Source organism: Magnolia sinica, chromosome 2 (genome assembly GCF_029962835.1).
Source record: "Magnolia sinica isolate HGM2019 chromosome 2, MsV1, whole genome shotgun sequence".
NCBI classification, from domain to species: Eukaryota; Viridiplantae; Streptophyta; class Magnoliopsida; order Magnoliales; family Magnoliaceae; genus Magnolia; species Magnolia sinica.
This window is the reverse complement of record NC_080574.1, coordinates 935,132-1,007,220: the sequence shown is the minus strand read 5'-3', so window position 1 is coordinate 1,007,220 and position 72,089 is coordinate 935,132. Positions and strand designations below refer to the sequence as shown.

Sequence of the window (72,089 nt, the reverse complement as noted above, 5' to 3'; positions counted from 1 at the left end):
TGTATTTTAATTTTTTTTTGAAATATTTTATAATAAAAATGATATTTTGTTAAAAGAGTAAAAAAATATACATTTTGAACTTTTTTTTATTTTTAAATGGAAATTAAAATTTATCCGTGAAAAATAAAATTACTAAATTATTAGGGACATCTACTAATTGAACTTTTAATCAACTCTTTTTGGACAATTTAATTAGTTCAGATTGAAGAGTAAATAACTTTAGATCCAATCCATTCATTATGTGTGTCCCACTTGTATGAGGGGTTAGACTAAGTTTCAGCCGCATCCAAAACTCATCTGGGCCCCACCAAGTGTTTTTATATTTTTTAGAATATCTTCACATAGTTTTAGATGGTATGGCCCACATGATTTTTGTTTACGGATGATGGGGTCCACTCGAACTTTGAATCTCCCTTATACTTTGGCTCAATCACAAGAAGTTTTTAATGTTGGATATTCAATCACTATTGTTCTCATGCAGTGTGGACCACCTGAGATTTATATCCCTTTAATTTTTGAAATGCTCCAAGCACTAGTGTTTTCTCATCATGTGATCCATCCAAGATTTATTTCAGGATTGTTTTTTGGGATTGATGACAAAATGATGTATAGAAATGGATGGACGGTGTGGATGTATCAAATCGATCATGGTGGGGCCCATAGAGCTATACAAAGTCCAAAGCTGTATTTAACGTTTTTGGTTTCTGTTTTCACTATGAGTTCTGTATTTAATGTAAAATAGTGGTGACTTGTTTAAAATAATATTAGCTAAGATATAGAGTTATCCAGACCATCTAAATAATCAGTCTAGTTGTAAATGGTAAATATTTACACATTTTATTATATAATACAATTTAACCATCTAGAAACCGGTCCCATGCATGTACGACCGTTAATAGATTTTGTGATATTATTTAGTGGAAAACTCACACCATACGGATTTGAAAATATTATCTTATTTGAAAGAGGATTCCCAAATCCATCGGGCGCCTCTTTTCCCTCTATTCCTCTTTTCCCTGGTTCATCTTCCATCGGCAAATCCTTCATTGAGCGTCATTCAAACGGCCCCTTAGATTTCCTCTCTCGAAATCAATCGGGCGCCTCTTTTCCCTCTATTTCTCTTTTCCCTACTTCATCTTCCATCAACAAATCCTCCATCGAGCGTCATTCAAATGGCCGCTTAGATTTCCTCTCTCTCTCTCTCTCTCTCTCTCTCTCTCTCTCTCTCTCTCTCTCTCTCTCTCTCTCTCTCTCTCGGCATCACATGGTTAACAGGACTGGCTGCCCTCAGTCCTTCCAATCCTTCCACCAATCAGAGCAACGCGAAGGAGGGCCTGATCTTCGGGCTCTAGCACACGAATGGTCGGGCGCACCTGATGAATGGTCTAGCTTTACTCTTCCTACACAAAGAAGTGGTCTTTACTCTAATTATCTTTATTAATTTTTCTATTTTTCCTGTTATTTGTTAATTTCTTTTTATTTTTTAATTTTCTGATGATGATTTAGAACTACTGTTTGAACATTGATGATTTAGAACTACTGTCTGAGCTTCCATCTTCGTTTAGAGCAAAGTTGTGTTAATTTGTTGTTTTTAATGGAAATGGGTAATGCAAGCCACCAAGGTTAGATGTATGCAGGTATATGTATGCGGGTATTTGCCTCTTATCTTGCTGATAGTTGTATTCTCATCCTCAATCATCTATCTGCTGGCCACCAGTTGAAGGCTCAAGTTATCCTTATGTGGAGGATTTTTGGTTCATGGACCACCATCCATATAGTGTTGTCATTTGTATCATTGAACCAAGGGCCCAACTCAACAACCCAAAAAACTAAGAAAATTGTATTTCTCTTGGGATAAGGTGTGACTTGACCAAACTTGCCATGTGTCAGATTGGTTTTATGTTTGCATTGTGCTGCTCATTCATGTTGAGGTCCAGTTTAGTACACGTGTGCAAGATCTTGACCATTTGTGGGGATATCCCCTCCGATCGTGTTTCATGGCCTGAAAATCAAGATGGTCCAATCTTTAGGTGAGCTGAAAAGGTGTGATTAATGCTCTTTTGACAATTATCAATTAGTCTTGCCAACATCTCCAAAGTAGCATACACAGAGATTCCTTGCCTAAACGCACCTTTACAGGCATATATTTGATTTTGCTTTGCTGGAATATTTGATCAATGCATAACATGGAGAGAGGAAGCAGTTATGTTTGATTAATTGTTCAATTTTCCCTTTCCCAGGCTCTTGTAAAGTTAGGCTATTGCCTTGTTTTTGCATGCCATGTTATATACTTTATATTTTAACCATGATCTATATATCACGTTACTATTTTCTCAAGATTTTCCAAATCCCTTCTCCACTACATTACTCTGCTTGAAGATGTCTTCCTTGAAAAGCACAAGATTCCAAGTTCACAACAAGTTCTCAATAGATCAAAACATTTGATTTTTTTTTTTTTTCTATAAATGCAAATGAACTTTCTTGTACCAAATTATGCTTTCAGCTATGTTGGTTGGCTGGGTCCTTACTCATGCCTCAGTGGTAGACTCACAAGAGTCTCAACATGAGGTCGTGGGTTCGAGTACCCACTGTGGTGAAATCCCACTGTGGTGTAAGCACGTGGGTGTGTGTGGGGTGTGTGCATGTGTAAAAAAAAGGAAAAAAAAAAAAAGAAGAAGCTATTTTGGTTGGCTTTACCAAGCATCCTTCAAACTATAAATTATCTGTTACCTACTCGATGCCATGCTTCAGTCTTTTGCTTACTGCATATGGATATTCTAGGCACGGATTCGGGTTTTGGCCCTTATTACAAAGCTCTTCTCAATTTCTAGCTCTGTGGCATCAGCAATTTATCACTCTAATCTCCTTGGGTTGTTGGAAGCAGAATATAACGACACAATGATATGCTTATGACTTTGAGTGCTTTGGAGCTCTTGTATGAGGTAATGAGTTAAAGATTCGGTTTGTTTACTTCTTTTTTTCCAGCACATACTATTGACATGATTGTCTACTAAACTCATTTTGTTACCATTACTGGTTATTATGGACAACAAATTGACAATACTATTATTGTCATTTATTATTAATATAGATATTGCAACTCCTACTATTTTTATTATTGAGCTAAGACGATGATTTACATGTCCTTTTTTTTTTGTCTAGTTGTCAATGCTATGCAGCTTGATTGCTGATGATTTCAAAATCAGTAGAGATGTATCTTATGCTTTATATTTGACCAACTTCCCCTTAGGTTCAAATTCATGTGCATGATTGTAGTTATGGTCTTAGGTGTTGACCATTGACTTCAAAATTGTTTTATTTGCAGTCTTGAAAAAGTTCTGTTTCTGGAGTAGGTTTCTTTCTCAACATTTTAACTCATCTCCTCCAATTTGGGAGGACGTTCTGTTTCTGGTGTTGCTCTCCAGTTCACATGTATATTTCCTTGTGGAAAGGATGGAAGCATCCTCATCCTGAAGAATTCTTGCTGTTTTGGTTGTTGTTGTCTTTTGTCATATTTCTAATATCTATAACTTAATAATCTTTGATTGTATAGTAGGACATCTTGTTGGTGGAGTGTTTTTATAATTGTGCTTGTTATTGATAGAGTTGAAAATGGTTCCTTTTATTGTCTGATTCTGTCGTTTTCATGATAATCATTTGTCTAGATATATGATCATTTATGTAGATATAAATTGATCGTTTGTGTTTGAAGTTCTTGACAAATGGTACCTGGTGACAGCCTTTGTTGATGGATGGCTGAAAATGTTCTTGTCCCTTGAGCTTGATCTTGACAGATTTGCATTCATTAAAAGGATTCGAGTTACGTAACTTGAATTTATTTCTAAGGATTCTCTTGGCTGCAGACGTTCCATTAAGTTGAAATAAGCAGATCTACTGTCTTAAGCTTTTCTTTTTACCGATCATGGTGTGACCTTCTGGTTTGCTTGTCTTTATTATTCATTTGAATGTAGATATGGTGTCATTCTAAAAAAACAGACAGGCATTCCTACTATATGTATGTTTCCTGTCTCCATTTTCTAAAATTAGTCTGAAAAGGAATCGTACCAGACATGATTCCTACAACCTGTTATGGGATTCCTATTGTATGTATGATTCCTATAAGATGGAATGTTGCTTGTGTGAAATTTTTAAAAGAATCATAGTATATGTATGATTCATATGTTCTCTTTGCTAATGTAAACAGAGAATTACAGTCCATGGCTATTGTGGAGACCTTAATTTTGATATATATATATATATATATATATATATATATATATATATATATATATATATATAGGTCGAGAGGGGAATTACATGGAATGTCTTGCTTATTTTAAAAGAATCTAATTATATGTATGATTCTACATTTCGTAAAACTAGTCGTAAGATCGTTCTCTTTGCTATGTAAACAGAGGATTATAGAGATTGTTGGCATTGTTCTTTCATTTGACCCGAAGCCTATCCAGGTAAATTTATTTTTGGATGCCACCTATCTTCTTCCTTCTTTTTTTTCATTGTTTTACAACATCTTGTGGTTCTCTTTGTATTTTGATTCCAATACTTTCTTATGGGTATTCCTTCCACTTCATTCAATCCAAGACATGTTCTAAATACCAATGTCTGGAAAACGCATATTCATTTTTCATTTTGCTTATTGTGATTTGTGCAGGGAGTTGCTAACCGTGGTGCTTCCATTCGAGTCGGTCGAGACACAGAAAAAGCTGGCAAAGGTGAGGGTTCTTTTAAGCTTTAATCATCATCTCCTTTACTGTTTTCCAAATTCCGCAATTTGGGTATGTTTTCCAAATTCCGCCATTTTGGATGGTTGATTAGTTTCTCTTGAACTGTTTTTTCTATTTCTTAATTGGATAATCTTTACCATCCCATATCAGCTGTTGGATGGCTGATCAGTTTCTCTTGAACACTAAAAGTATGTGAGATATCAAAGCCTTTCTATAACTCAATACGATACACATTATCATCGACTTTTTTCAACACCCAACAAAGGCCAACTTTCTTTGGGTTTAACTTATTACAAGTGCCGGTTGAAAATCATTTTTCACGCAAGCCCACCATAACCAAATCGCTTTTAGCAAACACCGTGGAACACCTATGTATGTTGGCATCCTCTTTATATTTTTTATATCATTTTAGTACTCAGCTTGTTATAGACATTGTTAATTTCTTCTTCCATTGCACCCGATTGGACATCAGATGAATGCTTCTAACCATGCATATTTGAGCATTTTACTACCATTGCAATAGCTCACATTGTAGAACTCGACATTTCAAATAGAAATAAGTCAGTACTTTATAACTTGTCATTACTCATCAAAGTTACCAGTTATACATTTTGTATCATAAACAAGTGCATCACATTACATCTTCATCTTATTTTCTGTAGTATAGACTGAAAGATTTGTGTAAAGTTTTTCTAGCCAAGTAGCTGACTTATTTTATTCGAACCTGCAATATCTTCTCAAGGAGCCAAGTGTATGGACTGATGTGCTCTAAGAAGTTGAAAAGAATGTGCTCGAATTGACAAAAGCTATGGTATGGCTAGACGCTTGCTTTTATGGCTAATGAAGATAAATGGTGTAATTTATTTTATATTTTCAGTTTCTTTACTAATTCCATTCAATCATGACCCGGATGTGCGTCGGAGCTATCCGGATGTTGAGCGGGGGTCCCTGGAAGTTGGGAACCGCTGTTATGACCATGATGAAGCTTTCCATTTCCTATGGACAGCATTGGAGGGGCTTTTCAATCAAATACATGCCGTGTTTATGTATTTGATCGAAATTAATAGAGCAGACCCGGATGTGTGTCGGAGCTATTCGGAAGAGCGGGGTTCCCTGGAAAGAGAGAACCGCTATTATGACCATTTTTTATGGACAGTATTGGAAGGGCCTGGCCATTTGCGCCGAATGGCCGTGTTTATATTTGTATTTGCAGGGACCATACCCTTAACCTAAACCAAAACCTATGACCTAAAACCTTAACCTATAACCTAAACCTCAACCTTAACCTAAACCTAAACCTAAAACCTAAAACCTAAACCTAAACCTAAAACCTAAATGTATTCTCAAATCCTTAAACCTAAACCTACACTTAATCCTAATCTTAATTCCCTAACCTAAACCTATACCTAAACTTGAAAACCCAAACATAAACCCAATCCCGAACCCGAACCTAAACCTTAACCTTAACTTATTCTCAATTCCCTAAACCTATATCTTATAACCTAAACCTAAACCTAAACCTAAACCTTAACCTATACCTATAACCTTAACTTAAACCTAAACCTTAACCTAAACCTATAACCTTAACCTAAAACCTAAACCTATAACCTAAACCTAAATCAAAACATATAACTAAAACCAAAACCTATATCTTAAACCCGAACGCATTCTCAAATCCTATAACCCATAATTTAAACTTAAACCTAAACCTAAACCTATAACCTATAACCTAAACCAAAACCTATAACCTAAACTAAAGCCAAAACCTATAGCCTAAACCCGAACCCATTCTCAAATCCAAAAACTTATAACCTAAACCGTTAACTTATAACCTAAGTCAAAAGCTATAACCTAAACCTAACCTTTCCCTAAACCTATAACCTAAACTCAATTCCCTAAACCTAAACCTAGACCTAAACCTATACCTATAGCCTAAACTCATATCCCTAAACCTTAACCTATAACCTAACCTAAACCTATACTTATAACCTAAAACTATTCCCAAATCCCAACACCTATAACCTAAACCTAAGCTTTCCCTAAACGTATAAGCTAAACTCAATTCCCTAAAGCTAAACCTACACCTAATCCTAATCTCAACTCCCTAACCTAAACCTAAATATAAACTTGAAAACTCAAACTTAAACCCAATCCCGAACCTGAACCCGATTTCCTAAACCTAAACCATAACCCATTCTCAAATCTAAAAACTTATAACCTAAACCTAAACCAAAACCTGAACTTATAACCTAAACCCGAACCCATTCTCAAATCCCAAAACCTATAACCTAAACCCGAACCCATTCTCAAATCCCAAAACCTATAAACTAAACATAAACCTTAACCTAAACCTATAATCTATAACATAAATCAAAACCTAAACCTAAACCTAAAACTTAAACCTATAACCTATAACCTAAATCAAAACCTATTACCTTTCCCTAAACCTTAACCTAAACCTATAACGTATAACTTAAACCTAAAACCTAATGTATTCTCAAATCCCTAAACCTAAACCTACACCAAATCATAATCTAAACTCCCTAACCTAAACCTAAACCTAAACTTGATAACCCAAACCTAAACCCGATTCTGAACCTGAACCTGTAACCTATAGCCTTAACCTAAACCTAAAACCTAAATGTATTCTCAAATCCCTAAACCTAAACCTACACCTAATCCTAATCTCAACTCCCTAACCTAAACCTAAACCTAAACTTGAAAACCAAAACCTAAACCCGATCCCGAACCCGAACCCGATTTCCTAAACCTAAACCTTAACCTATTCTCAATTCCCTAAACCTATAGCTTATAACCTAAACTTAAACCTTAACCTAAACCTATAGCCTATAGCATAAACGTAAACCTAAACCTAAACCTAAAACCTAAATGTATTCTTAAATCCTTAAACCTAAACCTAAACCTTAACCTAAACCTATAACCTATAGCCTTAACCTAAACATGTAACCTATAACCTAAACCTAAGCCTAAAACCTAAATGTATTCTCAAATCCCTAAACCTAAACCTATACCTAATCCTAATATCAACTCCCTAACCTAAACCTAAACCTAAACTTGAAAATCCAAACCTAAACCCGATCCCGAACCCGAACCCGATTTCCTAAACCTAAACCTTAACCTATTCTCAATTCCCTAAACATATTGCTTATAACCTAAACCGAAACCTAAACCTATACCTAAACCTACACCTAAAACCTATAACCTAAACATAAACCTAAAACTTAAATATATTCTCAAATCCCTAAACCTAAACCTACACCTAATCCTAATCTAAACTTTCTAACCTAAACCTAAACCTAAACTTGATAACCGAAACCTTAAGCCGATCCCGAACCCGAACCCGATTTTCTAAACCTAAACCTTAACCTATTATCAATTCCCTAAACCTATTGCTTATAACCTAAACCGAAACCTAAACCTATACCTTAACCTAAACCTAAACCTAAACCTATAACCTATAACCTAAACATAAACCTAAAACCTAAATGTATTCTCAAATCCCTAAACCTAAACCTAAACCTACACCTAATCCTAATCTCAACTCCCTAACCTAAACATGAAAACCAAAACCTAAACCCGATCCCGAACCCGATTTCCTAAACCTAAACCTTAACCTATTCTCAATTCCTTAAACCTAAACCTTAACCTATTCTCAATTCCTTAAACCTATTGCTTATAACCTAAACCTATACCTTAACATAAACCTATAACCTATAACCTAAACATAAACCTAAAACCTAAATGCATTCTCAAATCCCTAAACCTAAACCTACACCTAATCCTAATCTCAACTCCCTAACCTAAACCTAAACCTAAACTTGAAAACTCGAACCTAAACTCGATCCCGAACTCGAACCCAATTTCCTCAACCTAAACCTTAACCTATTCTCAATTCCCTAAACCTATTGCTTATAACATAAACCGAAACCTAAACCTATACCTTAACCTAAACCTATAACCTATAACCTAAACATAAACCTATAACCTAAATGTTTTTTCAAATCCCGAAACCTAAACCTACACCTAATCCTAATCTCAACTCTCTAACCTAAACCTAAACCTAAACTTGAAAACTCAAACCTAAACCCAAACCCGAACCCGAACCCGATTTCCTAAACCTAAACCTTAACCTATTCTCAATTCCCTAAACCTATAGCTTATAACCTAAACTTTAACCTAAACCTTAACCTAAACCTATAACCTATAACATAAACCTAAACCTAAACCTAAACCCAAAACCTAAATATATTCTCAAATCCTTAAACCTAAATCTAAACCTTAACCTAAACCTTAACCTAAACCTATAACCTATAGCCTTAACCTAAACCTGTAACCTATAACTTAAATATAAACCTAAAACCTAAATGTATTCTCAAATCCCTAAACCTAAACTTACACCTAATCCTAATATCAACTCCTTAACCTAAACCTAAACCTAAACTTGAAAACCAAAACCTAAACCCGATCCCGAATCCGAACCCGATTTCTTAAACCTAAACTTTAACCTATTCTCAATTCCCTAAACCTATAGCTTATAACCTAAACTTTTCCCTAAACCTAAACCTTAACCTAAACCTTAACCTAAACCTATAGCCTATAGTATAAACCTAAATCTAAACCTAAACCTAAACCTAAACCTAAACCTAAAACCTAAATGTATTCTCAAATCCTTAAACCTAAACCTAAACCTATAACCTATAGCCTTAACTTAAACATGTAACCTATAACCTAAACCTAAGCCTAAAACCTAAATGTATTCTCAAATTCCTAAACATAAACCTATACCTAATCCTAATATCAACTCCCTAACCTAAACCTAAACCTAAACTTGAAAATCCAAACCTAAATCCGATCCCGAACCCGAACCCGCTTTCGTAAACCTAAACCTTAACCTATTCTCAATTCCCTAAACCTATACCTATACCTAAACCTAAACCTAAACCTATAACCTATAACCTAAACATAAACCTAAAACCTAAATGTATTCTCAAATCCCTAAACCTAAACCTACACCTAATCTTAATCTAAACTTTCTAACCTAAACCTAAACCTAAACTTGATAACCCAAACCTAAACCCGATCCCGAACCCGAACCCGATTTCCTAAACCTAAACCGTAACCTATTCTCAATTCCCTAAACCTATTGCTTATAACCTAAACCGAAACCGAAACCTATACCTATACCTATACCTAAACCTATAACCTATAACCTAAACATAAACCTAAAACCTAAATGTATTCTCAAATCCTTAAACCCAAACCTACACCTAATCCTAATCTCAACTCCCTAACCTAAACCTAAACCTAAACTTGAAAACTCAAACCTAAACCCGATCCCGAACCCAAACCCAATTTCCTAAACCTAAACATTAATGTATTCTCAAATCCCTAAACCTAAACCTACACCTAATCCTAATCTCAACTCTCTAACCTAAACCTAAACTTGAACGTCAAAATTCAAACCTAAACCCGATCCCGAACCCGAACTCGATTTCCTAAACCTAAACCTTAACCTATTCTCAATTCCCTAAACTTATTGCTTATAACCTAAACCGAAACCTAAACCTATACCTTAACCTAAACCTAAACTTATAACCTATAACCTATAACCTTAACCTAAACCTAAAACCTAAATGTATTCTCAAATCCCTAAACCTAAACCTAAACCTACACCTAATCCTAATCTCAACTCCCTAGCCTAAATCTAAACCTAAACTTAAAAACTTAAACCTAAACCCGATCCCGAACCCGAACCCGATTTCCTAAACCTAAACCTTAACCTATTCTCAATTCCCTAAACCTGTAGCTTATAACCTAAATCGAAACCTAAACCTATACCTTAACTTAAACTTAAACCTATAACCTATAACCTATAACCTAAACCTAAACCTAAACCTAAAACCTAAATGTATTCTCAAATCCCTAAACCTAAACCTAAACCTACACTTAATCCTAATCTCAACTCGCTAACCTAAATCTAAACCTAAACTTGAAAACCAAAACCTAAACCCGATCCCGAACCCGAACCCGAACCCGATTTCCTAAACCTAAACCTTAACCTATTCTCAATTCCTTAAACCTATTGCTTATAACCTAAACCTATACCTTAACCTAAACCTATAACCTATAACCTAAACATAAACTTAAAACCTAAATGTATTCTTAAATCCCTAAACCTAAACCTACACCTAATCCTAATCTCAACTCCCTAACCTAAACCTAAACCTAAACTTGAAAACTTAAACCTAAACCCGATCCTGATCCCGATCCCGAACCCGAACCCGATTTCCTAAACCTAAACCTTACCCTATTCTCAAATCCCTAAACCTAAACCTACTCCTAATCCTAATCTCAACTCCCTTACCTAAACCTAAACCTAAACTTGAAAACCAAAACCTAAACCCGATCCTGAACCCGAACCCGATTTCCTAAACCTAAACCTTAACCTATTCTCAATTTCCTAAACCTATAGCTTATAACCTAAACCTAAACCTAAACCTAAACCTAAACCTTAACCTAAACCTAAAACCTAAATGTATTCTCGAATCCCTAAACCTAAACTTACACCTAATCCTAATCTCAACTCCCTAACCTAAACCTAAACCTAAACTTGAAAACTCAAACCTAAACCCGATCTCGAACCCGAACCCAATTTTCTAAGCCTAAACCTTAACCTATTCTCAATTCCCTAAACCTTTATCTTGTAACCTAAACCTAAGCCTAAAGCTATAGCTAAACCTGTAACCTATAACTTAAACCTAAACCTAAAACCTATTGCTTATGAGCTAAACCTAAACCTAAACCTAAACCTAGACCTTAACCTAAACCTAAATGTATTCTCAAATCCCTAAACCTAAACCTACACTTAATCCTAATCTCAACTCCCCATTCCAAACCTAAACCCGATCCCGAACCCGAACCCGATTTCCTAAACCTAAACGTTAACCTATAACCTAACATAAACCTAAACCTATTACCTGCACTTATAACCTAAACCTAAACCTAAAATCGAAATGTATTTTCAAATCCTTGAACCTAAACCTACACCTAATCCTAATCTCAACTCCCTAACCTAAACTTGATAACCCAAACCTAAACCCGATCCCGAACTCGGACCCGATTTCCTAAACCTAAACCTTAACCTTAACCTATTCTCAATTCCCTAAAGCTATAACCTATATACTATAACCTATAACTAAAACCTAAACCTTAACCTAAACCTAACCTAAACCTATAACCTAAGCCTAAACCTTAACCTAAACCAAAACCAAAACCTATAACCTAAACCTTAACCTATAACCTATACCTATAACCTAAACTTATAACCTATAACCTAAAACCTAATCCTAAACCTAAACCTAAAACCTAACACCTAAAACCTAAAACCTAAACCTAAACCTATTTTAATGATCGGTTTTATTTTTAAAAAGTGCTCACTTTTTTGAAAGAAGTTTATGCAATTCTTCATGATTCTGAATTATAATGTTTTGTTGGTTTAATTTTTTTTTCAGGTGAAAGACAAAAAGAAAATTGTTGCTGATTTTTTTTCTTTTTTTATTTATGATGTTAAACTTATATGTATTTATGTGTGGATGAATGTAATGTGGATAAGATTGCTTGTGTTTGGATGGATGTAGTTTATGTTTGGATGAATATAGTTTATGTTGGATTTACGTAGTTTGGGTTTAGATGGATGTAGTTTATGTTTGGATGAATGTAGTTTATGTTGGATTTACGTAGTTCAGGTTTAGATGGATGTGAATGTGAATATGATGAAATATATTATATAACAGGTGTATATTAGGAAGAATATGATGATGTAACAGGTGTATAATGACCCTCATAAGAGACGGCTCATGACAGTCCTTTTTAAGGACGGTTCATGACCGTCCTTTTAAAGGACGGTCTGTGGCTGTCCTTTGAAGGCCCATAAGAGACGGACCATGACTGTCCTTTAAAGGCTCATCAGAGACGGTTTACGACAGTCTTTTTTAAGGACGGTCCATGACCGTCCTTTTAAAGGACGGTCGATGGCCATCCTTTAAAGGCTCATAAGAGACTGTCCGAGACCGTCCTTTTTTAGGACGGTTCACGACCGTCCTTTTTTAGGACAGTCCATGACCATCCTTTTTTTCGTCAATAAAAATGACGGTTTTCGACCGTCCTTTAAGTAATACGACACGTCAAAATTTGACGGCCCTTGCGACGGTCCATGACCGTCCTTTTTGGTCGTTTGAGACGATTTTGGACCATCCCTTTTTCGCAGTTTTGGCGTAGTGTGTATCCACACTCGTCCAACCATTTGGCAGATCATTTTAGGTCATGAGCCAAATAATGAGGTAGATCCAAAGTTCAAGTGGACTCATCAAAGAAAATAGTGGTGACAGAGACATCCATCGTTGAAACCTTCCTAGGGCCAACCATGATGTTTACTTAGATCCAACTTGTTTATAAGTTAACACAGATATAGAATAAGGGAAAACACAAATATCATCTTGATTGAAAACTTATGTGCCTAAAGAAGTTTTTAATGGTAGGCGTTCAATCCCCACTTTTTTCTATGGTGGGATCCACTTGAGCTCTGGATCTGCCTTATTCTTTGCATCATACCCTAAAATGATCTCTCCAAATGAATGGACGGTGCCAATACAGCACTTATATCATTGTAGGACCACACAATTTGGTGACTTAACTTCAGTAGCAGGACTCCCTGCTATCTGTAGAGTTCAGTAGCTAATCGATTAGGTACTAGGTACTGACAGGTTGAGTAGCGAGCCTGGCTACTGAAGTGAACTCACCAAGTTACGCGGGCCCCACCATGATGTATGTTTTGTATCTATACTGTTCATCCATTATGAGAGATTATTTTAGGTCATGATTTAGAGAGATTCACATCCAAACCTCCAGTGGACCCTACCACAGGAAACAGTGGAAAGAGCAACGCTTACCATTAAAAACTTCTATGGGCCACAATCTTTCGATCAAGCTGATATTTGTGATTTCCCTTCTTTCATGCCTGAACTTACAAAAATATTGGATCTCAAATAAACATCATGGTGGACCTTAGGAAAGTTTCAACCGTGTGCATCAATCTTCCCACTTTTTTCCATGGTGGGGTCCACTACTGCTCTGGATTTGCATGATTCTTTGTCTTGAATTCTAAAATAATCTCTCCAAATGGATGGAGGATGTGGATACAACACATATCATGGTGGGCCCATGGAACTTGGTGACTTCACTTCAGTAGCTAGTCTCGCTACTCAACCAGTTAGTAGCTAATTTGCATCCTGGTATATGTATACTTGCGAACCCATGTCATTGTTAATGTGGTCAGAAATTTCCACCTCTATATATGATCTAGAGATGGTGAGATGGTGGATGTTTATCTTATTATGGAGGAAATACCTGTCACATAGTAGTATTAACCGGTAGATTGATCAGCCACTCAATATCTTAATTAATGTGGCATTGATAATAATTAGCGATGGATATTTCTGCCATCGAAAACTGATTTATCACAACACTCTTGTCAAGGCAAATCTATCCGTTAGTTAAAACCATTGGAAACATTCAATTATGATTCTTATATCCACTTGAGAAGACCGTTCCAACAGTGGAGCTATATATAGCCAATAATTAACATTTAGCGGCAGATATATCCATCACTATAATATCTTGTAAGAAAAAAAATACAATAGTTATATATATAATTTTTGTAAAATAGTGTATTATAATTAGAGCTGGGCACAAACCGACTTGACACTACGCCAAAATGGGCAATTTGCGACGTATTTTTGCGACGGACGAACTAAACCTCTTGGTTCAACGACGGATTTAATCCGTCGCTAATGGAAAAAGTCTGTCGCTAAGCCCTTTTTGTCGAAAATCCGGTCTGAACGTCACTGAATTTAGCGACGGACCAAAATCCGTCGCTAAAATCTGATTTACGACGTATTTACGACGGATTTTGGTCCGTCGTTAGTAGGCGACGGACGAAATCCGTCGCTAATTTTCATTTTGTGACCCGTAAATTCCCGCCCGAAACACCAAATGGCGCGCTTTTCAGTTGCTTTTCCGACGGATCATGGTTCGTCGTAAAACGACTTTTGCGACGGATCATGTCCGTCGTAAAAGGACTTTTGCCTCCATTAATTTTTTTCATTTTTATAGGAATATGGTGGAAAATTAAGTTTTTTTGTAGTCTAATAATTGTTTTTTAATAGAATTTCAGTGGTCTAATTGTACATATTTGTATCTAAGATTATTTTTTAACAATCGATTGAATGCAAAAAGAAAATTTATTTTGTTTTTATATCAAATGAGTGAAATATTATTTTTATTTTTAATTTAAAATTAATATTTAAATGATTTGTAATATCACATGAAAAAGAATATTAAGAAGTTTAAAAAAAATCAACAATGTTTGAGAAAAAAATTAGATTTTGCAAAAATAAAAATAGTGATTTAATAAAAATCTATTTTGTGGGAAAAAAGAATTTTGAATAAAGTTGATAAATTAAAAAAAAAAAGTATTTGATTTTGAGAAAAAAATAATATTCTAAAAAAGAAAATATATTTTTTTTAAAATGTGAAAATTTTCACAATGTGGGCCCCACCATAATATTTTATAAAAACAATGAGATTTTGAAAAAAAAAATATCATTTTAAAAAGGAAAATTGAAAAGTTGAAAACAAAATGATGCTTTTAAAGGAATAAAATAAGCATTTTGGAATTTTTGGGAAATAAATTAAAATTTGAGAAATTTTTGAGATTTTGAAAATAAAAATTCAGAATTTATATTTTAATTTTTTGAAATATTTTATAATAAAAATGATATTTTGTAAAAAGTTTTCAAAGAAAAATTAAGAGTAAAAAACTATACATTTTGAAAAAAAAAAGTTATTTTTAAATAGAAATTGAAATTTATTTGTGAAATAAAAAAATATTTGTTAATAAATTATTAGGTACATCCACTAATTGAACCTTTAAATGTTAAAATCAAATTTCACTCAAATTGTTGATCAATATTGTATGCTCAATATCTTCCTCATATGTAACTTGATCGAGGTGAGTAACTAGTCAAATTGTCGGTATTGATCAATAAAGTAGAGTGAATGGACCAGACACGTATATTGGGCCAAACATTCTGGTCAAAATTATGACCCAACTTAGTAACATCGTGAGAACCTAAAAATTGATGTTAGTAAGTTTTGTGGGCCCCATCATGATGTGTGTCGAACATCAACACCATGCATTTGATGTGTCCCCTTTAGGTTATGAGATATCTCAAAAATCATCCGTATACGAAACTCAGGTGGGCCATACCATCTAAAACCATGTGAAGACATCCTAAAAATATATAAAAGCACTTGGTGGGGCCCACAAGAGTTTTGGATGCGGCTGAAACTTGGTCTGACCCCTCATCCAAGTGGGACACACATAATGAGTGGGTTGGATATGTGAATCACATTTAGGCAGACCCAATATATGATTATGAATGTTTCAAGGAAACCCCTCTCTATTATATTTAGGTGAGTTACTCATTACCCTTACCAGAGTAAACTCTGTGGGGTCCACCGTTATTTATTTATTTTATCCACTGCGTTCATCCATGTTAACAGATAATTTGAGGTGTAAAGAACAAAAAGGAAGCATATCCAAAGCTCAAGTGGACTAAGCCACAGGAAATAGTGTGATTGAGCCTCTACCATTGAAAAATTCTTGGAGGCCATAAAAGTTTTGGATCAAGCTGATGTTTGTGTTGTATCTTCATTCATATATTTTTAATATTATGAACAGGTTGGATGGCAAATAAACATTACTGTGGGCCCAAGGAAGGTATGAATGTGGAAATCATTATTCCACACTGTTCCATGTGGCATGGTCCACTAGAGTTTTTGATTTACTGAAAATTTGAAATCAATCCACATTGATCATCCATTTTTTGAGATCATTTTAGAGAATTATCCAAAAAATGAATCATATCTAAAGATTAAATGGACCACGCTACAAATAAGGGGAATAGATTGGCTACTCCCCTTGGCACCCACCAATGGCTGGTGGTCGGTGCTCTGTGGGCCCCACCATGATGTATGTATTTCATCTATGTCGTCCATCTATTTTTAAAGATCATCTTACGGCATGAGACCAAAAATGAGGTATATCCCAATCTGAAATGGACCATATTATAGGAAATAGTGTTTAATGAGCGTCAACCATTAAAAACGTTCCGGGGGTCATAAAAGTTTTGGATCCAGATGATTTTTGTTTTTCCCCTTCATCTAGGCCTATATGACCTAATAAACAGATTGGATGTCAAATAAACAGTACAGTGGGCCTTTGGAGGATTTTAATGATGGATATCCAATCACTATTGTTTTCATGTGGTGTGGTCCACCTGAGATTTATATACCTCTTATTTTTGGAATAAATTTCTAAAATGATATTTAAAAATGGATGAATGTAATGGATGAAATACATATATTATGGTGGGGCCCACAGAGCACCGACCACAGCCAAGGGGCTGGTGCTAGGAAGACTAGGGATGCAGGGACGCAGATTTCCTGCCAAAGCCTTCACATCAAGTTCCTACGTAAGGTTGCTGGGTGGGGCCCACCGTGATGTTTTTGATCAATCCACCCCTGTCCATACGTTTTTATAGCTCATTGTAGGACGTCTGATAAAAAATGAGTTAGATCCACAACTCAATTGAGTCACACAAGAGGGAAAATAGGGGAAAGAAATTTGTACCGTTGAAACCTTCCTGGGCTCCATTCTGATGTCGATGGGCCATCCAAACCGTTTATAAGGTCACTCTCAATAGGATAAAGTGAAAGAACCGAAAAAATATCCTGATACAGAACTTTCATGTCCATAAGAATGTTTCAGCGGTGCTCACCGAATCCCCATTGTTTCCTCTCTTGTGGCTCACTTGAGCTTTGGATCCTCCTAATTTTTGGTCACGTGTCCTAAGATGATCTACTAAAACGGATGAACGGAGTGTATTTCTCCAAAATATCTCGGTGGGCCCCACCCAGCATTCTTGCGCAGGAAGTTCTTTCGCAGGAAATCCGCGTCCGGAGAGTAGCTACTGAAGTGACGTCAGCAAACTCTGTAGGCCCCACCATGATGTACGTTTTGTATCCACACCTTCCATCCATTTGGAGAGATAATTTTAAGGCAATATCCAAAGAACGAGTTAAATCCAAAGATTGTGTGGTCCACCCAAGATTTAAATCCAAAGCTCCAGTGGACCGACCCCCGTACGTCCAACCAATAATGTTTTCTGATTGTGTGGTCCAACCAAGATTTATTTCAATCTAGTTTTCGGGGATCTTATACAAAATGATGTCATGAAATGGATGGACGGAGTGGATGAAACAAATATATCATTGTGGGGCCCATAGAGCGATGCCAGGTCCGAATGTCAACTTACCATTTTGAATCCAAGCTTTGCATTGTGAGTCTTGTATTTTATGTAAAATAGTGGTGACTCTTCTATAACAATAATGGCTGAGATACAGAGTTATCCAGACCATCCAAATAATCAGTCTAGGTGTAAATAGTAAATATTTATATTTTATTATGTAAAAAAATCTTAACCATGCAGAAAATGGTCCCATGCATGTACGACCATTAATAGAGCTTATGTTATAAATTATGGTAAACTCACAATATATGGATTTGAAAATTTTATCTTATTTTCAACAAGAAACCATCCCACGCCCGCTCCTCTTTTCCCTCTTCTCATCTTTCCCCTCCTTCATCTTCCATCTCATCTTCCATCGAGAAATCTTCCCAGGGCCGTTGGAGCGTCATCTTCCATCGAGCATCATCTTCGAATAGGTGAGTTTTTCTTTCTCCACACCACTTTCTGTTATGTTTAGATCTCCACTTTCTGTTGAATTAATGCCTGTCCACCATTGAAACAATCGGGGCCTGTGGATGTCTCTCTCTGATGTCTTGTGGCTTTGGAAATGTGGTTTTGGATGGGTATATGATGAGTGATTGCTAGCTACACATGCACATGCAGACGGTAGATGAGTGGCCCCCACCATTTAAGATGGACACAGCCCTGCAAGGACGGACTCCGTCCAGATAGGAGCTCTCGTTCTCTCTCTCAATCTCTCTCTTAATCTCTCACTCCCAGTGCCATGAATGGAAACCCCCTATTTTTTTGGGTGTTGGGTTTGTGTAATTGTTATGGGAATTGATATTTTCAGCCTTTTGGTTTTGATAGATACACCCCCTTTTCATTGTCATTGTAATGTTGCAATGCACTTTGTTTTGTCAAATGTGGGTTTATGTGTACTTGGTTGTGGAAAAAAAAAAAAACTCATGTTTGGGTCCCTCTGGATCATGTGTTTGGGTGATGGGTTTTGTTGGTTTTGTCAGAGATCTTTGTATTTGTGGAATTCTGAGCTTTTTCATTTTCTGACATTTCACTTTCACATGTGTGCTTGTAAAATGCATTTTCTGTGGAATGTTCTGCTTTTGGTTTTGTGGTTATTTTTTCCCCTCTTGAATTTTATGGTTTTTGTCAGATGGGGTTTTTGGGTCTCTGAGTTTTTATAGGTATTTGTGAGGAAAATGATATTTGCATCCTTTCTTTATAGTCTGGAACTTTCTGTCAGGAAATGGCAGAAAAATGGGCCTAGCTATCAAAAGAAGGGATTGCAATTAAGGTATTGTATTATGGTTTTGTGGCTTCTTTTAGATGGGGTTTTTCTTCTTTTTTTTTTCTTCACGTGTAGATTGCTCCTGTCCAAAGTAGCTTGGAGAAGAAAAAGAATGACCTCGGCCTGTTTGGACATGACAATCCAAAACGTGGACATGGAAAACCCCTCTGGAATACTTAGATAACGGAGAACTACAGATCCACAGTAGATATATGTTGTTTGCTTCCAAGGTGCAGTTTTCCATGGAAATGTTAAGAGGTCAGCAGTTAAACACTATGAGCTGTATCTCATAACCTTCAAAATCGGCATCTAACATTTTTTTTTTGGGGAGAAATAGATATCCACATTTTTTAAGTAAAACTTTAGAATTAGAAATCGAATTTTGTAGTTACTTCATTACAGAAACAGTGGTAAACTCCATGTTCAAGGAAATTGAATTCATTTCTTCTAAATCCAAAACCTCCTTACGAGAAAGAAAAGGATAGACAGTAGAATCTCTCTTTTTTCAAATAATAAAATTTCAGAATAACAGCCCAAGGTATTAGATAATGCCTCGTTGAATAGAGTGCCATGAGGTTTCAGTTTGTACAAGTGGGTCATAGGGTTCAGGGATGTAGACTGTTGATATGATTGGACAACACTCTAGATGGCCTTGTGCCAAAATCTCATGTATCCAAAACTCTAAATAATTGTGTCTTCAGCCTTATTTATTTATTTATTTATTTATTTTAAATGTGGTTGTATATTCCTTAAAGTTGCTGCAATTTTCCAGTTGTATTAAAGCTATGATAGGTGGATCCTTGAAGAAACAGGAGTGCAAGATACTTGAACAAGGAAAATGATAAGGGATCCACCTTTCCTTTTCCCAACATTTGAAATCCATACTTGCTTGGGGTATTTTTGCACCTTTTAATACAAGTTGGTTTTACAAACTCAAGTACTTCCATTTACACTTGTCCTTTTGGTGATGCTGTTAAGAAAGATAAACTATTGCAAATGGTGATATTTGGTGCTGAGATGGTTTTCAGTTTAAGGATAGCACTATGAGAAAGTACATGTTGATTTCCCTAATTTTGATATTTGAAGATGGGCACTATGAGTTGCTGCTGATGTATTTAATTCTTTCACAAGTTTTGTTTACTGTTTTGTGTGTCTATCATCTGTTTGCTTTATTTTCTTTTACAGGGTTTAGAAATCATATCATGACCTTATAATCGTTGAATGTAAACAATGTGAAACATATTTCTTCATCCAAAACTTACCTCTAGTCAAATGCTTCACTTACCCACATTAGGCAGCAAACTGAAGTTCTCAGCTACTGTTGTATTCTGTCATTTACCTAGCTGCACTCTATTTCATTTTCCATCTCTTTTGAAGTGGTTTTGGTACTGATAACATCATAAAGGTAATTCAAGTGGGAGATGACACTACAAGAAAAGAGGGCAAAGCTGGCGGTTCTCAAGGATTTGCAAGGACCTCAGCAGCATTGGAGATACTGGTATCATCATCATCATTGCATGAGTTATTATTGAGATACTTCCGTACACATAATATTGTGTACAGAATTCACCCACCATCCATTGGTTGAAATCTGAATAGAATGTGTAGGGATTCTTGTTGGTTGTTTCATACTAATGTCCAACATTCATATCAATAGTTATAGTACAATATCTATCTTTTGGTTTGGGGTGATTGTAGTTGTAATTTCAGTGACAAAGGAAGGAGTGAAGTTCTCTACCAGGGGTGATATTGGAACTACAAATATTGTTTGCCGGCAAAATACCTCTATGGACAAGAGGTGCGTTAGATATTGACTGTTTTTCCCCCTTTGTGAACAACCTGAGGCATTTCTCTCCATTTAAGTGGTTTGGGTTTTGTTTTTGCAGTGACCAAACTGGTCTGCACATCTGGATTGGGCATATTGTTAGTTGGACTATTGCTTCAATTCTACTGTTTATTGGTAAAATTCAAAATGGATTGTGGTGTTCGAGTGCCATTTTATTTTTTATTTTATAGAGCAAACACTACGAACTGTGCTAAAGGCAGGTAGTTGCAGTCAGTTCCTATCATTTTATTTGTTTAAACATGTCATGGTTGGACTGGAACAGACCATTGTTTGGATTTGGACCAAACTGCTGACAGAAAGGTCTGGTCTAGCAGCCCCTCAACATTTACAGTCCCCTTTTTCTGTAGGACAGGAAACCAAAATAGGACAGGATTTTAAAGCGTAGGCTGAAACAGGTGAAATCAAGGACATTACTTGAATGCTACTGCAGGTACATGCGAAGAAATGATCAAAAGGGCCGTATTTGCCAGGGAATTGGGAGTTCCAACATGGCAGGAATCTGAAATTTAAGGCTATATCTGTTTCCTTTTGTTTGCAGCTTGATTTTGAGTTTTATGATCGATTTTCATAAAATGTGTGTGAATTTCAACATTAAGTGTATGCTTTTGAAATCTTTAACTGCACACGTAATCCTAAAATTTGAATGATCCAAATGACTTTTTAAGATGGATTTCCATGAAAATATATATGAATCTCCATGAAATGTATGCTTATAAAACAATGTTGAAATCCTAGGCTCTGCTTGTTACTATATATATATGCAACCTAATGGTCTTTAATAGAAATGATGTCACCTAATTTAGATTTAGAGACCAGATCATTCTAGAAGCTGTGCATCCTATGGTAAAAATCAGAGTTCCTAGATAACTTTTCTGGTTAAAGATGTATATTGCTAACTATAACAGGAGAAAAATTTACAAAGAAAATCACATGACTTGGGAGTTATTTTTTAGAGATGTTCTTTTCAAATAAAAACAAATTCAAAACCATTAGCATCGAACATTTAGGCATTTTTCGGAAACTGAGTTATTTATTTTCTTCTTTTTGCAAGTTACAGTCTTTGTCTAGCATCCTTTGTCTAGCATCAATGCAAATCAATAAAAAGGAAAGAAAGGGGAAAAAATCAATATTCCAATTAATCACATGACTAATATTCTTTCCCATCCTCGGATACTTGATGTTTCTTTGAATGAGAATCAAGAGAAAGCTTCTAGACCAAACCTTTCTTTTGCTTATGCAAGCAGAGAAGCTAACAAGATTGCCAACACCCTAACTAAAGTTGTAACTTGTAAGATTCTCTTTTTATTGGGGATATGCACTTTGCTTTGGATATTCTTTTACTCTTTAATGAAGTTTGTGATTATCTATCACAAACTAAAAGATTAAAGAAATCCTTGGGCATATCAGAATTCCATGTACTAATTGGGTAACAATTTTTCATAAAGATAAGGCACATCATTTTAACTATAACGTAGATAATCCCATGATCTTTGAGTTCCTAGCTGCAAATGATTGTACAAATGCTAAACATGTACATTGTTCAAGATATGTTGCATACGCAAATTGTACATCACATATACCATATCAACATCCCTTCCTAAATGGATAGATATGACAATGGAAATGCATGTAATCAGTACACCATGCATATGACGTGCTCCATACATTAAAAAATCACTTGGAATATGGTATCCAGATACAACATAGATACACCATGGTTGTCAATAGATATGATGTATGGATTTTACCTCCAGGTACAGGGCATAATTGGTTATCAATGGGCTGTGAATGGGCCCGACATTTAAAGGTAAGTGAAACTTTTTGCATCCTACTCAAAGATCTTGGATTTCCATCAAAGCACCTTTCTTAGAATTCAGATCTGCTATATGATGCTTGATTGAAAGAAATGGAATTTTCTTGTTTGGCCCAGCACTGTACTGCTGGGGCTCAACTTTGGGTAGGCCTTAACACTTTATCAGGTTGGCCCCACTATTTTTGGATTAAAATTTTTGAAAATCTATTCTTGTGCATTCATATCTACAGGGCCAAGATATTAATCTTGACATGCATAATTTGATTTATACATATCAACAAGGGTGTTGATATAAATTCAAAGGGAAATGTGTGGTTAATATTATCTTCTTAGTGCAAATTTTCAGTTATGCTCCCTTCATAGTTCAGCGATTTGGATGGATTGGATTGCTAGGCAACTACCCTGTGTATGTTCAGAGAGTCACCACCATTTTTTTAGATGGCACAAAACTAACATTGGAGTTAGCCCTTTGATCAGATAACCATAACCATCTATTCAATGGCAATGGTTATAAAATAGGTGCTGTTGTTTAGAATCTTAGAATCCTTCCATCAATATGAAATTTTCATAGTGGCCCATAACAAGTGGGGCGAATCTATACCTTAAAAAAATTAAAAAAAAATAAAAAAATAAATAAAATAAAAAAAATCCTGGATGATTTATATGCCCAGAAGAATATCAATTGCAGCTTGATTGGCCAACAAGGCACAAGATTTGTGTTGGTATAGCAAGAGGTCTAGCTTATCTCCATGAAGAATGGAAACTAAAAATTGTTCATAGAGACATCAAAGCCACCAATGTACTGCTCGATCGGGATCTTATACCAAAGATATCTGACTTTGGTCTTACAAGGCTTTGTATGAAAGAGTAGTCCTCTTGTAGTCAAAGGAACACCCGAAATGTACTTTCCAGTCGAAAGAACATGCCTTTGTATTAATATATATCTAATTTTCTTATAGCCATTCTAGGGAAAACTTCAACACAGGCCTCCAGATCTCCTTCAATTACTCTGTTCAAATGGTACAAGGATAGCTCAGGAGCATTGGACGTTGGAGGATCGAAATCTCCTTCGAAATCTCTCTTTCCAAAAAAGAAAAGAAAAGGAAAGAAAAAAAAAATTCTATTTTGGTTCTTTTTTTTGTTTAAGAGTGTTCAACAACCAAGAGTCATTGAAACTGTCATCTCAAATGGACAGTTAGAACAACTTTGAGAGAGAAGGAAGAAAGAACAGTGGTCCAATTTCAATTTGTAAAGTTGCACTAAACTGGGATCATCTGCTGACATTGAGTTTGGAGAATGCTCAAATCCAACTGGTGGCCCACCATTTCAATGGTCTTGATCATTGTAGGCATGTGCTGCATGCACGAATGTGGTAGAGAAAAGTAAAGAACATCGATTTACCGTTGTTAATCTTGAGACTAATTACATGGGAAAAATTGTCCAATACTACTGGTATTATGTGTTTTAGATGTTTTCCCCCTTGCTTTTTGTGCTAGTATCTTTGATGGTATTTGCAAGTTTACTGCAATACAAGGCTACATCATCTTCATTATACTAACTTCAAAATGGTATCTCATGTATTTGCAAAGATGGCATCATAATGATGAAGTGTTGCACATGCACTGTTTCTCTTTCCTCATGAAAATTGTTTATGTTGCCCTGCAAGATGGTGATGTCAGAATGGCAGATGCCACAACAGCAAAGACCGAAAAGAAGGTGGTAATTTTCTTGACTATGTGGCTATGAATACGATACATTTTTCAGCTCTATATTACAGAACCTGACAACCATGTACTAAATTGATACCTAAAACATCTGCAACTCCTAGTGCCCAGACTTCTAGATCAAAAACCCTATTTGTTGGCAACTTATCCTATTCAGTCGAAAGAGCTGATGTGTAAGTATCATTTAATTTCAGAGAACTACTCTTGTGACGAGATTTTAATCTTTCAATGTGTATGGGAAATGAGATGGCTACATCTTGATAAAATGAGGTAATCTGCTTCCTTTGTTCACCTGCAAAGAGGAATTCTTCAAAGGTGCCGGTGAAGTTGTTGACGCCCGATTTGCATCAAATGAAGAGGGTGTCTTCAAGGGATTCGGCCATGTTGAGTTTACCACTGAGGCAGCAGCTCACAAGGTAAGGGCCATGTGTGCTGAAATTGATATGGTTTTCTTGGTGTATATGCAGACGCCTGGTTTTTTTTGTTTGTTGTTCCTTCACATGGGTGAGGTTCCTTCTACTCGATAGTTTCTTTCATGTATCTTATATCTTAGGCCAGATGTGTGAACCTTCCAATCAATCCATCCATACAATCTTTGGTATGAATCTAATCACCTTGGCTTCCCTTTCACAGATTCATTTTGCCAAACATATCAATGTATTCGAGAGTTCGTCAAGCTTTCAGATACAAAATAGGTGAACAATCGATGCTATAGTCATGGTTCATGGGAAACTTGAACCCTTTATTTTCTTTTCTTTAATAACTTTCATGTTCTTTCCATATTGTTTGTAAATTGCAATGATATTGTAAATGTTGTTCATTGGTGGATCAGAGCATTGAGAATGCTTGGAAGGTGAGGAAAAATTCATATTTGAATTTGAATTTCTAGTAGCAATAGCAAGATAAAGAAAGAAATATGTACGGCTAGATTTTAGTATATTGCATTATCATTTTTTTCTCTTTTTTTTTGTGGCATATATTGCAGATATCCATAATCACAAATGGCTGGGACCTGGAATAATAACTTCTATAGTTGGGGCAGCATTATTTGTAGTAAGCTGCGTAGCGGCCCTTGTTTCAATCCTCATCCATATCTCACATAAATGTCAGCTTAAGAGATTGGAGATTATCCACCGCACTTCACATCGTCTTCCGATCAGTACACCAATTAGAGGTAGCATTTTCCCCTCATAACTTGTATCTTCTGAATAAGAAACTAATTTCTCTTTGAATAGGCTTTACTCTATAGATTCTGCTTTCCTTCATCCATGAAAGGAATCATGATGTGAAGGGCGTTGCACTCATTGCAGAAGATCAAACATACATCTAATTCATCATGTTTCAGTACATGGCTGTCAGGAAAGATGTCTAAAAGTTTTGAAACAATTCTTGGAGCATCAGTATATAGAAGAGGAATGGTTCAATCAACAAATATTGAACAATTCTTATTCCCCTTCTATGCAAAATAAATGAATGGTGTGGTCTTTGTTTATTCCAACACTTAGGTAATGTTTGCATGTTGTCGTCTATAGTTATCTTGGGTCATGGAAATGATATCTTGTTGTGTTTATTTGGATGTCATGGATAGAGGTATTGATGCCCACAATTTTTTGCTTGGAAACCCTCTTCAATTTGGTTATGTTGGTGTTGTGAATCATAGTCAGGAGGTAATCCCTTTACGAAACACTGGATGTTGAAATTAGCAGGTATGGAGACTTGAATATGATGTTAGAATCGACAAAAACAACACCGTTTTAGTCAGTTGTAATGGTAATGTGTCAATGTTAACATCTTTTTCTTCTTTCTCCAGCATATATGCATTTTTCATTTCACTGTAGATAACTAAGAAGTCGAGAGCTGCATAGAATTGATTTCAACATCTAAAGATCTTTTCAAACTGTATTGTGCTCTCCCAGTGAATGCTATGAAGTTAAGAGATGCTCTTACCTGAACTTCTGATGGGTAGGATGAATTCTAATCTTTTATTTTGTTAATTGGTTTCCGTTGATTAAACTATTCACTTTCCATGGATTTGAGCTGGTTATTTGAAATATATGAAGGGTTGACTACACTAGTCTTTTCTTGGATTGAATCTGGTTGTTTGTAATATATGTAGGAAGGGCTCAAAAGAAGGTTGAACAAGAGCAGATACTAAGTAGCCAATACAAGGCAAGGCATAGCCAATAGATGAAGTTTCGGATAATTTCTTTTGTATGCTTTCTAGTTTAGGAGAAGTGTTTAGTTATGAGGGTTAAAGTGAATTTTTGTTGGAGTGGGCCACTTGGGTCATTTCCTCTTTTTATTGAATTGAATTGTTACCAAATTTGTGAATAGGATTCTTATCAAACAATAGTGTGAATTGTTTTTTGAATGACTATCAGGTGCAAGACTAATAATAATAATAATAATAATAATTTACAGATATTTTAGTGACGGTTACTAATAATAATAATAATAATAATAATTTACAGATATTTTAGTGACGGACCAAATCCGTCGCTAATTTCTGACCGTTGGAAATCAATGACGGATTTGAGGTCCGTCGCTTACTCATATTCGCGACGGACCTTATCCGTCGCTAATATTTTTAGTAGAATACTGCCGACGGATTTTTATTTTTTACGACGGATTTTATCCGTCGCTATTAGGCGACGGACCTTATTCGTCACAAATTAAATGACAGATTTTATCCGTTGAAACAAAAAAGACCCAGTAAACAGCGACGGATGAAGTTCGTCGTTTATTTGGTTTTACGACGGATTTGGTCCGTCGCAAATTAGCAATTTTGGCACAGTGTGATCTGGCAGATCCGATCTGATCTGAACCTAACTGAAGGCTTGGATCGGTGTGGTTCGAGTTGGATCAGTCAGATTCGACCATTCATTAGATCATGTTTGGATCGTGGTCAATTCAGACCGATCCGAACCGAATGGATCCGATCCGATTTGGAGTGATTCTTATGAATATTTATCACATATATTTATCTTATGAACATGTTGGATGACAAATAAACATAACTGAGGCCTTATAAATTTTTCAATGTTGAAAATCAATACTTCTGCTTTTCCTGTGGTATGGTCCACTTGAAGTTTGGATATACATTAATTTTGGGTTCAACCACTAAAATGATCTGGAAAAAATGAATGGATGGTGTGGATAAACCACATGCATTCACGGTGGGCCCCAATAGAGTTTACTCAGTATGATAAAAGAGCCCACTTGAGTTACGGAAGCGGATTTATTGGTGTACCACACACCAGTTATATAGCTGTTGTGGGTACATGTCGTGCGAAGCTGAGTACTGACGCTCCTCCAGCTCTGAGTTGTACAAATGGTTCAAAGGAGATCAAAGTAATATGGGCTCCACAGTGATGTATTTATTATATCTACACCGTTCATATATTTTTAGAGATCATTATAGAGCCTTATCCAAAAAATGAATCATATCCAAATATCATCTGGACTACACCACAAATAGCAGCAAAGATAATATTTTCACCGTTAAAAAATTCATAAGGCCCACCATAATGTTTATTTTCCATCCAATCTATTCATAAGGTCACAAAGACCTGAATTAAGAGGAAAAACAAATTTCAAATTGATCCAAAACTTCTGTGACCCCAAAAAGGGTTTCAATGGTAGACGTTCAATCCCCCACTGTTTTTTCAGTGTGGTCCACTTGATAGTTAGATCTGTCTTATTTTTCATCTCAAGCCTTAAGATGAACTCGCTAAATGGATGGACATTTTGGATATAACACATACCCCATGATCAGACCCACAAAAATTGCTGACATCAATACAGTAATGTACAGCTGCACTTTCATGTACAGCACGTCAACACAGTTGTGTAGATACATGTTGTGCAAAGGCGAGCAGAAACGTGCCTCGAGCTCCGAGTTGTACGAACGGCTTAAATGAGATCAAAATTACATAGGCCCCACAATGATGTATTTATTATATCCATACTGTTTATCCATTTTTCGTGATAATTTTAGAGCATTTGAAAAAAAAATGAATCATATCTAAAGTTCAAATGGACCACACCGAAAATAGCAGCGAGGATAATGATTTTTACCATTAAAAAATTCGATCCGAATCGTACCCAACCCGATCTGACTCGGTTTCCCTAACTAAGTCGGACTCGGTTCAAGTCAGGCCAACCGTGCAGTAGATCGGTTCGAGTTAGATGTCCCGGACTCGGTCCCGGATCGGATCGAGTTCAGGTCAGCACATGTAAATTTCGGACCGAATCGAGTTGGACCCAATCCGATCCGACTCAGTCCGATGCCCAACTCTAATTATAATAATTCTAAAATTGAAACATTCGAAAATTGAAAAAAAAAAAGAAAAGAAAGTGCATTATCATTTTAAATATTAACATTTAAACATATCATTTGTTATTTACATTGACTTTTATATTTATGCAACTAAAAGTTGAAATAAACAAAGTATGTAGTTGTTATTCCAATTCCCCTATCATCCGAAGCAAATTCATTTCTTTTTTAGTAACTTCTAAATTTTTTTTCACAATCTCAGGTTTTTTCTTCAACATGTCCCTCTCCTTTGATTCTAACTGTCTTTTCAATTCCTCAACTTTGTATTTTGCCTCATGCATCCTCATTTCTGAATTGTACTCGTCACACTAACAAAACTACTTACAATTTTGTATTCATTTAAGCATTAAAAAAATAAAATCAAATATCCTATATTTACTATAATATTCAAACTTTAATGATCTTACCTGCAAAGAATATTTGTAAAACGGTCGCCCGGAATTGGCAATGGTAATGTTAATATCATACATGTTGCATGATTGCAGATAGTGTATCAGGCGAAATTTATGAGCTTTCTTATTTTTTATAACATCACCAAAAAATTATGAATATTATTAGAAAATGTATTAAAATTCCCGAGTTTACATTTATGCAATAAACTATATTTGGAAAGAAAATGCATTTCATTAAGAATTAAAATCCAACAAGATGCATCTCATGTCTTTGCCAAATTTTCCTTTTCACGCCAAAATATTAAAAAAAAAATTGGTAAAAAAACAAGTTTTAAATTTCCAAATTCCATTTCATCAATGAGCAAGCATGAGAGATTGATCCTAAGGTCCATTGTATCTAATCCACAAAGCCTAACTAAATTAGCGCATAGCTTATGGTGAGTTCCCAACCCATGACTTGGTTTATTTCTCCACTTTGCTTTGATACCAATTTGTAATGTCCCGAATTTTGAATGTTAATTACAGCATTTATTAATTAGTGTATCCAAACAAACCCTTAATTTTCATTTATCCATGAACAGGGATTGCGAGGCACACAATACTATTTGTTAGTGTATCCATGAATAGGGATTGCAAGGCACATACGTGCATGTATAGTCAGATCAGCAAGAGACATTATGAGCCCATTTTCTCACCCTGTGAAATTTCCTAACATATTCTGCATGGAATTTGGAAATCATGGTAATCAAAATCCCATGTCCAGCTTGGTCCAGACTCCAGACGCAGCCTAGTCAACTAAAAATGGAAGTAAAATAAAGGGGCAAGAAAAATTAAGGAAAGAAATAAGTAGATTGGAAAAAAATTGCATTGACACGTAAGCAAGTGAAAAAGGTGGGTGACAGCAATGGTCTGAATGATACTCAAATATGTGCAAACTCAAATAGACTTGGATGCCATTATTATTTTAGCATGACTTATAATAATAGTCCTCAAATTAATGAAGCTTCCTAGTCATGGCAACGAAGAAGTAACCCTCAAATTACATTTGAGTTTCTTCCTAGTCCAACTGGAAATGAATATATATAGATGCAATTTGGAGCCCAGACCATTATGTGAATGGTTAAGGAAATGAAATTATAATTTGGTCATTTCCTTCCTCTTTCGTTGGACAATGCATTTTGGAGCCAAGACAATGTTAAGGAAAGAAATTACCATTTCATTATTCCCACAATCGTGGTTTATTGTATTAATGATTGCAATCCTGGCCCATTCGATTGTGTATCGTAATGCACCTTAATGAAAGATTATAGAAAACAGTGCTTCTGTTAAAAATGCTTTGCAACCAGTCTTGAGCACTAGAAAAAGTAGTATTCTATATGGTAATTCCATCACATATGGATGTTGTCTTAGATGGGAATTCAGACGTGGTGTGAATATGAAAGATAGACCAGCCATTTAATAACTTGCAATTTTATTATGAGGCTGGTTCCTCTATACAAGTCCTTGTTCAACATGCTTATTCTACAATAATTTATCCTGTACGGGTGCATGTAAGAAGTCACTCCCCTGCATCTAAACCTTATTCACCTGCTTATGCACTATTGCTTATGATAGGCCCACTGTGCCATATGTGCGGGCCATCTGAGAAGAAAGGGTTTCAAGTCTTCACACACGTGAAAGAGACAAATGAGCGAGAAACGTAATGGAGAGAGCAAGTTTCTTTCTTTCTCCTCCTCTTCTAAGAACCTTCCCTAAGTCTTCTCCTCTTCTATCTCTTGTAATCTTATAAATAAAATATAATCCCAGTAAGAGGGTTCATACGTTTGAGTGTGTGAATGCTCACTATCCAACCAGCATATTAAGTAAAAATTAATCCTAATCCTAGTCAATTGATAGGTGGACATACCACATAAAACAATATTCAACAACCTCCGTAAACCTCGGAATTCTCATGGTGGCACCACATGATGATTACTAGTATTTTCATGGTGGGCAATTCTACTGGACAGCGGGTCCAAATGTGCTAAAAGGACTTGCAGAGAAACTGACCTCATCTATTTATTTGCAATTAGTGTGTTTGGTGAATGAATATGCCAAGTATTTATGTAATTTAGAATTTTGCTAAGCCCACAAGCATTTACACGCCTCCCCTTCTGCCGGCCTGCCTCAATTGGCTTGAGATCCAATCCTCTGAAAGTCCGCTGGCATTTACGAGGCAGCTCATGTACTACTTTCTATACGCTCTTTGCCAACAGTAAAGACAATCCACTCTATAAATACTGCTGAAAAATACTTGGCTGAAGATTATTATTATTATTATTATTAAATTAACCTGACTCAAAAACTCAACTAGGCCGCGTGGCATGTTCTGAGAGGTTTTAACCGCAGTTTTACATTATCCTAAAATTGAGGCATCTGCAAAACTCATTTGAGCCGAGGAAAAAGTGGGTTAGGAAATGCTATCGTTGAAAACTCCTGGGGTGCACCGTGACGCTTATATGGCATTGAACCAAACAGTTCATAAGGTTATTCTGACTGTGAAGAACTGAAAACACAAAAATATTAGCCTGATGCAAAGCTTCTGCGGCCGTAAATGTTCAATCTTCACCGTTTTTTGTGTTTCCTGTCACGTGGCATACTTGAGTTTTGTATTCATCTATTTTCATGATTTGAGTAAACAGATGAACAGACATGATTTCTTACAAAAATCACAGTGGGCACACCTAGCTTTTGAGGAACTTCTAAAGATTGTCCTTTGGTACTTGAGACCCATCCAACCTGCTCATAAGTACATGTAGAATTGAACGAAGGTAAAACACAAATATCACTTAATCAGTACAGACGTCCTAGTTAGTTCTTTATGGGCCCCACCATCATCTATGTATTTTATCCATATTGTTCATCCATATTTCTAGTTCATTTTAGGGCATGAGCATGGGGCAGATCAAAATCTCAAGTAGATCACACCATAGGAAACCATAGAGATTGAACACCCACCATTACAAACTTTTTTGGAGCCACAAAAGTTTTGGATCAAGCTGATATTTGTTTTTTCCCTCCATCATTGTCTGTATGACCTAATTACGTACCAGGTAGGATGGCAAATAAACATTACAATGGGCTCTAGAAAGTTTTTTTTTTAATGGTGGGTGTTCAATCACTATTGTTCTCCTATGGTGTGGTCCACCTGAGATTTGGAACTACTATATTTTTTGTCTCGTGCTTTAAAATGAACTGGAAAAATGAATGAACAGCGTGGATAAACTCAAACATCATGGTCTTGCCAAGGATCACTGACCAGTAGCTGCGTGGGTACTGGTGGAGTCATATGCAGTCCGCGTCCATCCCATGCAAGCGGATTGCCTGTGACCCCGGGCACAGAGATATTCCTGTGCCCAGGCTGTGTGGGGCCCACAGAGATGTCCATGATAAATCCATTAGGTCCATCTGTTCTGCAGGCCTCAATAGGGCAGGTGACTGAAAAGCAAGAGTTTAAAAATCAGGAAGATCAAAAAATCATGTGGGCTATCACATGAAAAAGTGGAGATTGAATGCGTAGATAGAAGTTTTATATCAGGATGATATTTTTGCTAGAATTTATCTAAGTGATGATAACCCTGTGAATAATTTGGATGGTATATAAACATCGTGGTCAGCTCTAGGCACTTTATAACTGTGGATGTCACCGTTTCCATTGTTTCATTTGGTGTGGCCCACCTGAGTTTTTGATCTACCTGATTTTCAGGGTCTATTGTGGACTTTTAAAACAGATTTACAGAGTGGCTTTGTCACTGGCATCTCTGTGTGCCCCACACAGCCCCGACCACAGGAATATCTCTGGTGGTCACAGGCAATCCGCTTCCACGTCCCATGGAGTGGTCAAGACTCTAGTGTTACTTTAGCACCAAACAATTCTAACCACTCAATTTGTGGGTCCCATTTTAGATGGATCATATCTCTAAAGTCATATTGATCAAGTAATCCTAACCATCCAATTAATCTACCAAGTAAATGGTTAAAAAAAACAACATTAACTGGCCAAATTTTGAAGGAAAATTAGAAACAAGTACGCTTCAACAGATAGCCCAAAAACTTGGGATGCGGTTTAGCTGATTACCCAACACCAGCAAGTTCGCTGATGTCAAAGCTCTGCAAGCCCTACCATGATGTATTTATTTTATCCACACCGTCCATCTATTTTTTTCAGATCACTTGAGGGCATGAACCCAAAAATGAAGCAGATCCAACGCTAAAGTGGACCACACCACATGAAACAACAACAGAAGGGATTAAAAGCTTATAGTCCAAAACTTCTTGGAGGCCATACAAGTTTTGGATCAAGTTGATATTTATGTTTTCCCTTCATCCACTGTTATGTGACTTTATGAACAGGTTGGATGGCAAATAAACATTGGGATGGGCCCAACAAATTTTCCACAGTAAGCATTGAATCCCCACTATTTCCTATGGCGTGGTCCACTTGACCTTTGTATTTCCCTTCCCTAAAATGAGCTGACATAACGGACGAATGGCATGGATAAAACATATAAATCATAGTAGGCCCCAAAGGGCTATCATACCAGTTAGCTGGCTGGCATTGGGTTCGATCGCCAGGTAAACCGCGTCCGAAAACTTGTCCTTAGTGGACGTATGCAGGCTTCCGGCAGCGAGGGATGAGGAGAAGAAGAGTATTGACCTGGTTATACAAGACAAAAACAGGACAAGCCCCACCCATACGGTCCGGCTTTATTTTTTTGCTGCACCCAAACGGATCCCAACAGACGAACAATCAGGATACGGCAAGTGTTTCATGTGTTCATACATATTTGGCCAATCGTTTGATGTAGGGTGCAGTTTGGATGCCAATTGCACGTAATGAATCAAACCGGAATGATTTTTCAAATAAAAGGTATTTAAAGTTCCATCCCACTTAATACCATCTAATTCTATGCGCCAAACATCTCCTGAAAGGCTTGGTGGGAAGAAGCTAAGGCCTACCTTCGTGTTTGTGAGAAATCTGCCTAGTTCATCCATTTTCCTAAATGATGTTAGGGCATGGTTTAAAAATAAGGCAGATATAAAAGTAAAGTGGACAACACCGACTGAAAAAGTTGGGTAGGGAAATGCCGTTTATATACCATCCATGTCATTTGCACTAGGGGTGCACATCGAACTGTAGGAACCCTGTAACCAGACTGGAACTGTTGGATCGGTCCAATTTGGTCCGGTTCTAGGGTACTAATGGTCCGCTTCCAGTTCCAAAATTCTTAGAACCTTCGATTACGGATCGGATCTGGTTTAAGGCCCTGTAGAACCGAATTGTTGATCTGAACCGTTACACGAACCGTAGATCCGAACTTGATGAACCGTGGATTCGAACTGTTACACGAACCGTAGATTCGAATCGTGACATCTAATGAACGTAGGTCATAACTAACTGATCGGAGGACATCTAATGTACGGTCAAAATAACATATTCAAATTCAACAAAGTAGATGTACATTGAATTGAATTCCAAGCTAAGCAAACAGCATCGCCGAGTCAATCTGATGGTGTGGCTACATCCCATGTACGGTCAATATCATTACACGTGGCACACATGTACCTTAAATTGAACTGTCCAAGTAGTGGGCCCAGTATCAAAGGATCATCATTTAGCATATGATCTTAATTGGCTGATTCATGGACATCTGATGGACCGTTATAGTGAGAAATCTTCAACGGTCCAAATCAACAGGAAAATGTGCATTGATCAGAGGTTAGAATTGTCTAATGAATCTAAATTTGGAGCTCTGTCCCATCTATAGTGGGTCCCATTATTTGGACGGTTTGGATTCTATTACATGCAAGCCATGTGTCTAGTATATGATTACATCGCGTAGGTTATTAAGAAAAGAGGTCTCCCATATAACTAGTTGGATGATAAGTTACTGTTCAATTGCCATATATGTGTCCACATCTCTAGTGGGTAAAACATCCAAACCGTCGTAGAATTGATACGAAGTTATTCCCATCCATTCACTCCCGATTGTATGGTTCCAAGACCTTAATAGTATTGTTAAAAAAGTGTAATTAGGCCGGAGTTTAAAAAGCATAGAACTGTGGAACTGAACCGGTTTTCACAATCCGGTTCCGGTTCGGTTCTAGGGTGCTAACGGTTCGGTTCCGGATTCCAAAAATCCTAGAACCGTAGGGAACGGTTCGGTTCCGGTTTCACCCCAAAACTGGACCGAACCGAATCGTGTACACCCCTAATTTGTATTGGGATGAATTGAAAACACAGAAATATTAACCCAATCCAAATAGCCCCACTAATGTTTCAAATGTGGGCGTTAAATTCTCATTGTTTTCTATTGTGCAGCTCACTTGAGTTTTGTATCCACCTCATTTTTACGCGCATATTCTAAAGTAAAATGGAAAAACGAACGGACGGTAAGAATTTCTCTCAAACACCACAGTGGGCCCTACCCAGCTTACCTAGAAGGAAGTTCCTGCGAAGGGCTTTTGCAGGAGTCCGGATCCTCTGTTATCCGGTCAACAGAGAATTCCTGATACCCAAATTCTCATTGGTCCACGTCACCACTCACTAAAAAAATAAAAAAATAAAAAAACAGCTTCGGACGCCAAACCATGATAACAGAGGATCCCGACTCCTTTTGCAGGCAATCCGCGGATCAGACACTGACAGGTTGAGGAGGGAGACTCCCAGAAGTGACGTCACCAAGTTCTGTGGGACCCACCATGATGTATATGTTATATCCACACCATGCATCCATTTGGAGAGATCATTTTACGGCATGAGACTCAGAATGAGTCAGATCCAAATCTAGAGTGGACCCCACCATAGAAAACAGTGGGAAGAGTGACACCAACAGTTGAAACCTTCCTAAGGCCCACTATGATGTTTATCTGTGATCCAACGTGTTCATAACTTAAGACAGACATGAAAGAGGGCAAAAAGACAAATTTCAGCTTGATCAAAAACTTTTGTTACCCTTAGAAATTTTTAATGGTGGGAGTCACTCTCTCCACTATTTTCTGTGCTGGGGTCCACTCGAGCTTTAGATCTTAGTCATTCTTTGGCTCAAACTCTAAACTGATATCTCTAAATGGATGAACGGTGTGGATACAACACATACATCATTGTGGGTCCCACAAAACTTGGTGACGTCACTTCCGTAGCCAGTCTCGCTACTCAAACCTGTAAGTTGCTAATCCACGTCCGTCTCAACCGCATTCCAGATTGGCAACTGTGGTAGAATGTAAAGGTGCGTGTAGGCTTTAGGAAAAGCTCTTTCATGGGAATAACTCGGCAAAAGCCGAGTTTGGACTCGACCCTGTCAAAGAACGTGTCTTCCAAGTATCTTTTGCTTTTCACGTAATGAAGCAATGTAAATTTCCAAGCCAAACACAACATCCTAACCGACCTATTTAAACTATTCTTTCTTGAAACTTCTCTTGAAATTCCAGCAGTCGACGCCGTTCCACACGAAAACACAATAAATAGAAATTACCAGGAATTCTTCCCGCAACCCCTCTTCAAAATCCCCTGCGACGCTGCCAGACCAAGAATCAACCATTACCCAATATATAAACTAACCTTTCTGCCCTCAGATTTCTCAATCCAGATTTTCCCATTTCTCAATCCCATCAAATAGCAATCTGCTCATTTCGCAATCTCCTCAAATCTCTTAAAAACCCAAATAGAAATGGCATCAGCAGACACCCTTACATCCTCTTTGCCATTAGCTTACTCCGTTGGAATTATCTTCTTTCACATAGTTTTCAAGTGCATTGCCAGATATCATGATCTGTGCTTCGAGTTCATGACGTTCTTCCGCTCACTAATCCTATTCAATGTCGTGGAATCAAAGTCTCTCCACGCGAGAAAAATCCCAGATTCTGATATCAACGAGGAGGTGCAGAGGATGTCAACACAGCATGTCGGTTTCAGTGATGAAGTGGATGCAATCTTGGATAGAGAAGATGTTGAGATGGTAATGGCGAACCTTGGAATTGCTTGTAATTTGGACGACGATAAGATCAGTGAGTGTTTGGGTTCGGATAAGATTTCGGTGCTGTTCGCAGAGTTGGAACCGAGCTTGGATGAAGTGAAGGAAGCTTTCTGTGTGTTCGATGCGAATGGTGACGGATTCATCGATGCGGAAGAGTTGCAGAGAGTCTTACGTAATTTGGGCTTTGGGGGAGTATACAATCTGCATGCGTGTGAAGTGATGATCAGAGCTGTCAGTAAGAATGGAGATGCCCGGATAGATTTTAGCGAGTTTTTTAAATTCATGGAAAACAGCCTTTCTTGATTTCTCGTTTGGAAATGAACCTTTTTAAAAGGCCCCGAATTCAATTTTCTCGTTTTGAATTCTGAAAAGTGGCATTTTAAAAAATTGGTGATCCAAACACTACCTTAATTTTGATTGGTTTGTAGGTGTGATTGAAGCATAAATAATCCGACGTGTTTTTTTTTTCTTTTCTTTTCTTTTCCCCTTCTTTGTACATGTGATGGTTGAACGGGTCCGATTGAACCTGTTTCGTTGGGGGAGCGGATTACGTGAGACCCGGCCCGGACTCACCCAAGACCGCGAGACCCGTACCGTGGGTGACATGCACATTGATGTATTTATTCTGTATCTATGCCGTCCATCCGTTTTTTCAGATCATTTTAAGGCATTATCATAAAAATGAAGCAGATCCAATAATCAGTTGGATAATATTATAGAAAACAGTGGTGATTCAAAGCTTGCTATTAAAAAATTGATATGGCGTACATTAGTGTTTCCATAGTATTTATTTGCCATCCAATCTGTTGATAAGGTCACATAAGCCTGGATGAAATATAAAAATAAATATCGGCTTGATTCAAAACTTTTGTGACCCAGTAATGGTCCATCACACCTGATAAATTAATCTGCTTCATTTTTCATTTTTGAGATAATGCCCTAAACTGATCTAGAAAACAGACCAGTGGCGTAATTACAGAATACATACATCAAGGTGAGCCCTATGGCAAGGACCCCACCTCGTTGGGTGGGTCAGGGTCTCATCTAATCTGCTCCCTTCGGACGGAACTTCCACGTTCGAATCCAGGTCCTAAGATTTGAGCGTAACCTGGCTGCAACCCTGGAACCAGAAATGTGAGTGAGACCCTGGGCGTAGGGCCCACCTCGATCTATGAATTGTATATCCACACTGTTTATCTGTTTTTTCAACTGATTTTAAGCCATCTTATGAAAAATGAAGCAGATACAAATTTCAGGTAAACTACACCACAGGAAACAGTGAGTTTTTTGAGTTGATATTTGTCAATAAATATTACAATGGACGCTAGGAAGTTTTTAACGGTGGGTGTTTAGTGATCACCATTTTCTGTGGTGTGGTACACCTAAAATTTATATCTACTTCATTTTTGGGACCATAATCACCGTTTTCTATTGTGTGGTACACTTGAAATCTATATTTACTTCATTTTTGGGACCATATCTTTAAAATAATCTCTAAAAATAAAATAAAATGGTCAACGTGAATATACAAGGAATACATTGAGGTGGGCCTACTCTCGAGATCTCACTGACATGACCGATTCCCGGTGGAAACTAAGTTGTGCTCTTCTAACTCAGAAAGGAAAGATGATTATAAGTAGAACTTTAGACGAGTTGGGTTGAACTCTGTCCCAGCTCAGATTGGCTCATTCAGCCAAAGGCCTTAGCATGATCATTGAGTTGACTTGGTTAACTTGCTTGGTTTGATAATTGAATCGAGTGGAACTCAAGTCAAGTTCGAGCCTATTCGAATTTTAGCCAGTTTCAAACTAGATTGGAGCCTATTCGAGGTTTTTTTTTTTTTTTTTTGGAGTTCGATTGAATTTAACACGTTTGTTTGGTTTAATTTGGTAATTATAAATAAAAGAAATGAAGTGAAAAATAAATGAATAATAAAACCTAAAGCTTATGAATCAGAATCTAAGATTCAAATTTAAAAGTTGGGATATATATATAATTTTATTTATACTACATTCATGCTCGGGCAAGTGGAACCGAGCTAAGGTTCATGCCAAGCTAAACTGGACTGGCATACAACTCAGGCTTGAACCGATTTTGAAACGAGCTGGAATTTCTGGTTCGAACAAGTTGTTCAAGCTGAACTAAGTCGATCTAAATCAGGTTGCACTGAGTGAGCTAACCGAGATGACTTGGTATGTGTTCAGCTCTAATTATAACTAAGCATTTTTATAAAATATAAATGATTAATCACTCACAATGCCCTATAAGTTATTAGTGGGACCGTGAGGATGAGGGAGTAAGTGCTTGGAGAACAAGCTTGAAAATGAAGTACATTCAAATTTCATATATATTATGGTATATGAATCATAGACACTGTTTATACAAAAATCTGGCTTCTCCAACTGTGCCCCGACGGTTAGCTCCAAGCCTTGTGGACCTGCATGAGAGAAGGATGAAGGAGACCCTTGCTTGAGCAGGGACTCTCCGATGTCAAAGACAGGCTAGGAATCTGGGTCTAAGTAATGTAGTTAGGGGTTTAGAGTGTCAAATGATGCATACCTGTTCTAATGAATTCATTTCATATTTATACCTGTGGATCAAAGGGAACGTGGTCGTCAATCTTGACAGATCTCTTCCATCAAGCGGGAGCTACGCATGCACTGATGTCGGCTATTATCCTTAGATCGTGCATCAGACAACTCTCTAACATGCCTCATTGGGATTGATCCCTTAGCGTGATCCTCGATCGGCCACGTGTGCATCCGAGTCGATCTCAGCCCATGGCCCTCCGAGTCCATGAGTGTGTTAGTCTTGGTCGGATCTCGAATGACTTATGTCGGCACCGAGTATTAAATCTCCGACTCTTGCCTATGGGTCAGAGATGTAGCGTCATATTTTCATCAGCCTCGCTCACAATTCTCCCAGCTACTAATCGGAGTCAACAAGTCGGGCACATTCTGGTTTATTCCAAGTTTCAGGCTGGAGCCAAGGCTCAGACGCGCAATCCAGGGCCGTAGTTCTTCGGATAAGGGTTCCAGACGTTGGTGTAGCCCAATCTGCTTCTCTTCTACAACCCTAGTTTTGGAATCATAGTTCGAAAGCATAGTCGGTTCGGATGTAGTGCTATTATGCCGAGGCTCGCTGCTCATCAATTTCTACAAGTCGGCCTTTATTGGGTTGGCTCAGATTTTCCCATAACAGATACTGAACATTAACAACTTAAAATGAACTACAAAAGTTTTAAATTTATCTGGTATTATTATTATTATTATTATTTTCTTTGGAAACTTAGGTTTATGCTACTGCAGGACCTGGGAGCTGTTTGATGGTGGGGCATTCAATCTCCACTGTTTCATATAGCATGGTCTAAGTGAGATTTGGATCTGATTCATTTTTAAACTTGTCTAAAACGATGGGGAAAAATGTATGGACAGTGTGGATATAGAATACTCTAATCAAGGTGGGCCCCACTTAAAGAGCCGCACCGTCTTGGTTGAGAACGGTGCCGCACTTAATACGCTTCCAGGGCGGTGAGCTCATCACCGACTAAACCGCGTCTCAATTAACAGAGAATCCATTTATAAATAAATCTCTCACCGCCTAATCCGCGTCTCAGTTAATAGGAAATCCAGTTGTAAATAAACCTCAGGTCGTTTCCTTTTTCCTTCTGGAGCGCGGATTCGGTGAGGCCAGGGAGGTACCGACTTGTCATGGCCGTCACCGTAGGTCCCACCTTGATGCATGTGTAGTATATCCACACCGTCCATTTGTTTTACAGCATGCCCTAAAAATGAAGCCGACACAAATCTCAGGTTTACCAGACCACACGAAACAGTGGTGATTGAATGCCCACAGTTAAAAACGTTTTGGATCAAAGCTGAAATTTGTGCTTTCCTTTATCCCGGTCTGTGTGACCTGGCACTAGGAAGTTTTTAATGGTGGGCATAAAATCACCACTCTTTCCTGTGGTGTGGTCCATCTGAGATTTGGTTCTGCTTCTTTTGCCTTCAAATGGTCTGCAAAAACGAATGTACGGTGTGGATATAGAACATATAGGTTAAAGTGGGCTCCACAGTCATGGCCTCACTGAAGTAGGTGTAACCTGGCCTCACCGAATCGGCATTCAGAGTTGAGATTTCAGAACAACGTTACAAATATATGGATTAAAATGTTGATTAGATCTATTTTCGTGTAAGTGATCTTTACCGTACATATTAAATACCAATGATCAGATTTCTCATGTTTGTTAGATTGGTGTGATGTTAGCATGGTGGTCCATGATTCATATGCACTGAATCTAATGAACAGTCTAGATCAGTGGATAGGACAGTTTTAAGTGTCCCAAAATTATTAACTTATCTAGGTCCTCACTAGTCTACAATTAGCCTTTGCACCAAATCTTAGGTGCAAAAGAAATTAAGTAGGCCCCAACAATGAAAACAATGGTGGCAAACACTCACCATATAACAGTATTCAGCTGTGCTTGGAGCCAACTGTCAGTTTTGTTGTATTTGATGTCCTTAATCGACTTATATATAGGGGTTGTTGCTGCCATCGACAAACTGTCCATCAACAAACTATTCAATGATCCCATTGGGAAACTGTTTGATGATGCCATTGAACAATGCTCGATCCGATCGATATTTTTCAAATTTTTTTTTTCTTCAGTTGGCCATTGGATTAACGGGGCACTTTTTCGACGCTATTGATTAGTGTTCGATGACAATGAAAATCAGTTCGATGCAATTGGAGAAAATCAAATTTTCATCTTTTGTCTTTGCACAGTTTAAGTGTTAGTCGATGCTATCGATATGGCTTCGATACCATCAAAGAATAAGTTTCGATAACATCAATTAAATCATGCATATTTACGCAGAGTTATGATTTTGCAGAATTTATTTCTAATTATTCTTGAGATTCTTCTATAGGCTATATATATGTGGGTGTAAGCGGGATTGAGAGGTAGTTCTAGGGTTTCTAATTTGTCCAAGGGTTTCAAAAGGTGTAGTAATGGGTGAGATTCGAGGTTGTTCGAATCGGGTAAGCTCATTCTTTTTGTAATTTCTGCTTTTATAGTGTTCATTTGTCGCTTTGTGCCATGATTTTTTTCCTAAAAGGGTTTTTCCACATTAAAATTGTTATGCTCTTGTTGTGCTTGGTTTGGACGATTTGGTTACTCTCCTAGATCCAACTTTGTGTGCTTCTGCGCTCCCCTAACAAGATTCTATATATATATATATATATATATATATATATAGCGGACTTGGGAAATGTCAGGCTGATTCAAGACTCGAGGTAGGCCACAACACTTGAATTTAGAGGTTTGAAGTATATTTACATTGTTTCCTTTAGTTTAGCCCTCCTGAGACTTTGATCAAATTGATTTTTTGGAATTTTCCATATTGTGAGCCTCATAGAATGCATGGTTTCAATGCTACACATACATCAAGATGGCTTATAAAACACTTAATATAATGATTGTACATGTGAGCAACAGACCTAGTGTTTGATAAAAATTTGAGATAAACTATAAAGGAGCTGTTGTATTGACGCTGGGGCTGGGCATGAGTTGGACCAAGTTAAGGCTAACTTGACTTGATCTAGTTTTGAAATAGGCCTGACTCGATGTTGACCTGACTCGATACCAAGTCCAGCATGCCTGATCCGATCTGAGTCCGAGTGATCTGGCCTAGACTAATCCAAACTGAATCTAACCCATTCACAAGTACTAAGTTGGGTTGAATCAGCACCGAGTCGGATTGGGTGCAACGGGTATCCATGGGCAGAAATCACAACTTAATTAAAACCTATGTTCACTTGCTAGAATTGCAGCCTCTCCATTAGCTACATGGCATCTCAAATCTGAAATGTCAGATTTGAGTTTTTATTTTTATTTTTTATTTTTTTTATTTTTAATGTATGAGTTGAGTTTCGAATAAAGTCGAGTCAATAGTGAGTTGGATTTCGAGTCGAGTCAAGTTGAGTTATTGGGTGACTCGAACACGACTCGGTTTGAGTTTAGACTGGATGAAGTCAACTTGATTCGGATCGACTAACCCACTTGGTTCAGATTGACTCACCCACTCAATTTGGACTTAGTCAGATATGAACGTGTCAGATGAGTTGATTTTGACGAGTTGAGTCATCCTGTGCCTAGCTCTAATTTCTGCCACACCGGGCACAGGCTGTGATTTGAATTTTCAGGAGAGTTCTCTGATTCTCTACCATAGTATAATGCTGGGTATCACAAATTGCACGTGCATATACATTAACTCAAAATTTTGGGTGGCTGTCCAACAATCAAATTAGGCAAATGTTTCCACCCTTATACCATGTTGAAACATGACCAGTGAATGTCCTTGTTACACGTCAATGACATCAAAACGATCAAGAAATCTCAACCATCTAATTAAGAAGTTGGTAATGCATGAAAATGACCATGAAGTGAAGTGAATTGACCATGAAATGCATGAAAATGACCTTGAAGTGAAGGCAATTGACCGCGAAATGCATGGAAATGACCATGAATCTAAACGGAATCGCCGGAAATGACCTTGGAATGAATGGAAATGACCGTGAAGTGAAGCGAATTGACCATGAAATGCGTGGAAATGATCGTGAAGTGAAGGGAATTGACCGTGAAGTGCATGGAAATGACCGTGAATCTAAATGGAATCACCGGAAATGACCATGAAATGCATGGAAATGACCATGAAGTGAAGCAAATTGACCATAAAATGTGTGAAAATGACCGTGAAGTGAAGGCAATTGATCGTGAAGTGCATGGAAATGACCGTGAATCTAAACAGAATCGCGGAAAATGACCGTGAAATGCATGGAAATGACCGTGAAGTGAAGCGAATTGACCGTGAAATGCATGGAAATGACCGTGAAGTGCATGGAAATGACCGTGAATCTAAATGGAATCGCTGAAAATGACCATGAAGTGAAGCGAATTGACCATGAAATGCGTGAAAATGACCGCGAAGTGAAGGGAATTAATCGTGAAGTGCATGGAAATGACCGTGAATCTTAATGGAATCGCCGAAAATAACCGTAAAATGCATGGAAATGACCCTGAAGTGAAGCGAATTGACCGTGAAATACGTGGAAATGACCGTGAAGTGAAGGGAATTGACCTTGAAGTGCATAAAAATGACCGTGAATCTAAACAGAATCGCCGGAAATGACCGTGAAATGCATAGAAAAGACCCTGAAGTGAAGCGAATTGACCGTGAAATATGTAGAAATGATTGTGAAGTGAAGGGAATTGACCGTTTAAAAGATATTCTTATTAAATTGAATCTTGGAAAATAACTAGGTTGGTTGGCTAAAGTAGCTTCTCCTACCCCAAAATCTTATATGTAACATCAAGTAACTAAATTTGGTTTAGAAGATATTCTTGTTAACTGAATAAAGAAAGAAATGAAAAAAGAAGAGAAATTTTTTTTATATGCCTATATATACATATTTATATAAATCTGTATTAGAGAAAAATGTAGGTAGAATAAAGTTCTTCATGTAAATTATAAATAAATAAATTTAAAAAAAAAAAAAAAAACATAGTAAGTGCATAGACTGTGCCATTATAGCTACGGTTATAATCCGTAGCTATAGACCAGGTGTCCCCACCCCACTGGCTTTTTTTTTTCTCTCTCTCTCCTGTTGTAATCCCCACTACTTTTTGTGGGTCCCATTATGAGGTATATGTTATATCTATTTGGCGGACTCTTATTAAGGCTTGAGAGGAAAAATAAGATAGATCTAGCTATCAAGTGGACCACACTGTAAAAAGCAGTGGAGGATTAAAAGTCTACCATTGAAACTCTTTTAGGGGTCACTGACGTTTTAGATCAATATGAAATTTTTTTTATCTCTTCATACAGGTATTTGTGACCTTATAAATATATTGGATGGAAAATATATGTTATGGTGGGCCCCACGAAATTTTTAACAGTGAAAATCAAGTTTCCCGCTGCTATTTGTGGTGTGGTCCACTTGATCTTTGGATATAATTCTTTTTTTCCAATAATGCTCTGAAATGATCTCAAAATATGGATGAACGGTGTGGATATAATAAATACATCATTGTGGGGGCCATGTCGAGGAGCGTCAGCGCTCGTCTTCGCACACCAGCCAATCGGCTTGCGGAAGGAAGGAACGACGGGGGTATTTTGGTCCCGTGAAAAGTCGTCCGTACACAGGGGAGCATTCTTGGAAGCTTAAAAAGAAGTGGGCTTAAAATAGCTGGTGGGCCATAAATGGGTCGTACAGTAGGAAATTTCTCATGTGGCCTTTTGAAATAGAGAATCCGAATACTCGGACGCGGACTTTCGCAGGAAGTTCCTGCGCAAGATGCAGGGTGGGGGCCACCACCATGTTTGTGGGAAATATACTCCGTTCATCCGTTTGGTGATTTCATTTTAAGACAAAAGACCAAAAACGAGGTGGATCCAAAACTTAGGTGGGCCACACGCAAGGGAAAATTGGGAAAAGAAATACCTACCGTTGAAACCTTCCTGGGCTCCATCTTGATGCTTATATGCCATCCAAACCGTTTATAAGGTCATTACCACATGGATGAAGTGAAAATAAAAAACGTTTAGCCTTAAACAAAGTTTTTATGGCCATGAGAATGTTTCAATGGTTGTCACTGAATCATCATTGTTTCCTCTTGTGTGGCCTAATTGAATTTTGGATCCACCTCCATTGTTGTGAATTTTTCTAAAATGATCTCGCCAAACGGATGAATGGAGTATATTTCCCACAAACATGGGGACGCGGATTGCATCCTACCCCGCCCAAACAGTAATCTGCAGGGTTCTGTGGGGCCCATCGTGATGTAAGTGTTTTATCCATGCTGCTCATCGCTTTTCTCATATCATTTTAAGGTATGATGCTTAAAATGAAGCATTTCTACAGCTTGGTTGGACCACACCAAAGGAAGCTGCAGTGATAATGACACTCACCGTTGAAACCTTTCTAAGGGCTACCGTGATGTTTTTTTACGGTCTAAACTATTAATAATGTCATGTAGGCGTGGATGAAGTGAAAACACAAATATCAGCTTGATCCAAAATTTCTCTATCTCCCAAGAAGTTTTTAACGGTGGAAGTTCAATGCCCACCTTGCAAGGTGGGACCCACAGAGGTATGAAAAAACTTCCAATCTAAACGTATACTGTATACAGCGTTTTTTACTTTTTGAATCTTGACGTGCAGTGCACGAAATTCAAACTACTTTCACACGAGCAGAGCTGTACAGGGTGAGCAAGGTTCATAGATATAATCATAGGGTATGTGTTATATCAAAACCGTTCATCTATTTTCTAAGCTTGTCTTAAGGCTTGAGACGAAAAATAAGACAGATCTAACTATCGAGTGGACCACACGAATGGTTTAACAGTGAAAATTATTCTCTACTGCTATTTGTGGTGTGGGCCACATGATCTTTGGATTTATTTATTTTTTTTGCATAATACTCTATAATTATATGAACAGTGTAGATATGATAAATACATCACTGTGGGGCCCATAACTTACAGCTGGAAACGGACTGGCTACTCCCCTGGCCACCGGACGTCCGTGCTCTGTGGGCCCCACCTTGATGTATGTATTTCATCCATGCCCTCCATCTATTTTTATAGATCCTTTTAAGTCGTTAGAAAAAAAAATAGGTATATTGAAATCTCAAGTGGACCACATTATAGAAAACAGTGTTGAATGAATTTTGACCACTAAAAACGTTATGTACGCCATAAAACTTTTCGATCAAGCTGATATATATTTTTTCCCTTCATCTGGGTCCCCCATGACTTGATCAACATATTTTATGAAATCTATATATTTTATCTACATCGTCCATCCATTTTTAAGAAAATTAGGGTAAAAAATAAAACATATATTGCATACTACCCACTCACCTATTGGTTCGGGTCTGTTCGGTGCGATTCGGGTCCATCGGTTCGGATCTGGTCGGATCCGCCGGACAGAGGTCTATCCGAACCTCTAACGGTGCAAGTTCAATGCCCACCTTGTGGTCCCCTTAATCCTTGGACTTGCTTATTTTTTGGCTCATACCTTAAAATAATCTGAGAAAAATGATGAACAGCGTGGATTAAAAAGTAGGACGCAATCCGCGTCGCAAACATGGTGGTGGCCCCCACCCAGCATCCTTGCCTGCGAAAGAAAATCCGCGTCCATGTAATATATGGGCTGAAAAATGAGACAGATTCAAAGCTCTAATAGACCCATCTTGATGTCCAACCTGTTCAAAAGGTCACGTAAGACCCGGATGAAGGCAGAAAAATAAATATACGCTGAATCCAAAACTTCTGCACCTCCCCAAGAAGTTTTTAATGGTGTTCATTTAATCCCCATTGTGTTGTGCATTTGAGCAATGGATCTATCTCATTTTTGGGCTTATATCCTTAAAATGATATGAAAAAGTGAATGGACAGTGTAGATAGACCCATACATCATGGTGGACCCTAAGAGGTCCAGCCTGTTACGAGCTCGGGACAGGCGGGTGTAGTACCCAATCTACGACACATTTCTCACGCAGCGCCTAAAACACCCTACGTTTAGTGCAGCGCATCTTATTGAATACGTGAATCTACTCCGTCCATCAGGTGAGAATCCCTATTTAAACCATGCAATAAAAAGATAATCCTGATAAAACACTCATATGGGCTACACCGATGGGAACAATGTAAGATTGCTCCTAAAACCTCTTAAGTTCCTGCGGTGTGGCTTGCCTGAGTTTTAGATCTTACCGATTTCTGCCTCTTCCTTTCATTCTGATTAGTTACACCTCAAACCGGTTTGATGAAAGATAAATAGTATAGTGGCCCCACATAAACCTACGACGAGTGGCCCCACATAAACCTATGCTCGTCATCCCATCCCCATTGTTACATGTGGTGTGGCCCACCTGAGTGAAATGTTAGAGGGACTAGTTTTGGATACACCGAAAAATACATAAGAATAAAAAAATATCACTAGGCTGAATCACGTATAAAATACGCTGTCCTTAAAGCATGATTCGCCCCCTTATCAACTGCTGATGGGTTACAAGCGAATTGCTTCCAGGATAAGACAAGCCTTATCTGGATCCAGCGTGCAGCAATCACGATAGGTCCATTATGGAACAATTTTAACGCAATCAATTTATTCTGGCAGACTTAGACTATGGAGATGACAACAGTATTCTAATATGAAGCTATGGATTGTATCTGATTTGATGGAGAGATGGTGTGTTGAGATGATGAAATTGGACTGGAATGGTCCAGTTTATATAGGCCTCAGGTTTAGACCCGTTGCTGTGTGGTATTCAATGGTCCAGAACGTTTGAAAAACGTTTCTGGCCGTTGTCCATTAATCTCAGACATTTCTGGTTATTAGATCTGTAGATCTGACCGTTAGATCATCCTGGCCCGTCCGTTTTCGGACCGTTGTGGCTTTTAAGGTAGCTATCCGTTTAAGAAACGGCTGGACGTTTCGGATTTAAGATCCGATCGTTCTCAGTCACCTATAAAACCCAGGCTCATTTTCAACATTTCAGATCCACACCGCCCTAAGGCTCTGACCAGACCCATGCGCCATCTAGCGCCACTACAGCCACACTGCCTCACTGCCCACGCTCACGCCCACGCCCTCGCCCTCGCCGGTGCCCGTGCCCGAGCGCGTGCGCGTGCGTGTGTTCCAGTGCGAAGCACTACAACACGTAACCCAAGTTTCATCTCTTCCAAAAAGGCTCCAAGTAAGAATACCCTTCTCAACATCTCATATAAACCACAAAACTTTTCTCTGTATTTCCAATGTGGGACAAAGCACACACACCGCACTTTTTAAAAAATTCAAAAAGGTATTTTGGCGGGAAAATTTCAAAATTTTGAAAATTTTGAATTTTTATTTTTTAATTATTTTTTAAACCACAAAAAAGCAACAATCCCCCACTGGTTTTTAAAATAATGAAAAAACTCTGCCAGAATAATAACAGTTATTATGCATAAAAAAAGATATCTTGCGATTTAAATCTTTCCTTAGTGTAAGCATTTTAAAGTTATTTTGAAATTTCTGGTTGCCGCAGCATTGAACCAGTTATTCCTTTATGATATAACCGAAAATACTACACACATAATAGCTTATGCGTTAGGTTTTCCTTTATAATCTCGCTTAGCACTTTTAATGACCATGTGCTTATCCTGTTTCATGAACGATCCCGAGATAACTCTAAGTTTCATTAGAAGCGGCACCACTTCTACGTTCACATAGGTGAAATCCTTCAAGTGTTTCCGTTAAAAACATTTGTCCTGTTTGACTAGACTTCATTAAGAGTTTTACTACTCATCCATCTTTTGTAACGGCTAGCCCTATCATCTTGGAAGAGGTTTTTTATTTATTTAGTGCTGAAACTTTTCATTTATCAGTGATTTGTTGTTACCCATTAAACTCAATATTTAGAGATTTTCTAATTTAGGGTTGGGTTTCTTTCACTGGTGAAATTTTAAGTAAAGAGTTTCAACCCCATCCTTCTAGATGTTGTCCTTACTACCTCTCTCGTTAGAGGTTTAGTAAAAGGATCAACCAAGTTATTACTTGATTTTACATATGATATCGTAATGATTCCATCTTAAATCAATTATCTTACATAGTCATGTCGCAAACTTATGTGCCTGGACTTCCCATTATAGGTACCACTATAGGCTCTTGCTAGAGTAGCTTCACTATCACAATGAAGTGAAACAGCCGGTATAGGCTTCGCATAAAATGAGATTTCTAAAAGAAGATCCCTTAACCACTCAACCTCTTTGCCTGTAGCAGCTAAAGCTATGAACTGAGATTACATAGTTGAGTGCGTTATGCAAGTTTGTTTCTTGGATCCCCAAGATACAGCTGCACCTCCTAGGGTGAATATCCACCCTGTAGTGGACTTGTTGTCCCCTACACTCGATATCCAACTTGCATCGGTATATCCTTCCAACATTGCTGGAAATTTTGAGTAAAATAGCCCTAGTTCTTTGGTTTCTTTAAGATAACCTAGAACTCTACTAATTGCTTTCTAGTGTTCAACACTTGGATTACTTGTAAACCTACTTAGTTTACTCACAGCGTATGCTATATCCGGTCTTGTGCATTGCATCGCATACGTAAGACTACCTATAACACTAGCATACTCTAGTTGTGCAACTGCTCTTCCACTGTTTTCTTTTAACTTAATACTTGGATCAAACGGGGTCTTTGCCTCTTTAATTTTCAAGTGATTAAACTTGTTTATTATTTTCTCAATATAATGAGACTGGCATAATGCAGAACCCCCACTATGTTTTTTAACTTTCATACCTAATATGGTATCCACTTGTCCAAGATCTTTCATTTTGAAAACTGAAGAGAGAAACTTTTTGGTTTCAGTTACCCCTTTCATTTTATTACTGATTATTAACATATCATCTACATACAAGCATATGATTATAACATAATCATTACATACTTTTGAATATATGCATTTATCAGCAATATTGTGTTCAAAGCCATAAGACAAAACTTTAGAATCAAATTTATCATGCCACTGTTTTAGTGCTTATTTTAATCTATACAATGACTTAACAAGTCTACATACTTTTCTTTCATTTCTTGGTAGAACAAACCCTTTTGGTTGCTCCATGTAAACCTCCTCATCGAGATCACCATCTAGGAATGCTGTCTTCACGTCCATTTGATGGATATGAAGATGATGTATGGAAGCAAGAGCGAATAAGATCCTAATCGATGTTATTCGAGCTACTGGTGAATAAGTGTCAAAATAATCAATTCCATCTTTCTGTCGAAAACCCTTAGCAACTAATCTTGCTTTAAAAGTTTGAATTGTACCATCTGTGTGATATTTTTTCTTAAATACCCACTTACAACCTATTGGTTTAGAACCTGGAGATAGATCTACCAATTCCCATGTTTGGTTAGATGTTATAGAATCCATTTCATCATTAATGACTTCTTTCCAAAAAGCGGAGTCTCTTGAAGACATAGCTTCACTAAAGGTTTTAGGTTCATCTTCTATAGTCAAAACCATAGGTATTTTCCTAATCACCTTCTCTCTATCACCCTCAACTAGATGAAAAGAGAGTCGTTGAGAGTCTATTTGATCAAGATCAAGACTCTTTTCTACTCTTGCTCTTTGACTCTTACGAGATTCACTAGGAGATTTCTCTTCTATTTGAGGTTCTTTTATATTTTCATTAGGAGATTGAATCTCAGCATTCTTTTTCTCCGTGAATACAGAATTCTCAAAGAACTCTACATCTCTAGACTCTATGATTACATTGGAGTCTAAGTCTAGAAGTCTATAGGCCTTACTATGTTGTGCATATCCTACAAGGATGCACTTGATAGCTCTTGGTCCTAATTTAGTTCTTTTAGGTTCTGGAGTTTTGCAATATGCAAGACACCCCCACACTCTAAGATACCCTATGTTTGGTTTTCTTCCTTTCCATATTTCGTATGGAGAGGTCTTGGTTTTCTTAGAAGGAATTCGGTTTAAAACATGACATGCAGCTAACAGCGCTTCTCCCCATAGGTTTAATGGCAACTGTGCTTGTATTAGCATTGAGTTGACCATTTCTACTAACGTCCTATTTTTTTTCTCTGCTACACCATTTTGTTATGGTGTATAAGGTGTTGTGCACTGATGTATTATGCCGTGTTCTTCACAATAGTTAGAAAATTCATTAGAGAAATATTCTCCTCCTCCATCACTACGAAGGATTTTAATATTTTTATCTAATTGATTTTCTACTTCAACTTTATAGATTTTGAATGCATTAAATGCTTCATCTTTCGATTTTAACAGATATATATATATATATATATACATATCTCGAACAATCATCTATAAATGTTATAAAGTACCTTTTACCTCCACGGGTAAGAACGCCGTTTAGTTCACATATGTCAGTATGCACTAGGTCTAATATTTGAGACGATCTCTCAATGCTAGGGAATGGTTTCTTTATTATTTTAGACCGTATGCATACTTCACATTTATCTTTGTCACCATCATTGTATGATATTAGGCCGTTCTTAGCCATGAGTTTTATGGTACTGTAGCCAATATGGGCTAGTCTACCATGCCATAGCGTTACAGACTCAATCATGTAAGCAGAAGAATTCTTTTCATTTAAAGAGAGTTTGATCATCCCATTACAAGCGTATCCCTTACCCACAAAGTTCTCATTCTTAGACAAGATCAGCTTGTCTGATTCAAACACAACCCTAATCCCAGGCTTGCTTAAGAGATCCCCTGAGACAAGATTCCTCCTTATGTCTGGGACATGCAGTACGTTGGTTAGGATTACCTTCGTTCCAGAGGTAAAGAGTAATTCCACGGTTCCTTTGCCTACAACTTTCGATCGTCCTTCATTTCCCATTTGAACTTCTTGACCATTGGTCTCATTTTCATAAGTTTTGAAAGCAGATCGATCATTGCATACATGGACTGTGACACCTGTATCGTACCACCAACCAAGGATTTTCTCTTGAACTAGTTTCACTTCTGTGACCATGGCTACGATTTCATCGTCTACTGCATTAGCCACTTTCTTAGGCTTTTTTCGGTCCCTATAGACTCGGGTGAACTGCCCGGTCTTGCCGCAGACATAGCAAGCTCCCTTAGGTTTGCCGTTTTTCTTCTTTTGGGTTTTCTTGAATTTCCCTTGATCTTTGTTAGGTTTAAGGGAATCAGCTTTCTCATAAGTATTATTTTGGGATGTCTTTTCTATTGCGTTCACCTTAGATGAGGATGCACCATTAGCGTCATCCTTTTTGTCTCGGTTACGAGATTCTTTTTCAATACCAAGATGTTTATGGATTTGTTTTAAGGTGAACTCTTCGGATTTATGTAGTAGTTTCTGCCTGTAGTCTTTCCAGCTCGGAGGCAACTTTGCGATTATAGCTCCGACTTGAAAGGATTCAGAAATATCGATTTTTATGGCTTTTATTTTATTTACAATAAGCTGCAGTTCCTGGATTTGGGCAAGCAGCGGTATATTGTCTACCATTGTGAAGTCGAAATACCTGATAATTAGAAATTTCTGTGTACCTTCCTCTTCAGCCTTGTATTTGTATTCCAATGCGCTCCAAATTTCTTTTGCTAATGTGGTCCCCATGTACAAATTGTACAATCGATCAGAGAGAGCATTGAGAATGTGGCCACGACACAGCAGTTCATCTTCTTGTCGCTTGATCCTAACAGCGATCTGTTCTGTAGTGTCAGTGTCCTTTGCTTCAGGCAGAGGTTGGAGAGTCGGGTCTAAGATGTAGAAGATCTTCAGCGCGGTCAGCAGGAATTTCAGCTTGTCCTGTCATCTAGTGAAATTTGAACCATCGAATCGGTCCAATCGGATTAGATCCTGATTCATCAGTTTGATTGATGCAACACTTTCGGTGTCCATAATCACGCTTTAAGATTGTTAAAGGGACTAGTTTTGGATACACCGAAAAATAAATAATAAAATAAAAATATCACTAGGCTGAATCACGTATAAAATACGCTATCCTTAAAGCGTGATTCGCCCCCTTATCAACTGCTGATGGGTTACAGGCGAATTGCTTCCAGGATAAGACAAGCCTTATCTGGATCCAGCGTGCAGCAATCACGATAGGTCCACTATGGAACAATTTTAACGCAGTCGATTTATTCTGGCAGACTTATACTATAGAGATGACAACAGTATTCTAATATGAAGCTATGGACTATATCTGATTTGATGGGGAGATGGTGTATTAAGATGATGAAATCGGACTGAAATGGTCCAGTTTATATAGGCCTTAGGTTTAGACCCGTTGCTGTGTGGTATTCAATGGTCCAGAACGTTTGAAAAACGTTTCTGGCCGTTCTCCAATAATCTCAGACGTTCTGGTCATTAGATCTGTAGATTTGACCGTTGGATTATCCTGACCCGTCCGTTTAAGAAACGGTTGGACGTTTCAGATTTAAGTGCAAAGTGCGTCATCTAGCTCCACTACAGCCACACTGCCTCACTGCCTCACTGCCCACGCCCATGCCGGAGCGTGCGTGCGTGCGTGTGTTCCAGTGCGAACTGGAACACGCAACCCAGGTTTCATCTCTTCCAAAAAGGCTCCAAGTAAGAATACCCTTCTCAACATCTCATATAAACTACAAAACTTTTCTCTGTATTTCCGATGTGGGACAAAGCACACACACCGCACTTTTTAAAAAATTCAAAAAGGTATTTTGGGGGGGAAATCCCGAAATTTTGAAAATTTTGAATTTTCATTTTTTTAATTATTTTTTAAACCACAAAAAAGCAACATGAAACGGAATGAATTTTTTAACAAAGAGCCTTAATCAAGAATAAAACCTAATGGACGGAACAGATTTTACATATTTGACGTTGTGGGCCCGACATTGCTGGGGTAATTTACCCTCGAAATGAAATACAGATGTCGTAAAGGAAACCGGTCCAAGTCAAGCTCCTCTCCTTCATGCAAGATAACAGTGTTTTTCGCAGAAATGCCCTGCCAAGCTTCCTCGGGTAAGGAACACGTGCAAGCGTGTGGTACGTGTGCTATCATCAGGCGAGCACCACGTTGTTGAAGGAAAATCTGCCAAATCTGTTAATTAATGAAGAATGGCCTGGATTATGTGTCCTGATGGTCCGTGAAACCGAGAGTGAGTAGGCATTTAGTCCTGACCTTGGAATGATTCTTTCCAGGTGGCCCACAAAAGTGAATAGCTTGATCTTCTAGTCAGCGAATTGGCCATGCATATAGATGATGGAAACCATTTAAGGTGTAGGTATTATCTTGACTAGACATTTGATTACGGCGGAAATTATTAGGTCATGGGGTAAAACGGTTTACATTTTTCAAAGTGGTTAGCAACATGTTTAGAGAGAGAATCTCTAAAAAAAATCTCTTTATTTTAAATTATTAAAAGGTAAAATCTCTTACATTTTAATAAATATATGAAAATAGATCATTACAAAACAATCTATTAAAAGAAAAACTAAAAGACCTCTCAATTTGCTTAACATGAAAGTATGCTATCTTAGTGAGATTTCTTTACTTTCAAGTTATTCTTAAAAGAAACTATTTCCTCCTTGCTAAAGAAACTAGAAGCATCATGAATTTTTATCATTTCACTTTAATTAAAACCAAAGACTCACAATATTATTAGCTTGTGCATCCAACACACCCTTAATTTTCATTCATAAGGATTGCAAGGCACCTGTAGATGTACATGTAGAGGAAGAGACATTCTGAGCCCATTCAGTCACCCTGTGCTCTGTTCTTGTTCTCGAAATTTCCTCACATATTCTGCATGGAATTTGGAAGTCGAATATAAGAATCCTAAGTCTAGCAGGTCCAGAGTCCAGATGCAGTCTAGTCAATAAAAAAAATGGAAATAAAATAAAGGGGCAAGAAAATTAAAGAAAAAGATAGGTACACTGGAAAAAAGGGTTGCATGCATGTGATCAGGTGGGTGCCAGCAATGGTGTGAATGATGTAAGAATTTATAAGGTGGGCCTTATTGATCAACGGTCTGAATTATCCCAAGTGTTGGATAGTATGATCAGGAATAACAATGGACCCCACTCAGTTGTGATTCAAATAATCTTGTATGCTCTTATTATTTTAGCATGATTCATAATATTCCTCAAATTAATGAAGCTTCCTAGTCTTCACAGCGAAGAAGTTACCCTCAAATTGCATTTGTGTTTCTTTCAAGTACAACTGGAAAGGAATAAGGTTGCAATTTAGATCCCAGACCATCTCCTGAATGCTAAGGAAAGAAAATTATAATTAATTTGGTCATTTCCTTCCTCTTTCCTTGGACTACTAATTACACCTTACTGCAATAGTGCATCCCAAATGCACCCTCAGTAACATACGGGTGATTGGCATTATTTGATAAACTGAATTAGATCTAAACATACGCATTCGATTATAATTATGAAAAGAATTGTGGTTGCATTTGAATGAATGAATTGAATTTTAAACTTAGGGATTAATAAAAAGGAAATTGGAAATTTTGTTAGGGACTATTTGGAGAGGAAGAATATAAAATGAGGATGTGAAAAACTCCGGTCGAATCGTACTGGCAGGTAAAACCATGGACATGAAACCAGTATGTATTGTTTGTTTTAAATAGTTAATTTTCGTGAAGAAAGTCAATGGTAATGGTGGGAGTTGCCTCTAATGACAATGAACATAGAAATTAAACACATTGTTTTATAAAGAAATTGATTTCCCCAAAATTTCAGGAAAACCTTAATAATTACAATTGATTTCCATTGTTACTTTTCATTTCATAAACAACAAAAAAGTCAATTTCCATGAAAATTGATCTCGTTTTTAAATATTTCCTTGTTTTCTAGTATAGTTTGCATTTTGTCTTTTTTGGAGCCAAGCTGAAGTTAAGAAAGAAATTACCATTTCATTATTCCTGCGCAATTGTGGTTTACTGTATTAATGACTGCAATCCAATTTGATTGTGTATCCTAATGCACCTTCATGGAAGATGATGGAAAACAATGCTTTTGTTAGAAATTCTTTGCAACCTGTATGAACACTAGAAAGTAGCATATATTCTATATAGTAATGCGATCACATATGGATATTGCTTTAGGTGGGAATTCAGACATGGTGTGAATATGACAGCTAGAATAGCCATCTAACAACTGCCTATTTTATCACGAGGCCGGTTCCTTTACAAGACCTTGTTTCAACTTGCTTATTCTACAATTTATGCCTGTGCGTGTAAGAAGTTATTCCCCTGCATGTAAACCTTATTCAACTGGATGGGCCCATTGTGCCATGTGTGCGTGCCATCTAATAAGAAAGGGCTTCAAGTCTCCAGACGTGTGCATGAGTCACGTGAGCGAGAAGTGTAATGGAGAGAGAAGTTTCCTTCTCAAAGTCTTCTTCTCCTCCTTTCTAAGAACCTTCTTGATGCAGGGATGAATGTGATGAGGTCAATCACCGTCTTCCTCAAGGATAACTACTCTGAATTCATGGAGCTTCTCTAGACTCATCACAGAAACTTCTTGAATCCACGAAGAAAAAAAAAAAAGAAAAATATAAATAAATTCTAAAAAATTTATAATTTGATTGATGAATGAAATAAACAAGTTCACAACCTTTTAAATAGACTAGAATTCACAACTTACCGTAAATAGTGAACTTACTATTTATAGACAGTCATTAAGTCTACTAGTGCACAAGGTTATAGTAAGTGTCCTATTTGGTTTCACTAAGTTGTTCACCTAATTATTCTAAGCACTTCCCGTGCTGGGAGCAACTCCAAAAGCCCAACGAAAGAAGAGTTATAATCAAACTAAAACTTATTATTTATAGTAAAAACGGAATTAAAATAAGGAAATGACGATCGATCTGATGGTATTTTCCAAATCCGGCTTGTGCAATCCGGTGTAGTAGGGTTGGGTGGTTAAAGTAGCTCGTTCTACCCCAAAATCATATTTTTATATTCGATAACTCATTCCAGATTGCAAGATACGCCCGATTTAAGGTCCAACGGTATGGATCACTTCTGTCATCGACTGAGGTGACCCACTCTACATCAGATCTCTAAGTATATCTTCTCTTCCTTTTCTTTTCTCTTGTGATCCTGTGAATTAAACAATCAGGCAGCAAGAGGGTTCACAAGTTTGAGTGTGTGTGGATGCTCACCATCGAATAGAATTAAGTAAAAATCAGGAGTTTCAACACCCGGTCAAGGGTTCGAGTATCAATAAGTGGTGAAATTTCACTAGCGTGAGTGAGGTGTGTGTGTGCGTGTGTAAAAAAAAAAAAAAGAAGAAAAAAAAGAGTAAAAATCAATCTTATTCAATTATTAGGTGGCCATACCATATAAAACAGCCAACAACCTCCGTAAACCTCCAAATTCTCATAGTGGCCCACATGATCATTGGATGTACCTGATTTTTGCAGCTTCCAACTTTCATGGTGGGCAACCCATGAAAGTTGGATGACAGGTTGGATGTCATACACACACCATGGTGGGCCCATGCACTACAAGGTCTTGCAGAGGAACTGACCTTATCTATTTATTTGCAGTTAGTGTTTGGTTTATGATCATGCAAAGTATTCATGTAATTTAGAACTTTGTTAGGCCCACAAGTATGCCGGATGCAGCTCACGTACACACCTCACATCTGCCGGCGTGGCTCATTCGTTTGATCGAGAACTAATCCTTTGCTAAGCCCACAAGCATGTAAAGCAGCTTATGTACTACTTTCTAGATGATTTTTGCCAAGAATAAGGGCAGTCCACTCTTTGGGTGTGGTAGAATTTATGGAAAATATACGGCTGAAAAAAACTTGGATGCAAGTTTTTCTTTTTATCATCCAATAGCCCACTTGTTGAATGGATGAGATTTATTTCATGCAAGAGCTTCTACGTAGTCAAACCCACATGATAGAAGGCTTGGATATTGCGCAAGTTGCATTAGCTGCAACCCATTGAGTGTAATCAACCTACGGAATAGTCTATTACACTACTCACCAGTGAGAATTTTGTGCTGGATGAAAAAGAAGAGGGCTGCTTGTGAGGGTGTGAAACTTATGACATGAGTTTTATCAAAATGACGCCAAGGGCCGGTTAAAGAGAATGGCTTTCCTTTCCATTTCTTTTTCTTTTTCGGCCTCTAATACCTTTTAATTTTTCTAAAACCAAAATGCCCTTATCTTTATGAGTCTTTTAGTACCTGTGCCTAAGCTTTTTAGCTCCAATTTCAATACATGATGTGACATAACATGATGATTAGGCACACTTGAAGGCAGATTAAATCTGTTTATTTTCTTAATGACCTACTATTTCAAAGAAAATTAACCTTTTCTTTTCCGGTTTATATCATAAAATAAGCTGAAAAAAATTTGATAAATTGCCTGGATATAAAACATATACATCATGTTGGAATCCGCAGTTCCCAACGTATCAACGCGTCGCCACTTGCATGGCACCAACTAATCTGACTCGACCGGCGCAGACGAAACTAGGACAAGCCTGACCCAAACCATATCGGTTTGGGTAATACATAATCGGCTCCTGCTGGACTTGAATTCTTACTCCCACCAACCGCATTGGGACTGTTTATTGTCGGTACTTGAAAAGATTTGTGAGCTCTACCACCATGTATATGTTTTATTCATGCGTTAATATCCATATTTGAAAATCATTTCACGGCATAAAGTACATCCTAATCTCAAGCGGGCCATGCCCTAGGAAAGAGGGGTGATTGAACGCTCTATATTTAAATTTTCTTGAGAGCCACACAAGTTTTGAATTAAGTTGATAATTGTGTTTTCTCTTTGGTTTGGCCAGGTCCATGTGATTAATCAACAGGTTGGATGGCAAATAAACATTACAGCGTGCCTTAGAAAGCTTTTAATGGTGAACATTCAATTTCCACTTTTTTGTCTGTGGTGTCATCGGCCTGAGATTTAGATGTGCTTCATTTTTTGGATAGTTACCTAAAATGAGTAGGTAAAAATGAATAAACGGAGTGGATAATACACAAACATCATGGTAGGGTCCACATCACCAACCAGTACTAAGATCTTGGTAATGGAAGGGTCACCACCAAGTCCGAGTCCACCAAACAGGGGGAGCGGATTAGGTGAGACCCGGGATACACTTGGGTGGGTGTGACCCCTAACTGTGGGGCTCATAATGATGTATGTGCCTTAAATCCACACTATTCAACCATTTTAAAAGCACATTTTAAGTGATGATTCAAAAAAATTGAGGCGGACTCAAATCTTTGGTCGACCACAACACAAGAACACAGTCGTGGATGAATCCCACCATCAAAAAGTTTATTAATTCCACCGGAATGCTTATTTGCCATCCAACCTGTTGATAAGGTCACAAATACCTACATGAAGAGACCACACAAATATTATCTTGATCCAAAGCATTTGTGGCCCACAAGAAGATTTTAATGATGGGGATTCATTAACGACTCTTTCTTGTGGTGTGGTCCACCTAAGATTTGAGTAAGCTTCATTTTTGGGTTCATGTACTAAATTGAGGTTTCAAAATGGTTGGACGGTGTGGATTTAAGCACATTCATCACTGTGAGCCCCACAGTCAGGGTTCTCACCAAACGGGACCTAACTGGACCCCACCTGGTCTATGGTATACGGTCTGGATGGCTCACTCACATTCTTATATTGGCTAGCAAATGTAAATTTCCAACGCATCGTACGAATCTACCGACCTACTTTTAAATCCTTCGATGAAACTTCTCTTGAAATTCCCGCACTCAAACCCATTCCAGCGCTGAAAGAACGAAACTACTCAGAACTCTTCTCGCAAGCCCACTTCAAAATTCCATGCGATGCCGCAAGGCCAAACATGAACCATCATCCAATATATAAACCAACCTCTCTACCCTCAAATTTCTAAGTCCAGATTTTCCCATTTTTCAATCCCATCAAACAGCAATCTGCCCATTTCACAATCTCCTCAAATCTCTTAAAACCCCAAATGGAAATGACATCAGCAGACTCCCTTTCACCCTCTCTGCCATTAGCTTACTCTGTTGGGATTCTCTTCTTTCACATACTTTTCAATTGGGTCACCAGATATCATAAGCTGTGCTTCGAGTTCATGTCGTTCTGCGGCTCACTAATCCGATTCAAGTTCGTGGAATCAAAGTCTCTCGATGAGAGAAAAATCCCAGATTCTGATATCAATGAGGAGGTACAGAACATGACGACAGAGCATGTCGGTTTCAGTGATGAAGGGGATGTAATGCTAGATAGAGAAGATGTTGAGATGGTAATGGCGAGGCTGGGAATTGCTTGTAATTCGGACGGTGATAAGATCAATGAGTGTTTTGGTTCGGATGAGATTTCAGTGCTGTTCGCGGAGTTGGAACCGAGCTTGGAAGAAGTGAAGGAAGCTTTCTGTTTGTTTGATACGAATGGAGACGGATTTATCGATGCGGAAGAGTTGCAGAGAATCTTACGTAATTTGGGCTTCGGGGAAAGATACAATCTGCATGCGTGTGAAATGATGATCAGAGCTGTCAGTAAGAAAGGAGATGCCCGGATAGATTTTAGCCAGTTTATGAAATTCATGGAAAACAGCCTTTCTTGATTCCTCCTTTGGATGTGATTTTTGTTGCAAAAAATATTGATTTTAATAAAATATATTTCAATAATAAAATAACATATAAGGTGTGGGTTTTTGGGAATGGTCCACGTGGAAAAGGGAAGAGAAAAATCTAGGGTTTATACGAAGGATGTGGAGTATTATAATATTTACCTACCTAGTCCGTGGACTATGGACCTTACGTGTACGCACTGGAACACCTGCGCGCGCGCTCGGGCTCGGTCATGGTCTCGGTCTCGGTCTCGGTGCGAAGGCGTGGGCATGTGAGGCAGTATAGCTGTAGAGGCGCTAGTGGCGCACTTCGCACGTCCGCATCGTGTCACAAAGGGTCGCTCATTCGCGACCATGAGCATTAGTGTAGGGTCCAGCTATAACTGCTGTATGGCTAGCCCAACAGCTAGAAAACGGCTAGTTGTTGTCTCACAACAGTCAGCATGCAACAGATTAATAGCTCATGCACAACAGTCAGAAAATGGCCATAAAATGACTAGTTTTCCAACAGCCAGAAATGACTTAATGAAATTTAAGTCTCTGGACCATAATCCCCTAGCCACCATAGCCTATAAAAGGAGGGACTGGATGGGTTTCCAAACCATCTCAACTCACTCTAGCAAACTCATACGAACTGAGACAGTCAGCCCTTCTTCACTCATATATTCTAGTATTTCCAGCAACATAGCAAGGCTTAAACCTTAGCTTGAAGAATAGACCAGTGGTGTGGTCTAGGACGGTTCAACTGAACCAGTGGCTGAAGATTTGAACTGACCTGTGCAGAAGTCGAAACTACTTCTTCTCTTCTTTTCTTCTTCTTTTGAGATTTTTCTTTTATACTTTAATACTACTAGAAAGTGTGTAATTGAGTTCCATTTGGTGGGCTTTCGTGTTTGCTAAACGCAGACCCACACCAGGCTCGTCGTATCCTAAAAGTTGTTTGCCTGTAACCTATCAGCATACTCAATTCACTTGAGTAGGGGCCAATAACGCTTTAAGGATAGTGTTTCAGACATGCTTCAGCCTGTCCTGATTTCAAATTATTTTGCAATTTTCGGTTTCCACATTATACAGAAATACATTAATTTGTATAATTTTCAACAATCTTAAAGCGTTATTTAATTTATGGAAGCCAACAGTGTTTCATCCATCAAGTTGATGAATCAGGACTTGATACATCTTAATCGATTCGATGGAACCAATTTTAAAATATGGCAAGACAAGCTGAAATTTCTTCAGACGGCGCTGAAGATCTATTATATATTAGATCTAAATTTGCAAGCACTACCTGAAGCATCTAACAAAGACACACCTGAATAAGTAGTTGCTCGCACCAAAAGAGCCGAAGACGAACTCTTGTGTCGAGAACACATTCTGAACGCTCTCTCCGACCGCCTGTACGATCTGTACCAACAAACGTCATCAGCAAAGGAGATCTGGGCCGCTCTGGAATTCAAATAAAAGGCTGAAGAGGAAGGTACCAATATATAAGTTTCTCATCACCGGGTATTTTGACTTCAGCATGGTAGATAATAAACCGCTGCTACTCCAAATTCAAGAACTACAGCTAATAGTAAACAAAATCAAAGCGATAAAAATTGATCTTCCTGAATCATTCCAAGTCGGGGCTATAATCACCAAATTGCCACCGATGTAGAAAGACTATAGAAAGAAGTTGCTGCATAAAATCAAGGACTACACACTGGAACAAATCCAAAAACACCTCAGGATTGAGGAAGAATCCCGTAACCGCGATAGAAAAAATGATAACGGGAATACCTCGTCCAAGATACATACTGTAGAAAACACTAATAACAAACATTCCGAGAAGGACGATTCCCTGAAACCTAATAAAGGAAAATTCAAGAAGAACACCCAAAAGAAGAACAGAAAATTCAAGGACCCATGCCATGTCTGTGGAAAAACCAGGCACTATGCTTGAGTATGCCGCTTCGCAAATCTAAAAAAGAGACAAGTGCAATAGAAGAAGGCGATATCGTGGCTATGATCACTGAGGTGAATACCATCCAAGGCAAAGTTCCAGGTTGGTGGTATAATACTGCCGCTACAGTACATGTGTGCTACAACAAATCAGCCTTCAAAACCTATGAGAAATTGATTAATGGTCAAGAAGTTCAAATGGGTAATGAAGTCCGATCGAGGGTCGTCGGCAAAGGAACTGTCGAACTGATATTCACCTCTGGAAAGAAATTGATTCTAACTAATGTACTGCACGTCCCAAACATAAGGCGAAACTTAGTTTCTGGGGATCTTCTGGGAAAACCAGGCATACGGATGATGTATGAGTCAGGTAAACTAATTCTGTCCAAAAATAAAAATTTTATTGGAAAGGGATATATATGTAACGGAATGGTTAAGTTTTCTCTAAATGAAGATAACACTTTTATGTATATAGTTGAATCCGCTAGACTGTGGCATGATAGACTAGCCGATATAGGGTATAGTACCTTGAAGTTCATGGCTAAGAATAGTTTAATCTCATACACAGATAATGAAATCGAAAAATGTGAAGTATGCATAAGATCCAAAATGACAAAGAAACCTTTTCCAAGTGTTGAAAGATCTTCTCAAGTATTGGATCTTGTGCACAGTGATATCTGTGAGTTAAACGGCATTCTTACTCGTGGAGGTAAACGATACTTCATAACCTTTATAGATGATTGCTCTAGGTATTTGTATGTGTACCTATTAAAGAGCAAAGATGAAGCATTAAATATGTTTAAAATATATAAAACAGAAGTAGAGAATCAACTGAATAAGAAGATAAAAATTCTCTGTAGTGATAGAGGAGGAGAATACTTCTCCAATGAATTCGATAACTTTTGTGAAGAACATGGACTGATACATCAATGTACAGTGCCATACACACCTCAACAAAACGGAATAACTGAAAGGAAGAATGGAACGTTAGTAGAGATAATCAACTCAATGCTAATAAAAGCAAAGTTACCGCTTAGTCTATGGGGTAAGGCACTGTTTGCAGCGTGCCATATAATAAGCAGAATTCTGTCTAAAAAATATAAAATATCTCCATATGAAACATGGAGAGGTAGAAAACTTAACCTAGGATATCTAAAAGTGCAGGGGTGTCGTGCATATTACAGAACCCCTGATCCAAAAAGAACTAAGTTAGGACCAAGAGCTATTAAGTGCGCCTTCGTAGGCTATGCACAAAATAGTAAAGCTTATAAACTTCTATACATGGAGTTTAATTCAATAATAGAATCAAGAGACGTTGAATTCTTTGAAAACTCACTATCCTTGGAGTTAAAAGATAATGAAATTCAAACTCCTAATAGAGAACCAGATAGCACAGCTCCACAGATAGTGGAAGCTCCTATTGAACCTCGTAGGAGTCAAAGGACAAAAATAGAGAAGAGTCTAAGAGATGACTATATAGACTCACAACGTGTCATTTTCCATCTTGTAGAAGGAGACAGAAAATGTTATAGGAAAAATACGTATAGTAATGATTATAGAAGATGATCCTAAAACATATAAAGAGGTCGTATCCTCTAAAGACTCAGCTTTCTGGAAAGAAGCTATAAACGATGAAATGGAATCTATATTACAAACATGGGAACTAGTTAACTTACCTCTAGGTTCTAGACCCATAGGTTGTAAGTGGGTATTTAGGAAAAAATATCACACTGATGGGACTATCCAAACCTTTAAAGCTCGACTAGTAACTAAGGATTTTAGACAAAAAGAATGGATAGATTACTTTGACACATACTCTCCTATAGTTAGGATAACATCCATTAGGATATTATTTGCACTAGCTTCCATACATCATCTTCACATCCACCAAATTGATATAAAGACCGCTTTCCTAAATGGTGACCTCAACGAGGAGGTATACATGGAACAACCTGAAGGATTCGTTCTACCAGGAAATGAAAACAAAGTATGTAGATTAGTCAAATCTTTGTATGGATTAAAACAAGCACCAAAACAGTGGCATGAGAAGTTTGATTTAAAAATACCATCTCATGGTTTCATGCATAATGTAGCTGACAAATGCATATATTTTAAAGTAGATGGTATGTTGATGACATGTTAATAATAAGTAATAAAATGGAAGGTGTGACTGAAACAAAGAGGTTTCTATCTTCCGTATTTAAAATGAAGGATCTTGGACAAGTTGATACCATTCTTGGTATCAAAGTTAAAAAACATTGTGGGGGTTATGCTTTATGTCAATCTCATTATATTAAGAAGATACTAAACAAGTTTAACATTCTAAATATAAAGGAAGCAAAAACCCCATTTGATCCAAGTATCAAGCTAAAAGAAAATACTGGAAGAACAGTTGCACAATTAGAATATGCGAGTGTTATAGGAAGTCTTATGTATGCTATGCAATGCACTAGACCTGATATCGCATATGCTGTGAGTAAACTTAATAGGTTTACTAGTAACCCCAGTACTAAACACTGGAATGCAATAAGTAGAGTCCTTGATTACTTAAAAGCAACCAAAGACTTAGGACTATTTTATTCAGAGTTTCCTGCCGTATTGGAAGGATATACCAATGCGAACTGGATATCGAGTGCAGGGGACAACAAGTCTACTACAGGGTGGGTATTCACCCTACGAGGTGCAGCTGTATCTTAGAAATCTAAGAAACAGACTTGCATAATGCATTCAACTATGGAGTCTGAATTTATATCCCTGGCTACAACAGGCAAAGAGAATGAGTGGCTAAGGAATCTTCTATTAGAAATTTCTTTCTGTTTAAAGCCTATATCGGCTGTGTCACTACATTGTGATAGTGAAGCCACATTAACTAAAGCCTATAACGGCACTTATAATGGTAAGTCTAGACATATTAGTCTTCGATATGATTATGTCAGACAATTGATTCGAGATGGAATCATTGCTATTTCTTTTGTGAAATCAAGCAATAACCTGACAGATCCTTTTACTAAACCTCTACCGAGAGAGGTAGTAAAGGCTACATTTAGAGAGATGAGGTTGAAACTCTTCAACTAAAGTTCCACCAGTGATGGTAACACAACATAAAGTCAGAAAATCTCTAATTCTGGATTTAATGGGTAAGAACAAGTCACTAATATGTGGAAAGTTTTCAGCACTAAATTATAAAACCTCATCCATAATAGATAAGTGCTGAGCGTTACGATAGAGGGTTGAGTCTTAAAACTCTTAATGAAATCCAGTCTATAAGGATAAATATCTTATAGTAACGGAGACACTGGAAGAATTTCACCTATATGAACGTAGAGATAGTGCCGTCTCTCATGAGAGTTAGGAGTTTTCTCTCGTAATCGTTCACGAATTAGGATAAGCACAGGCCATTAATTGTGTTGAGCAAGATTGTGGGAACTCTAAGAAACATATAATGAATATGTGTGTGGTATTTTCAATTCTGTTATCTACGAATAATTGGTTCAAAGCTGCGGCTACCAGTCATTTCTACAAAGTTTTGAGATACTTACACTAAAGAAAGATTAAAATCGAAAGATATCTTTTTTATGCATATAAGCTGATTATTCTGGCAGTATTGTTTAACCGAGAAAATAATTTTATAAAATCAAGTGGGAGATTGTTGCAAAAAAATATATTAATTTTAATAAAATATATTTCAATAATAAAATAATATATAATATATAAAAAGTTGTTTTAAAAAATATCTTTTTGTGGGTTTTTGGGAATAGTCCCACATGGAAAAGGGAAGAGAAAAATCTGTGGTTTATATGAAGGATGTGGATTATTATAATATTTACCTACCTAGTTCGTAGACTATGGACCTTACGTGTTCTAGTGCGTAACACTGGAACACCCCTGCGCGCGCTCGTGCTCGCCCTCGGGCTCGGGCACAGGCACAGGCACGGTCTCGGTCTCAGTCTCAATCTCAGTCTCGGTCACAGGCTCGGTGCGAGGGTGAGGGCATGTGAGGCAGTGTGGCTGTAGAGGCGCTGTGGCGCACTTTGCACTTCGCACGTCCGCATCATGTCATAGAGGGTCGCTCCTTCACGACCTTGAGTGAACCGGAGTGAGACGTGTGTGAGTCGTAGTGCGATTAAGTGGCTATGGCGGGTGGCTGGTTAGCAGAGAGACTAAATGACTAGGAGAGAAATCTCTCAGTATAAATAGATGGACTGAAAAGAGCTGTTATAGTTTCGCGACCTTGAGCGAACCGGAGCGAGACGTGTGCGAGTCTTGGTACGACTAAGTGGCTATGGTGGGTGGCTGGTTAGCAGAGAGACTAAAGGACTGGGAGAGAAATCTCTCAGTATAAATAGAGGGATTGAAAAGAGCTGTTGCAGCAGAAACTATAACAACTGAGCCATTAGTGTAGGGTTCAGCTGTAATTGTTGCATGGCTAGCCCAACAGCTAGAAAACGGCTAGCTATTGTCTCACAATAGTCAGCATGCAGCAGATTAATGGCCCATGCACAACAGTCAGAAAACGGCCATAAAATGGCTAGTTTTCCAACAGCCAGAAATGGCATAATGAAATTTAAGTCTCTGGACCATAACCCCCTAGCCACCATAGCCTATAAAAGGAGGGCCTGGATGGGTTTTCAAACCATCTCAACTCACTCCAGCAAACCCCTATGAACTGAGACAACCAGCCCTTCTTCACTCATATATTCTAGTGTTTCCAATAACATAGCAAGACTTAAACCTTAGCTTGAAGAACAGACCAGCGGTATGGTCTAGGACGGTTCAACTGAACCAGTGGCTGAAGATTTGAACTGACCTGTGCAGAAGTCGAAACTACTTCTTTTCTTCTTTTTTTCTTCTTTTGGAATTTTTCTTTTATACTGTAATTCTGCTAGAAAGTGTGTAATTGAGTTCCATTTGGTGGGCTTTCGTGTTTGCTGAACGCAGACCCACACTAGGCTCGTCGTATCCTAGAAGCTGTTTGCCTGTAACCTATCAACATACTCAATTCACTTGAGTAGGGGCAAATAACGCTTTAAGGACAGCGTTTCAGACGTGTTTCAGCCTGTCCTGATTTCAGATTATTTTGCAATTTTTGATTCCACATTATACAGAAATACATTAATCTGTATAATTTCCAACAATTTTTTAAAACGCCACAAATCCAAAAATTTCTTGTTTCTCCCATAAAATGAACAGTAGATTTTTGAATTCTGAAAGGTGGCATTTTAAAAAATTGGTGATCCAAACACTACCTTAATTATGATTGGTTTGTGGGTGTGATTGAAGCATAAATCTTGAGTGCGCGTACATTGCAAGGAGAATAGTATAATTAAAAGATTTAAATTATAGCACAAGTTTCCAATCTATTTTCTTCGTTTTATTTTTATCCTTTTAACTTTCTTTATGCATGTCATGGTTGAACGGGTCGGCTTAAACCCAGGTTCTAAAACTCGGAAAGAAAAGATGATTATAACTAAGCATTTTTACAGAAAAATGCTACATTGCTTTCAGAGTTCCGTAAGTTATAGTGCTCCTAATTGAATAAATTCATTTGGACCGTTCATCAATCGATCTGAACTGTCCATGAATTGCAGGATACATTCCATAGGCTATTATACAAAAATGGTACTAATGGAATGATCTAATCCATCTTTGATTTGGGCTTATTTTCTGCAGCCATCTGTTTTCTAAAGCCATGGATGGTACGGTTACAATTGCTTAACAAAAGTGATACTTTGCAATTATAAGGAATCCATGGTGGGCCCTAAAGTTTGTGGAGATGCTTGGTTGATAGAATGGTGCTGTGGTCACATGGTGAGATTTGAATCATTTGATTGGTGGGGCGTGGGATCGGGGAAACGGATCGGCTACCCCCCCTGCCACCAGCCCGGGGCAGATGGTCGGTGCTCTGTGGGCCCCACCATGATGTAAAAGGTTAATCCATTCCGTTTATCCATTTTTACAGATCATTTTAGGGCTTTATCTCAAAAATTAGAGGGATATAAATCTCAGGTGGACCACACCCAGGAAAACAATAGTGAATCCATATCCACCATTAACATTCTCCTAAGGCCCACTGTACTGTTTATTTGACATCCAATCTGTTGATTAGGTCATACAGACCCAGATGAAGGGGAAAAAACAAAGATCAGCTTGATCCAAAACTTTTATTGCCCCCAAAAAGATTTTAATGGTCGACGTTCATTCAACACTATTTCCGGTAATGCGGTGAACTTTAGATTGGGATATAACTCATTTTTGGTCATAAAATGATCTAGAAAAATAGATGGAGGGCATGGATGAAACACATACATCGTGGTGGGTCCCACAGAGCACCGACCACTAGCCAATGGCTGGTGGCAAGGGGAGTAGCCAATCCGTTTCCTGAGAACGGTTGAGTGTGTATTGGGCCCATCTCTGACAAACATATGACCCCACCGATCAAATCTGGCGGAGTCACCACACACCACAGCGTTGAGGTGATCCGAGTTCCAGTTGATAGTAAATCCAGTGGGTGGTAGCTTTGTTGTAAATGAGCCTCACGTCATTTCCTTAGCATGCAAGATTTCAGGAACACCGACCTTGGTGTGGCGGTGACCGTGGGGCCCAACTCAACGTATGTTTTGTACATCCACACTGTCAATTTGTTTTAAGATGATTTTTTAAGGCGTGGGCGAAAAATGAAGCCGATCCAAATCTCAGGTGGACCACCATGAGAAATGGTAATGATTGAGCACACACCATTAAAAAAGTTTTGGATCAAATATTTGTGTTTTCCCTTCATCAAGGTCTCTGTGACCTTATAAATAGTTTGGTTAGGAAATAATCATTAGGATGGGTCTCAAAAAGATTTTAATAGTGGGCATTCAACCTCCACTCTTTCATGTGGTGTGGTCCACTTGAGATTTCCGTATGCTTCGTTTTTTATCTCATGCCTTAAAATGATCTGCTAAAATGAATGGATGGTGTGAATATACAACACATACATCAAGGGAAGCTCACGGTCACGGCCGCCTCAAAGAAGCAGGTGTTTCCCTGGCTTCAACGAATCGGCATTCAAAGTTCAGAACATCGTTAGAAATAGGTTATCAACACGTTGATTAGACCTATTTGCATGTAGGCGATCTTAACCATACAAATATATAGCACTGATCAGATTGCTCATGTTTGTCAGATCAGTATGATGTTTACCGGCAGTCCATGATGCATATGCGCCGAACCTAATGAACAGCCTAGATGAATGCAATATTGGACAGTTTAAGTATCCCAAAATTATTAACTCATTCAGGTGTTGGCCCATCTATTATTAGTCTTTGGACCAAATCTTGGGTCCCAAAAATTAAAACAACGGTGGAAAACGCCCACCATAGAACAATATTCAGCTGTGTTTGGGGCCAATCTTTACGTCTACCCAGACGATTTCTATCGAAATTAGTGGACTCCCGAAGTTATTTAATAACCTTTATGATAACTTCAATTCGATCCATTCAGCGGCATTCGGCTCATAAGTTATTTTGGATAAGCTACTTATGTCATAAGTAGTTTATCTTAATTTCTACTTATTCAACTGATAAGTATGTATGGTAACCAGTATTAACCAAAAAGTAAGAAAGCATGCTTATTTTCAATATCATAAGCAATTATTCCTCAAGTTTGTTTGGTTTCTCTCACATCTACCATCTATCATGTAAAGTCAACCTTTAATGCGGTTCATTCATTATGTAGGCTTCACTTTTGATACGGGTCATCCATCATATGTGGCCCATCTTAGATATGAGTCATTCATCCTTAAGAACTGACATTTAATGTGCATCATTTATTATGTAGGACCCACCTTTAATGTTGGTCACCCATCAAGTGGGACCCACCATCAATGTTATTATCTACCATGTGGGGCCCACCTTCAATATCCACCTCCCATCATGTGGAGTCCCACCTCCGATCTAGGTCATCTATCATGCCAGGCCCACCTTGGACATGGGCCACTCATCATTTGATGTGGATTGTCCATCATGTGAAGGCCTGTGTTGATGTGTACCATCCATCATGTGAGGCCCACCATTATTAATTGCCCATCATGTGGGACCCACCTTTGATGTAGCTTGTCCATTATGCAAGCCCTACCTTTCAATGTGGGTTGTTCGGATGTGGGTCATTCATCATTAGGGACTGACCTTTGATGTGGGTTGTCCATCATGTGGGATCACTTCAAAATGAGTCATCCATCATGTGGGGCCTAGTTGCAATGTCCACTACTCATCATGTGGTGGCCACCTTTGATGTGGACCGTCCATCATGTAAGCCTCCCCTTTGATGTGAGTTTTCCATTATACCAGCCCACCTTGGACCTAAGCTTTTTATTATTATGTGTCGACATTTGACATGTTAAAAAAACTTCTGTTGGATACACCGAAAATAAATAATAGAATAAATA

General features: G+C 37.8%; 1 protein-coding gene and 1 long non-coding RNA gene across 2 annotated transcripts; both read left to right on the top strand.

Annotated features, from left to right (window-relative positions):
- Window positions 1-21,334: 21,334 nt before the first annotated feature.
- On the top strand, window positions 21,335-21,886 carry LOC131231165 (uncharacterized). The gene is made up of 2 exons (XR_009164224.1): window positions 21,335-21,405; window positions 21,639-21,886. It is a non-coding gene; the product is annotated as an uncharacterized LOC131231165 (long non-coding RNA).
- A 15,110-nt stretch (window positions 21,887-36,996) lies between these two features.
- On the top strand, window positions 36,997-61,731 carry LOC131237984 (uncharacterized). Its single transcript, XM_058236116.1, has 2 exons — window positions 36,997-37,872; window positions 61,020-61,731. Exons 1-2 carry the CDS (start codon window positions 37,266-37,268, stop codon window positions 61,712-61,714), a joined length of 1,302 nt encoding a protein of 433 aa, XP_058092099.1. The 5' UTR covers window positions 36,997-37,265; the 3' UTR covers window positions 61,715-61,731.
- The last annotated feature ends 10,358 nt before the right edge of the window (window positions 61,732-72,089 follow it).

Coding starts and splice junctions, on each gene's coding strand:
- LOC131237984 (XM_058236116.1), top strand. CDS start 37,266: ATGGCATCAGCAGACACCCTTACATCCTCTTTGCCATTAGCTTACTCC. Junction 37,873..61,019: donor CATGGAAAACAGCCTTTCTT/GATTTCTCGTTT, acceptor CAAATTTCTAAG/TCCAGATTTTCCCATTTTTC.